The sequence below is a fragment of the Coregonus lavaretus genome, assembly GCF_964263955.1.
Source record: "Coregonus lavaretus genome assembly, chromosome: 17".
NCBI lineage: Eukaryota > Metazoa > Chordata > Actinopteri > Salmoniformes > Salmonidae > Coregonus > Coregonus lavaretus.
Window position 1 is genome coordinate 16,379,453 of NC_140004.1, and position 72,089 is coordinate 16,451,541.

A 72,089-nucleotide genomic window follows, 5' to 3' on the forward strand; every position below is an offset into this window, starting at 1 on the left:
TCTACATGCTTTGTAAGTAGAAAAACCTGCAAAATCGGCAGTGTATCAAATACTTGTTCTCCCCACTGTACATAGTAAGTATTCACACCCCCGAGTCAATACATGCTAGAATCACCTTTGCAGCGATTACAGCTTTGAGTCTTTCTGGGTAAGTCTCTAAAAGCTTTGCACACCTGGATCACACAATATGTGCCTATTATTATTTTCAGAATTCTTCAAGCTTTGTGAAATTGGTTGTTGATCATTGCTAGATTCAAGTCTTGCCATATATTTTCAAGCAGATTGAAGTCAAAACTGTAACTTGCCCACTCCAGAACATTCACTGTCTTCTTGGTAAGCAACTCCAGTATAGATTTGGCTTTGTGTTTTAGGTTATTGTCCTTCTGAAGAGTGAATTAATCTCCAAGTTTCCGGTGGAAAGCAGACTGAACCTGGTTTTCCTCTAGGATTTTCACTGTGCTTAGCTACATTTTTTATCCTGAAAATCTCCCCAGTCCTTAATAATTACAAGCATACCCATAACATGATGCAGCCACCACTATGCTTGAAAATATGGAGCGTGGTACTCAGTAATGTGTTGTATTGGATTTGCCCCAAACATAACACTTTGTATTCAGGACAAAAAGTTAATTGCTTTGCCACATTTTTTGCAGTATTACCGTACTTTAGTGCCTTGTTGCAAACAGGATGCATGTTTTGGAATATTTTTATTATGTACAGGCTTCTTTCTTTTTACTCTGTCAATTAGGTTAGTTGTTGATCCATCCTCAGTTTTCTCCTATCACAGCCATTAAACTCTGTAACTGTTTTAAAGTCACCACTGGCTCCCGAGTGGCGCAGTGGTCTAAGGCACTGCATCTCTGTGCTTGGGGTGTCACTACAGACCCCCTGGTTCGATTCCAGGCTGTATCACAACTGGCTGTGATTGGGAGTCCCATAGGGCGGTGCACAATTGACCCAGCGTTGTCTGGGTTTGGCTGGTGTTGTAAATAAGAATTTGTTCTTAACTGACTTGCCTAGTTAAATACAGTGGGGGAAAAAAGTATTTAGTCAGCCACCAATTGTGCAAGTTCTCCCACTTAAAAAAATGAGCGAGGCCTGTAATTTTCATCATAGGTACACGTCAACTATGACAGACAAATTGAGAAAAACAAATCCAGAAAATCACATTGTAGGATTTTTTATGAATTTATTTGCAAATTATGGTGGAAAATAAGTATTTGGTCACCTACAAACAAGCAAGATTTCTGGCTCTCACAGACCTGTAACTTCTTCTTTAAGAGGCTCCTCTGTCCTCCACTCGTTACCTGTATTAATGGCACCTGTTTGAACTTGTTATCAGTATAAAAGACACCTGTCCACAACCTCAAACAGTCACACTCCAAACTCCACTATGGCCAAGACCAAAGAGCTGTCAAAGGACACCAGAAACAAAATTGTAGACCTGCACCAGGCTGGGAAGACTGAATCTGCAATAGGTAAGCAGCTTGGTTTGAAGAAACTGTGGGAGCAATTATTAGGAAATGAAAGACATACAAGACCACTGATAATCTCCCTCGATCTGGGGCTCCACGCAAGATCTCACCCCGTGGGGTCAAAATGATCACAAGAAAGGTGAGCAAAAATCCCAGAACCACACGGGGGGACCTAGTGAATGACCTGCAGAGAGCTGGGACCAAAGTAACAAAGCCTACCACCAGTAACACACTACGCCGCCAGGGACTCAAATCCTGCAGTGCCAGATGTGTCCCCCTGCTTAAGCCAGTACATGTCCAGGCCCGTCTGAAGTTTGCTAGAGTGCATTTGGATGATCCAGAAGAGGATTGGGAGAATGTCATATGGTCAGATGAAACCAAAATATAACTTTTTGGTAAAAACTCAACTCGTCGTGTTTGGAGGACAAAGAATGCTGAGTTGCATCCAAAGAACACCATACCTACTGTGAAGCATGGGGGTGGAAACATCATGCTTTGGGGCTGTTTTTCTGCAAAGGGACCAGGACGACTGATCCGTGTAAAGGAAAGAATGAATGGGGCCATGTATCGTGAGATTTTGAGTGAAAACCTCCTTCCATCAGCAAGGGCATTGAAGATGAAACGTGGCTGGGTCTTTCAGCATGACAATGATCCCAAACACACCGCCCAGGCAACGAAGGAGTGGCTTCGTAAGAAGCATTTTAAGGTCCTGGAGTGGCCTAGCCAGTCTCCAGATCTCAACCCCATAGAAAATCTTTGGAGGGAGTTGAAAGTCTGTGTTGCCCAGCGACAGCCCCAAAACATCACTGCTCTAGAGGAGATCTGCATGGAGGAATGGGCCAAAATACCAGCAACAGTGTGTGAAAACCTTGTGAAGACTTACAGAAAATATTTGACCTGTGTCATTGCCAACAAAGGGTATATAACAAAGTATTGAGAAACTTTTGTTATTGACCAAATACTTATTTTCCACCATAATTTGCAAATAAATTCATAAAAAATCCTGCAATGTGATTTTCTGGATTTTTTTTTCTAATTTTGTCTGTCATAGTTGACGTGTACCTATGATGAAAATTACAGGCCTCTCTCATCTTTTTAAGTGGGAGAACTTGCACAATTGGTGGCTGACTAAATACTTTTTTTCCCCACTGCAAAGATAAAAAAATAAATGGTGAAATCCCTCCAGCAATTTAGTTAGGGTTAGTGTCTGTATCTTTTTAGTGACTGGGTGTATTGATACACCATCCAAAGTGTAATTAATAACTTCACCATGCTCAAAGGGATAATCAATGTCTGCTTTTTTTTAAATTTTACCAATCTACCAATAGGTGCCCTCCCTGGTCTTTGTGGTTGAAAATGTGTTTGAAATTCACTGCTTGGCAGAGGGACCTTACAGATAATTGTATGTGTGGGGTACAGAGATGAGATAGTCATTCAAAAATCATGTTAAACACTATTATTGCACACAGAGTGAGTCCATGCAACTTATTATGTGACTTGTTAAGCAATTTTTTTCTCCTGAACTTATTTAGGCTTGCCATAACAAAAGGGTTGAATACTTATTGACTCAAGACATTTCACATTTTCATTTTTAATTAATTGGTAAACATTTTGAAAAACATAATTCCACTTTGACATTATGGGGTAGTGTGTGTAGGCCAGTGACAACAAATATCCATTTTATCCATTTTAAATTCAGGCTGTAATACAACAACATGTGGAAGAAGTCAAGGGGTGTGAATAATTTCAGAAGTTAATATTTTATTGTTCGGTTTCTTGCGTGTGGACACAGCTGTTTAAGTAAACACCCGCTGGAGTGGGCCAGAGGTGGTCACCCAATCTGTGACTGGGGAGGGGAGAGCTCTAAGCCGTGCTTTTGGTTCTCTGTCCCGGTCCGGTTTAATTCTCCAGTCTTATTCCCTGGTTCTGAGGGAAGCAGTGATGTGGTGGGCTCAGTGGACCTGTGGACTGCTGAGGGGTGGAGGCTGTTGTAGGAGTCAGTCTGTGTGCCAGGCTGCCTTCATTACTGTGAAACACAGAGAAGTAGACCGAAAGGTAGGCATCAACTCTGCTACACTCAATGTTACGGCAGGAAGATTTGAGTTTCTTTGATAAATGAAAACAATTTATGAGCTTGAGCATGTGCGTGTGTGCATACAGTGTGTGTGTGTTCCTCACATTTAGCAGTGGCATATTATCCAAAGCTTGGCTTTGTTGTTTCTGTTCTAAGTGTGATATGATCATGCTTCTGTATTTTGTAGTTATATGTTAGTAGTAATAGTACAATTGCAAAACCTGAGGTGTCCTCAGAGTGGCCAAAAACACAATGACAGGCCAGGGTCTCCTCTCAATTAACTCACAAAGACAATTGTTGTGATCAACTAGCATTATTTGTTTTTCTTCTGAATAGCTTGCACATGTTTAATGGTTGATCAAAAGGCCTGTTGTCCTGTGGTGAGACCTGCCTGTCTGGGTCTGTTTGCTCACAGGGGCTTGTCAGGAGAGGAGTGTCCAAGGACTGAACTCATGTAACACTGACCTGAGACTGAAAACACCATGGCCTGTGTTGCATGGCCCTGACCCACCATGGAAGAGGCATTTGACCAAAGACCTGAGGATGGAATGATGCAGGCAATCTCATCTTAAAATTCTGATCAGCAACAGCAATTTGATAATTAGCAGCTAAATAATTTTTGTAAAGAGTTTGTTTCATAGTCAACAGATACTGTCATGTATTTAACCTTTATTTAACTAAGCAAGTCAGTTAAGAACATGTAGATTTGCTGATGACAAGGGATGCTTTTCAAGCTGGATTAATCTATGCTTGGTTATTCTTGCTAAATTATGGATAATGGGAAATTAACTTGCCATTGCAACCTCAGGAATTATCGGTTGAATGTGTTGGTTGGCTGAAAATGTCAGACAACTCAAATTATTGCAATTATGGTAGAGTGGGCTGCCTGTATTATGCAAAGTGTGTGTGTTGTGTGTGCGCGTGTGCATGCGTGTGTTCATGTGGATGAAGTCACTCTCCTGAGAGTAAACCATGTTGGGGTATCTGTCAGTGCCATAGCAGAACAACACTGTTTATTGATTCAAGCAGGAAGCCTGACAAATTGAAGAGGGTGGACTGTGGTTAAATCATAGGAGGGCAAAAGGCAGCCAGCTGGTTGCACCTGCAGGCTGACAACTCTCCCTCTCACTACCCCATCTCTCTCTCTCTCTCTCTCTCTCTCTCTCTCTCTCTCTCTCTCTCTCTCTCTCTCTCTCTCTCTCTCTCTCTCTCTCTCTCTCTCTCTCTCTCTCTCTGTATCTCCTCATCCCATACAGCTGCTCAGGGAGAGATTTGTGAATCTGAAGCATAGCAGCACCGGTAATCTCTATTTTGTGCTGCTGAATGATGGGAAATGGGAGAAAATGTGGGTTCAGGAATGTATTGGAGAAAACACCCCCTGTTGTTAAAGCAGATGTGAATGAACCAATTCACAGTCACACCTGTTTTTATTTTCTTTCTCACACTTAGAAAAGTGTATGTTGTTGAATATTGTATTTTGCAATGTGTTGTAGTTATGTTTGGTTCTTAAGCGGCTCCAAGTGTGCCCAATTCTGACCAGCAGAGGGAAGTGTCACTCAAGATAAATACCATCCAAATTGTCTGTCCAGTCAATGTTGGAGATGACATGAACACTCATCCACAGAACATAAAAAGCCTAATAATGCCATATTACAACCTGCAAACCTATCATATTTTTTAGATAAGCAGCTGTTTTCTAAAAAGGAGAAAGGTATTGAATGCTATTTATAGTTGTTGCCTCACCTCAAGATAATTGCTTAGGAGTCATTGCATAGTTGTAATAATACCCCAGCACTAATTGAAGTTGTACTGTTATACTCACCCATTCCCTGGGGGTTACACAACATCTAAAGGATTCACTTGCCTTCGCAATGGTTCACTGACTATGGTCCATCCATTAGATTTATTCTAAGGTTTTGGTGTCATATACGCTCTAGTTGTTTTCTATCCTTTTATATTTATAATACCTCTGTTGTTGCCCGTAATGGATACATACATTGAATACATTTTTAACCGGACCGATGTATGAATCTTCAATATACAATAACTTCTCTGGAGACGGTTTCCACAGCGACATAATAGTAACAACGATTCCCCGAGAGACGTGAAGCATAAGAAAGGTGGAGCTATGAGGTACTTTCCGCAAATGAGTCATGCATTTTCAAGTACAGTAGGTCGAGGCGCTCGCCTTTATTACAGTAGTATACTCCGTCTATGTAAGTCGCTTTTTACTCTGTGGTTGGGTCCATGGTAAAAGGAATGTTATTGTAGAATATCATACGAAGGAACTATGGATGTACGACCAAGATAGGTTGTCACAGCAGCTATTGACTGTCGTAATCGTATCCTTTACTAATGGTCCACTTTATGGGGATGTACTCCGATGCGCAAAACATCAAATCGGGATACCTCGATGAGATGTTTGATGCTGGAACATGGAAGGTGCGCAATATTTGGGATGGGGTAAAGCTGGAGGTTGGAGAGGACGAAAGCCCGGTGGTCCTTCACAGTTTTACCCATTTGGACCCTGAACTACCACTATTTGAGGTAAGCCAGTGAGCTGTGCGTAAAGAACTCTCCATCAATACTGAGTCAGTAATTATAGGCTCATGTCCTATAGCTAGTGTCACTAAACTGAACATGTGGAGTGTGGTAGTATCCTATTGATTTGACTCTTATCAAAATGTATAACATGTAGGCCTACTGAAGTTCATAGTGATGTTTCAGAGTTTCTATATGGCTGCTATCTGCTGATGTTCAATATTGGCCTTATAGGCATATGGAGAAAGTGTAAAGAAGTACGAATACTTCAGCATATATTATACTATGGGTCTGTACCTTTAACAGTTGTTTTTCACTGAGAAGTTGCCGCAAATAAAGCAATGGGGATGACTAATCAAATTGGTTGGCCTTGCATAATGCCTCCTTCGATCAGAGGAGATCAGATGAGGACAAGAGCTTAATTGATACAGTGACTTTGAATGTTGTTAGTTGTTACATCAGATCAAGAATTGGCAGGCAAAACATCTGTAATTCTGGGATAGTGCTTATACAACCCGTGTGTGTGTGTGTGTGTGTGTGTGTGTGTGTGTGTGTGTGTGCTGTATGTTACCAGTAACACCACCTTCTGGCATGCATGTTTCTAAATATGTTCAATATCCTTCTGAAGAATAAATGCTGCCTTAAGAGTTTCACCAAGCTTGTGAAACTAAAGGCTGGAACTCAAACGCTCCATTGTTATTAAAGACAGTATGTTTCCATCATTTGTACATGTAACAAGCTTAGAGAGGGCAATTCTGTCTCCACTCCTACATGTACTAACCCTCTCTCTCTCTCCTCTAATCTAATCCTCTCCAGTAACACAATTACCTAATGCTTAATCCCCCTCGCCACTACAATCACAGCCATTCTTTTCCTTCAGCTGAGAAAGCATGGTGAATGTACAGTATTGGAATTCAATGGTTCAGTTGTGTACAAAGAAACTCTGTACACTGAAATTAATTTGACACTTCAGCCAATGGCCGTTGATCGCTTTAGTGCCCCTATAGCCCCTGTAATCCCTATACAGTTATACATCCTTGAGCAGAAACTGTGGTCCTTCACAGTTTTACCCATTTGGACCCTGAACTACCACTATTTGAGGTAAGCCAGTGAGCTGTGCGTAAAGAACTCTCCATCAATACTGAGTCAGTAATTATAGGCTCATGTCCTATAGCTAGTGTCACTAAACTGAACATGTGGGGTGTGGTAGTATCCTAGTGATTTGACTCTTATCAAAATGTATAACATGTAGGCCTACTGAAGTTCATAGTGATGTTTCAGAGTTTCTATATGGCTGCTATCTGCTGATGCTCAATATTGGCCTTATAGGCATATGGGGAAAGTGTAAAGAAGTACGAATACTTCAGCATATATTATACTATGGGTCTGTACCTTTAACAGTTGTTTTTCACTGAGAAGTTGCTGCAAAGAAAGCAATGGGGATGACTAATCAAATTGGTTGGCCTTGCATAATGCCTCCTTCGATCAGAGGAGATCAGATGAGGACAAGAGCTTAATTGATACAGTGACATTGAATGTTGTTAGTTGTTACATCAGATCAAGAATTGGCAGGCAAAACATCTGTAATTCTGGGATAGTGCTTATACAACCTGTGTGTGTGTGTGTGTGTGTTTGTGTGTGTGTGCTGTATGTTACCAGTAACACCACCTTCTGGCATGCATGTTTCTAAATATGTTCAATATCCTTCTGAAGAATAAATGCTGCCTTAAGAGTTTCACCAAGCTTGTGAAACTAAAGGCTGGAACTCAAACGCTCCATTGTTGTTAAAGACAGTATGTTTCCATCATTTGTACATGTAACAAGCTTAGAGAGGGCAATTCAGTCTCCACTCCTACATGTACTAACCCTCTCTCTCTCTCCTCTAATCTAATCCTCTCCAGTAACACAATTACCTAATGCTTAATCCCCCTCGCCACTACAATCACAGCCATTCTTCTCCTTCAGCTGAGAAAGCATGGTGAATGTACAGTATTGGAATTCAATGGTTCAGTTGTGTACAATGAAACTCAGTACACTGAAATTAATTTGACACTTCAGCCAATGGCCATTGATCGCTTTAGTGCCCCTATAGCCCCTGTATTCCCTATACAGTTATACATCCTTGAGCTGAAACAGTGGTGTAGTGAGAGTCTGTAGATAACTCGGTCTATCTCAGGAGTGCTGTGTCACAGGCTTGGCATAAGATTGAAACTGTTATAGTCACTCTGTCATCTGAAATATTAAATTACTGATAGTGGTACAACCAAGGGTAGAGAGGAGGAGCCACTTTGTCTTGTGGATGATGTCATCACTCTGTATAAGTGTGTCCTTCCTTTGGCCCTAGTCCATTAGCCATGATGCATAGTCTTCTAGCCAATATATTGTTATGATGATAAAGTACTGCACTTTTATTTCAGTTTTGAGTTTATTAGGGCAATCGAAGTGATTAAACTGGTTATACTGGCACAAATTCTCCTTGGTAAAAGATGGCGGACCAAAATTGAAAAGTATTATTGTTAATCATGCAATAATTAAAATATTAGGGCTTAGGAATTTAAAGAGTATTTCTACATATGTGGTAGTGAACAAATTGGACATATAATTTGTCAAACAAATAAGTCAATAGCAAATCATATTCTCCCTCTGAATAGTTAATTACATACTTGGTTGTTGTTTTGTGTGTGTTTTGATGTCTATGGGACATTTTCTGCAAAGTTTGTGTAACTTGTGTGGATATTTGTGATTATAGTTAAGATTATGCTCTAGAAAAAATTATCCGAAGCTGTACATGGATGTTTTATGGATGGGATGCATAGTACATAGATGAGAACATGAATATGACCACTCATTGTTGACTTGCATTGACAGAAAAAGTTCCCCAATGAAGTTTTCATTCGGACACAGTATTGCATAAAAAGTGAGCTTGCGAAATGGAACCAATTCAAATGTTGCAGTTGTTGTGGTTACAGAGAGGTCCCTGGCCTGCCCATTAAAGGCTAGTTTTCATTCTTTCGTTTTTGATGGTCTTTCCAGTTAGATTTCGCTTTCTGATAAACTGATGAGTCTCCTTTCCTTTCTTCCCTATTAGAGATTTCCCACCATTGTCTCGTATATCGTGTCATCATCACACCCTTGTGGGGTGGCAGGTAGCTTAGTGGTTAAGAGCGTTGTACCAGTAACCGAAAGGTCGCTGGTTCTAATCCCTGAGCCGACTCTGTGAAAAATCTGTCAATGTGCCCTATGAGCAAGGCACTTAACCCTACTTGCTCATGTAAGTCGCTCTGGATAAGAGTGTCTGCTAAATAATACAATTATCATATGAACGAGTACTCACAGATTTAAAAAGGCTTCTGAAATTTCAGACTTGATTTTCCCTTACAAAAATGTCCATTAATTACAATCCACATAATAATTAACATTTCCTGTTGCTGCAGGATTATTTTCCTGCTGTAGCAAACTGGCTCGAATTAAGATCCTACATCTATATATTGTATGTGTGTGATGATTGGCTCTTTTTGTGTTAGAACTACAGAAAAGTGGAATTGAGACCAAAGGTACACTACTAGGGCTTCCCATGCCACCTCTGTCTCTGACTAAGCTATGAATCAGGCAGAGAGGGGATACGACTGGTTAAGGCTAAATGGGGGAAGCTGTTCTCGTTACTTATGCCCTGTTCCTGTGGCTCTCTGGGAGTTTCCTCTTGTTTCCATGGTAACCTGGTGTCTGGAGGCCTCGGAGAGTCCCCTGACTTTTCCGCAGTTGTAAATAGGTCATGTGAGGCACAGCCAGACCACAGGCAACCACAGTTCATCACTGTATACACATACACTGACTACACAAATAGAGTTTTCCATACAAACGTAATGTTATCTAAACCCTTTAATCTACATTTACAGTACGATTATGGTTTCTTTCTTCTTTTCATTCATTCATTATTCAAGACCTGGTGGATCTGAATAGCACTGAATTGAGGCCATGTTCCATGAACATACAGTGGCTTGCGAAAGTATTCACCCCTCTTAGCATGTTTCCTATTTTGTTGCCTTACAACCTGGAATTAAAATTGATTTTTGGGAGGTTTGTATCATTTGATTTACACAACATGCCTACCACTTTGAAGATGCAAAATATGTTTTATTGTGAAACAAACAAGAAATAAGACAAAAAAACAGAAAACTTGAGCGTGCATAACTATTCACCCCCCCCCCCCGTCCCCCCCCCCCCCCGTCCAAAGTCAATACTTTGTAGAGCCACCTTTTGCAGCAATTACAGCTGAAAGTCTCTTGGGGTATGTCTCTATAAGCTTGGCACATCTAGCCACTGGGAGCCTCAAGCTCCTTCAAGTTGGATGGGTTCTGCTGGTGGACAGCAATCTTTAAGTTATACCTGTGATGAGGTGGTGTTGAAGGAGTCAGGCGCAGGAGGGGAAATCACAGAATAACAGGCATTAATCCGCAAAATAAAGGTTTATGCAGAAATGCCTCAAACACACTCCAAGACATTTAAATATTTCCCCTTAAACCACTCAAGTGTTGCTTTAGCAGTATGCTTAGGGTCATTGTCCTGCTGGAAAGTGAACCTCCGTCCCAGTCTCAAATCTCTGGAAGACTGAAACAGGTTTCCCTCAAGAATTTCCCTGTCTTTAGCGCCATCCATCATTCCTTAAATTCTGACCAGTTTCCCAGTCCCTGCCGATGGAAAAACATCCCCACATCATGATGCTGCCACCACCATGCTTCACTGTGGGCATGGTGTTCTCGGGGTGATGAGAGGTGTTGGGTTTGCGCCAGACATAGTGTTTTCCTTGATGGCCAAAAAGCTCAATTTTAGTCTCATCTGACCAGAGTACCTTCTTCCATATGTTTAGGGAGTCTCCCACATGCCTTTTGGCGAACACCAAACGTGTTTGCTTATTTTTTTCTTTAAGCGATGGCTTTTTTCTGGCCACTCTTCTGTAAAGCCCAGCTCTGTGGAGTGTACGGCTTAAAGTGGTCCTATGGACAGATACTCCAATCTCAGCTGTGGAGCTTTGCAGCTCCTTCAGGGTTAACTTTGGTCTCTTTGTTGCCTCTCGGATTAATGCCCTCCTTGCCTGGTTCATGAGTTTTGGCAGGTTTGTTGTAGTGCCATATTCTTTCAATTTTTTAATAATGGATTTAATGGTGCTCTGTGGGATGTTCAAAGTTTCTGATATGTTTTTATAACCCTGATCTGTACTTCTCCATAACTCTGTCCCTGACCTGTTTGGAGAGCTCCATGGTCTTCATGGTGCCGCTTGCTTGGTGGTGCCCCTTGCTTAGGGGTGTTGCAGACTCTGGGGCCTTTCAGAACAGGTGTATATATACTGAGATCATGTGACAGATCATGTGACACTTAGATTGCGCACAGGTGGACTTTATTTAACTAATTATGTGAATTCTGAAGGTAATTGGTTGCACCAGATTTTATTTAGGGGCTTCATAGCAAAGGGTGTGAATACATATGCACGCACCACTTTTCCGTTATTTATTTTTTGAAACAAGTTATTTTTTTCATTTCACTTCACCAATTTGGACTATTTTGTGTATGTCCATTACATGAAATCCAAATAAAAATAAATTTAAATTACAGGTTGTAATGCAACAAAATAGGAAAAACGCCAAGGGGGATGAATACTTTTTGCAAGGCACTGTAGAGAGTGAAAGGTTGCCCTTATGTTAAGATCAGGGCTGTGTTCCATTGGATTTAGATTGATAAGCCAGCAGCATTTCTGTGTGGCTCAGCTGATAAGGGCTACTCTCACTGTCAAGTCCAATGCTTGTGTGCTCAGCCTCTGCCATACAAACATGTAACAACTGATTTGTAACAACATACAGTAAACACTTCTGTTCAAAAATAGGTTGCATCAGTGTTAGTATGAATATAGCACTTGAACTGGAAATTCAGCTGCTCCACTCCATGGAAACCAAGCCAAACAGAGCAGCTGTGTGATTGAAGGTGAGAGAGTACAGAGTAGGCTATGACTAACAGCAGATGTATGAGAGAGGCGCTGCTGTATATCTAGCTACTGAAAGGTTCTGATTAATAATGTGTGACAGATACACAAGTAAGGGTGTGACTAATGTCTGTGGCATGCCAGATTACTGTACATACCAGTCCCCCATAGAGGTCGGAAGCCAAAAAGTGATTAAACCGATGTTGCTTGGCTATCTGGGTCAAGTGCCTGGGATGCTCACTGTAAAGTCCTAAAATTTAATGTAAATGTATTCTGCTACATGTAGTGGTTATGTCAGACTGTGTGAGTATAAATGACCGTTACTGTTTACATAATTCTGGGTTGGAGAGCTGGAGAAAAAAACTAATGGTGACAGTACTCAACAACAGTGAACTGTTTTGTGTCCTCTTTCATTGCGCAAGCAGCTTGTGTTAGTTCCTTGTTTGTAAGGCATGTGCTGTGTTGTTGGGCTGTGTATCTATAGCAACCTCTGTTTGCTGCAACAGTATTGTTATTTATGCATATACACCAGTGGAGGCTGCTGAGGGGAGGACGGCTCATAATAATGGCTGGAATGGAGTCAATGGAATGGTATCAAACACATCAAACATGTGGTTTCTATGTGGTTGATACCATTCCATTGACTCCATTCCAGCCATTATGAGCCATCCTCCCCTCAGCAGCCTCCACTGATAGACACACACATGTACACACACTAAGTGTGTGTGTGAGTGAGTGAGTGAGTGAGTGAGTGAGGGAGAGAGAGAGAGAGAGCAAAGGCCCGATCTCAATCGTTGTTTGTGTATTTCCTACATTTTTTGTTTTTCCTGTAGAGCTCGACACAGGAGATCGGAGAGGAGGTGGAGAAGGGGGCAATCTTCACCATCACCCTGAGGAAAGTGCAGCTGCACCAGTCGGCTAGTAAGGGGCAGCGATGGCTGGGCATGGAGACAGACTCTGCTCTCTGCCTGTATGAGACATGTAAAGTACGCACCATTAAGGCTGGCACGCTGGAAAGGCTGGTGGAATACATGGTGTCTGCGTTCAGGGGCAAGGACTCCACCTACGTCACCATCTTCCTCTGCACCTACCGCTCCTTCGCCACCACCAAGCAGGTGCTGGACCTCCTACTCAACAGGTACAGAGACGGTCAGCTATGAAGCTAAAACCACACATTCATGTGTACACACAAACACACTATACACAGTTTACGTGTAAGCTCCCTTTGTACAACGTTGTCCTTCATGTCTTAGGTATGCCAAACTTCAGAACCAACCTGGTATAGACGTACACAGACACACTCAGGAGGACTACACAGAGCTCAGAAAGTAAGCATCTGGGGAGACCAGATTTTTTATGGACAATGATTGCACATGTGTACCACAGGTACTCTTCCCTCTCTGTCATCTGCACGTCTCCTCATTCCCTGCCTCTTCCCTCTGGGTTGTGTCTTGCAGCACTGTGTCGTCCATCCTGGGGGCTTGGCTGGACCAGTACTCAGAGGACTTCTGGAGTCCTCCACAGTATAGCTGTCTACACCACCTGATGTCCTACCTGCACCAACACTTCCCTGGCTCTGACCTGGAGCGCCGTGCACTCAACCTGTTGGACCTCTTCCACCACAGGCATCGGTGTGAGCCGGACCTTGATGGTGAGAGCCAGTATAGGGTTAAACTGGTGCTTGTCTGTGTCTCAGAGATATCAGGGATGATGGGGATGCTGATGCTTATTAAGGGCTGTGGTGAACTGGTAATGTAGACGGTCATTTAGGCAGTCTGATTATTAGCTCATCTGTGTTTTCTTTACAGTGGAGCACATTGGCTGTCCTTTCGCCACGCAGGAAGAGAGTGTCTTTGAGGATGAGCTTCCTGCCCTGAACTTACTTTCCTTTGACCCCATCATGGTTGCCGAGCAGTTCACACTCATGGATGCGGTGAGACATTCCCCTCTTAACTTCAACTTACTGCTCGATTTCAAGTTACTTGAATTTCAACTGCTTTGTGCTCACCCTTACTTACCCTTACATTCTCTCTCCCTCCCCCCTGACCTCACCATGTAGGATCTGTTCAAGAAGGTGGTCCCCTACCACTGCCTGGGGGGCATCTGGTCCCAGCGGGATAAGAAGGGGAAGGAGCACCTGGCCCCCACCATTCGGGCCACAGTGGCTCAGTTCAACTGTGTCACCAACTGTGTCATCAGCACCTGCCTGAGCAACCCCTGTCTGAAGCCCACACAGCGGGCCAGACTGGTGGAGCACTGGATAGAGGTGGCCAGGGTAAGGCATTAGACCCACTCTCTGGCTCAATCACTCAACAGTTAGTTTCAGTTGTAGGTCATTGGTCATGTCTGTTTTTCTTTCTGTTGTGTGTAGGAATGTCGGATCCTCAAGAACTTCTCGTCTCTGCGAGCTATCCTCTCTGCCCTGCAGTGTAACTCTCTCCACCGACTCAAGAGGACCTGGGATGAGGTGTCCAGGTGAGACAGGGGATCAGCGACAGAGGGGTAACAGTTGGATGGGGTGGAGGGTTTACTATTAGATTATAAATTGAACCAGGGGTTTTTCATGGTCAAGTTCCCCAACCACCAAGAAAAACATAATTAGTGACATGGGTCTATGGTTGGGTTGATGGTAGAGGTTAAAATGTAATTGTTATTTTGAGTTTTTTTGCAGTTTAGGTTTGTCTTTGCCACTGAGATGTCAGGTTAATCTTTTGACCTATTTGACTTATTCTGCCAACAGAGAGAATTTCCGCACCTTCCGTGAGCTGTCAGAAATCTTCTCAGATGACAACAACTACTCTCTAAGCCGAGAGCTGCTGGTCAAGGTGGGTCAAAGATCATAGGGAAAAACGTGGATGTAGAGGCGATTGTGTGCATAAATGACCTGAAGGTTACTCAGCACCTAGTAGATCTTTTAGGTTATGAACAGCATTTAAAAACAGGATGTGGTTGTGTCAAAAGTGGGTTTTGACAACTAAGTAGTTGACAGGAAATATGGCTGGCTGACCCATTACTGCTCTATTGGCCCTCATCTCTATCTCTAGAGCTGGGTCTCCATAGCAACTTGAAAATAAATAGACAAACTAGCTAAAACCTTGTCTCATCTCAGTTGCTAGCTCATTTATCATGAGTTGTACAACACAGTATAGAATCTTACCTTGTAGTGTTCTCTCTAAAATGTAATAGATCCACCAGTGCAAGTATCAGTGTGTTTGTGTTTCGAGAGGACTTGATATGTGTAACCGCATGCCTGGAGAAGAAGAGCGTGTCACCAGCGTTGTAGGCTGTGGCAGTAGTCATTCATATTTTACTCTTTCAACATGAGGCTCAGTGCTTCTACCAGGACTAGAGGCAGATCAGATTCTCTTTGATGAAGCCCACAGAGGATTAGATAGCGAACAACATGTTCAGTTATATCTGAATCCTCCAAGATAAACATATTTAGTCTGCTCACCTGAATACATTCCTGCACAAAGAAATAGGAAGTGCCCTCGCCATTGTTATGCCTATTTAGCATAAGTTACTCTTTAACTGCCAGCATATTCTTTCACTGGTGAAATTGTGAAATTGCTTTGATGTCATACGAAGCAATTAAGATTGGAAAAAGCAGAGGTTTTCTCCAAAACGTATGGCTATCCTAGGCTAATAGACGTGTATATGAATTGGCCCTAACATTGAAGCCTGGGGTGCTTGCCGACGTACTTATACATTGGCTGTGAATTGACGGAGGAAACCTGTGCCTTCTCAGAGGAAATCCCTGCTGACGTCATAGGCAGTTGGCAGGTACAGATAAGAGCCCACCCTAATGATGCATGAGCCTGTAAGGGATATCCCAAGGCGTTGTCCTGCTTACCTCTGCTCCCACTTACCACTACTGCTCTATCTACAGTTGAAGTCGGAAGTTTACATACACCTTAGCCAAATACATTTAAACTCAGTTTTTCACAATTTCTGACATTTAATCCTAGTAAAAATTCCCTCTCTCAGGTCAGTTAGGATCACCACTTTATTTTAAGAATGTGAAATGTCAGAATAATAGTAGAGAGAATGATTTATTTCAGCTTTTATTTCTTTCATCACATTCCCAGTGGGTCAGAAGTTTACATACACTCAATTAGTATTTGGCAGCATTGCCTTTAAATTGTTTAACTTGGGTCAAACGTTTCGGGTAGCCTTCCACAAGCTTCCCACAATAAGTTGGGTGAATTTTGGCCCATTCCTCCTGACAGAGCTGGTGTAACTGAGTCAGGTTTGTAGGCCTCCTTGCTCGCACACGCCATTTCAGTTCTTCCCACACATTTTCTATAGGATTGAGGTCAGGGCTTTGTGATGGCCACTCCAATACCTTGACTATGTTGTCCTTAAGCCATTTTGCCACAACTTTGGAATTATGCTTGGGGTCATTGTCCATTTGGAAGACCCATTTGCGACCAAGCTTTAACTTCCTGACTGATGTCTTGAGATGTTGCTTCAATATATCCACATAATTCCTTCCTCATGATGCCATCTATTTTGTGAAGTGAACCAGTCCCTCCTGCAGCAAAGCACCCCCACAGCATGATGCTGCCACCCCCATGCTTCACGGTTGGGATGGTGTTCTTCGGCTTGCAAGTCCCTCCCTTTTTCCTCCAAACATAACGATGGTCATTATGGCCAAACAGTTATATTTTTGTTTCATCAGACCAGAGGACATTTCTCCAAAAAGTACGATCTTTGTCCCCATGTGCAGTTGCAAACCGTAGTCTGGCTTTTTAATGGCGGTTTTGGAGCAGTGGCTTCTTCCTTGCTGAGCGGCCTTTCAGGTTATGTCGATATGACTCGTTTTACTGTTGATATAGATACTTTTGTACCTGTTTCCTGCAGCATCTTCACAAGGTCCTTTGCTGTTGTTCTGGGATTGATTTGCAATTTTCGCACCAAAGTACGTTCATCTCTAGGAGACAGAACGCGTCTCCTTCCTGAGCGGTATGACGGCTGCGTGGTCCCATGGTGTTTATACTTGCGTACTATTGTTTGTACAGATGAACGTGGTACCTTCAGGCGTTTGGAAATTGATCCCAAGGATGAACCAGGTCTACAAATTTTTTTCTGAGGTCTTGGCTGATTTCTTTTCATTTTTCCATGATGTCAAGCAAAGAGTCACTGAGTTTGAAGGTAGGCCTTGAAATACATCCACAGGTACACCTCCAATTGACTCAAATGTTGTCAATTAGCCTATCAGAAGCTTCTAAAGCCATGACATCATTTCCTGGAATTTTCCAAGCAGTTTAAAGGCACAGTCAATTTAGGGAATGCAACTTCTGACCCACTGGAATTGTGATACAGTGAATTATAAGTGAAATAATCTGTCTGTAAACAATTGTTGGAAAGATTACTTGTGTCATGCACAAAGTAGATGTCCTAACCGACTTGCCAAAACTATAGTTTGCTAACAAGAAACTTGTGGAGTGGTTAAAAAACTAGTTTTAATGACTCCAACCTAAGTGTATGTAAACTTCCGACTTCGACTGTATATGGGCCAGCCCAACCAGGCCTGTGTAGGATTGCAAGCTCTGATTACATAAGGTGAAGAATCCCTCTGGTTTGCATCAGTCACAGAAACGTGAGAGCTAACTCAGCAGTGCCCATACTGCACCCTCTCATACATTTGTGAATTAGTTAAGCCCCGTCTACTCTTCTGAAATTGTAATCATGGCCATTACCAGTTGTTTCCTATCTGGTTTTTGCACTGTTCTAGGCAATTTTGTAAAACCAGATTCTCCTCTCTCTCTCTCTGCAGGAGGGCACCTCCAAATTTGCCACCCTGGAGATTAACCCTAAACGAGCACAGAGGAGACACCAACAGCAGAGAGACTTGGTGAGTCTATATGTTTTTTTTTAACATGAAATACCAATGTCAACCACTTTATGCTGTTATTGTGTTCATAGCGCCATCTAGCGGTAATATGAGTGATATTGCTCCTGTGGTCACTGCCCTCTCATAACTCCTCTCTCTGACTCTGTCTCTGTCCCAGGGGGTGATGCAGGGGACCATTCCTTACCTGGGCACCTTCCTCACTGACCTGGTCATGATGGACACGGCTATGAAAGACTTCACAGAGGTGAGAGTCTATCTCTAGCTATCTCTGGATCCTGTAGCCTCTTCAGTCTACTTGTTTAGTCTGTTTATAGCAACATGAAAAGATGCCCACATCTTATTGTTATTTGTTCTCTATTCCAGAGTGGACTCATCAACTTTGAGAAGCGACGAAAGGTAAATTCAATTCATATGTGCCTCTAATAAATAGGTGTTGATAAACAGGGAGACACCCCGCCATTATGGTTGTGACCCATCAGAGGTGACTGGCAGAGACTCACCCCCCCCCCCCCCTCTCTCTCTGCAGGAGTTTGAGGTGATAGCTCAGATTAAGCTGCTGCAGCTGGCGTCCAACAACTACAGTTTCACCCAGGACAGCCTCTTCAGGGATTGGTTCTCAGAAGTGGAGAGAGTCAGTGAGGCAGAGAGGTGAGGAGAGGCCTAAGGATTTTGATGAAATGTAAATTAAAATAATGAAATGTATATGGGCATACAGTGTTGTCATTTCCATGTCTTTTGTTCACAGCTACACTCTGTCCTGTGAGATTGAACCGCTGTCAGAGTCCGCCAGCAACACTCTCAGAGCCAAGAAGAACGGGGGCATCATGAAACGCTGGAGCGAGTAAGTCCCATATTGTATAAACAACTTTTCACACTATCCCTAAATGTATTATATACTGAACATAAATATAAACGCAACATGTAAAGTGTTGGTCCCATGTTTCATGAGCTGAAATAAAATATCACAGAAATGTTCCACACACACAAAAAGCTTATTTCTCTCAAATGTTGTACACACATTTGTTTACATCCCTGGTAGTGAGCATTTCTCCTTTGCCAAGATAATTAATCCACCTGACAGGTGTGGCATATCAAGAAGCTGATGAAACAGCATGATCATTACACAGGTGCAGTTTTGTCACACAACACAATGCCACAGATGTGTCAAGTTTTGAGGGAGCGTGCAATTGGCATGCTGATTGCACTAATGTCCACCAGAGCTGTTACCAGTTAATTGAATGTTCATTTCTCTACCATAAACCGCCTCCAACGTCGTTTTAGAGAATTTCGCAGTACGTCCAACTGGCCTCACAACCCCAGACCAAGTGTAACCATGCCAGCCCAGGACCTTCACATCCGGCTTCTTCACCTGCGGGATCGTCTGAGACCAGCCATCCGGACAGCTGATGAAACTGTGGGTTTGCACAACCGAAAAATGTCTGCACAAACTGTCAAAAATGGTCTCAGGAAGCTCATCTGTGTGCTCGTTGTCCTCACCAGGGTCTTGACCTGACTGCAGTTCGGCGTCGTAACCGACTTTCAGTGGGCAAATGCTCACCTTTAATGGCCACTGGCATGCTGTAGAAGTGTGCTCTTCACGGATGAATGCCAGTTTCAACTGTACTGGGTAGATGGCAGACAGCATGTATGGCGTCATGTGGGCGAGCGGTTTGCTGATGTTAATGTTGTGAACAGAGTACCCCATGGTGGCGGTGGGGTTATGGTATGGGCAGGCAGGCATAAGCTACAGACATCGAACACAATTGCATTTGATCAATGGCAATTTGAATGCACAGAGATACCGTGATGAGATCCTGAGGCCCATTGTCGTGCAATTCATCCGCAGCCATCACCTCATTTTTTAGCATGATACTGCACGGCCCCATGTCGCAAGGATCTTTGTACACAATTCCTGGAAGCTGAAAATGTCCCAGTTTTTGCATGTTTGGGATGCTATGGATCGACATGTACAACAGCGTGTTCCAGTTCCCGCCAATATCCAGCAACTTCACAGCCATTGAAGAGGAGTGGGACAACATTCCCCAGGCCACAATCAACAGCCTGATCAACTCTATGCGAAGTAGATGTGTCACGCAGCATGAGGCAAATGGTGGTCACACCAGATACTGACTGGTTTTCTGATGCACACCCCTACCTTTTTTTAAAGGTATCTGTGACTAACAAATGCGTATCTGCATTCCCAGTCATGTGAAATCCAGAGATTAGCGCCTAATTATTTTTATTTCAATTGTATGATTTCCTTATATGAACTGTAACTCAGTAAAATCTTAGAAATTGTTGCATGTTGGGTTTATATTTTTGTTCAGTGTAGTTGACATTTTTATTTTTAGCATACATCCTTACCCAGTGTGTTTTCCATTGTGTACAGTCTGATGTTTTTAGAGGCCCCATTCTCATACATCTCTGTGTTTTCCTCCATCTCCAGTCGCCAGTTAACTGAGGCCAGCTGCAGCAGTGCAGGAAGCTCCCACTCCAAGTCGTTTGACCAGTCCCACTTCAGGCCGTACCAGGGAGGGGGAGTTGATAGTGGGGACACCCTCAGCGTCACCTCAGCCGGCTCCAGCGGCTCTGACCTGGAGGATATCAACGCCAGCTTCCTGTCCGACTCACCGGACGCCCACGAGAGAAAGGTGAGGAGAACAATCCCACCAGATGCAGAGGCATCTCATCATGCCACACACATCCATCTTGATTTTTTTTCTGAGATACTGAAATTACAGCATCGCTGCAGCAATTTCAGTCCGGACATCATCATGTCTTTCAATTAATCTTCTATAATGATTAAGGGCCATGAGAATTGACACTGCCCCATGTACTTACTTTACCGGTCTGACTTTTGGCTAACTGTGGCTCTGATTCCTGCTATAGACCTCTACATCCTCAGTAAAACATTCCGTCTCTGCTTTGGGGAAAGAGTGCCAAACTCCTGATCCCAACTTCACGGTACTTCCACTCACTAGCCTTTTCTTTCTAACCCTCTCACTCTAACACTAGGGGTTTTCTTCTTTTCTAACCTCCTTTCTCACTACAGACATTACTTCTCAGCTTCTCATCCTCATCATCTTCATACATACGACTCATACCTTCACATTTCACATTTTATTTGTTTATTGCAGCATGCCACTCTGCAACAGAAGCTTGTTCTGTGGATTGTAAATGGTTGTAATCAATCTCTCTATCTTTTTCTCTAGTTTTGGGAGTCCACTTCCCTGTCATCTCTAGACACATCAGGGATGGGTTCTGGTTCAGGCTCCAGCAGCGCTTCGTCCTCCTCTGTGTCCTCCTCCACTCCTCTCCCAGGCGCCTCCCGCTCCCACAAGCGCTCAGTCTCAGCCGTATCCTGCTACTCCACCCTTTCCCTGCCCCGCTACAACCAGCAGGTGGATGACTGCTGCATCATCAGAGTCAGCCTGGACGTGGACAACGGCAACATGTACAAGAGCATCCTGGTAAGACAAAGGAGGAGGAGCAGGAGAGAGTTATTATAGATTGATAGATCCATTTCTTGTGAAATGTTTTTGTTGTGGAAAATTAATTGTTAGCAGAGAGCGGTTGATTCAATTAACAATGTCTGAGCCAGAGAAGAGATTTCAGGCAAATCAGTTTTAAATGTCAATTAAAAATGTATTCTTTATCTCCTGGTGCAGGTGACCAGTCAGGACAAGATGCCAGCAGTCATCAGGAAAGCCATGGTGAAACACAACCTGGAGCAAGAGAAAGCTGAGGACTATGAGCTGATGCAGAAAATCTCTGAAGAAAAAGGTAATATAATAATTTACCAAAAAAAGATGTTAAAGGCCCAGTGCAGTCAAAAACGTGATTTTCCTGTGTTTTATATATATCTCCACAATATGAGGTTGAAATAATACTGTGAAATTGTGAAAATGATAATAATGGCCATTTAGTGTAAGAGCTGGTTGAAAATAAAATGTCTGCCTGTTTTGGTGGGATGGAGTTTTGGCCTGCCTGGTGACATCAGTTAATCGATCAATAGAAAAAGAGTTCCAAACTGCTCTGCCAATAACAGCTGGTTTTCTGTTTTCCACCTCCCCACTCAGACCACTCCCAGACAGTCCTAGCAAAAATCTTCCTTGAGAAATGTCTCTTTGCTAAGAAGCTTTTTTTGTTTCTTTTTGACCATTTTAATTGAAAACGATCACAGTACTTAATTGCTATCCATTCTTAAGAAACAAAATATGATTTTCTTGCGAACTTCTCAAATATCTTCTTACAAATCTTCTTCAGATGTTTGTTGCTAGGCAACCGTTTTAGCTTGCGATCTAGCTAGCAATGGCAATCATGTTAGCATATTTCTTACTGAGATTACTGTTCTAAAACATGTTCTTGGGTTTAAAATAATCAATACTGAAACTTTCAGATAAAGTTTGTGAGTGAATTAAACATGTTCAATTGCTTTTATGAGCTTTTTCTCTCACTGCCTTGAGTTTAAGACAAGGGTTTAGCTATCTTGGAATTAAGAACATTTCCAATAACTTTATTTTCAAGAATCTAATTTCTTCTTAACTTTTTGCTTAAGGAGAAACATAAGAAATAGCGCAAGAAAATGTCCAATAACCTTTTTGAGGAATAGCAACTTTGCTTAACTTTCTTCTTAAATCTACAATTAAGGAACAAATGGTAGTTAAGAAGAAATGTCTTCTTAAGAAGGTTTTTTGAATCTGGGCCCTGGTCCCGAAGACCTCGACTCAACCTGCTGAGCTACCGTTCAAAAATCCTAACTACATTGTAAGTACAGTGTTCAGTAGAGGTCGGTGTTTGAAAGCAGCTTGGAATCGAAGAAAGCACTGGAACCACAGCGAAATCAGTGGGATCTCGATTTTTGCAAAACACGGTTAGAAAAATCCTGTGATAAAAAACTTTGGACGTCGTTGATCACATGATGATGTTACTTTGAAATGAGCATCAGACATTGTGTCGGATCAATAGTGCCACAGATAGAACAATGAGACAGATATTTCACAGGATGTATAAATGTGAAGCATCCGCTTGGCGTTTCCATTCACTACCAAATATGGTAGTGAGAGGAAGCCCAGTGGCCGGCAGTGGGAGAAGATGGAACAAGATGGATTTTGGCCGACATTCTGCTAATTTTCTCATCGATTAAACATTTAATCTCAATACAGTTTTCAGTTCCCAAAACTAAAATATGTAACGAACAGAGTGGACTAAGTTTTGTAGACTTTACCCTTTGCCAAAGTTTTAAAAAATTGCATTGTTTAGGAGTGCAAAGGCGAATTGAGTTATTGCACACGCGCACTTCAAAGTAGGCGTTCCCTAACTGAAATATGCAAATTTATGCTAGAACGCACCAATAGGATCTCGCTTACTCATGCTTGGCTCTGCCTACCTCCTTGCTTGTTCTGCCCACTATGACTCATTTGTTCCCGTTTGAAACTAAGGGCTGTGGTCTATCTTGGTTTAGTTATAAAAAATCTTTGATAGTGCTTTGAAAACTGCATCGGAGCTCCGGTATCAATCGACCCATTACGACAGAAATTATTTGATATTGAGATAACAACGTCTGCATTGGACTTTTTCATATTTCGTTGTCACCCATATAATACTTTTCATTATCATTCAAACAGTTTGTCATTAATAGTATATCAATTTGTTGTTCTTACAACTGCCACTCTTATCCATCCATCTTGTATAGTGTGCTAACTTATTCATTACTTACCTGGAAAACAAATGTTTTTACTAACAATATATACACCTCTCCTCTCACCCTATAGAGCTGCGGATCCCAGACAATGCCAACGTTTTCTATGCCATGAACTCTACCGCCAACTATGACTTTGTGCTGAAGAAACGTAGCTTGGCCAAGACAGGCCGGGTCAAGAGTGTAGCCAGCTCTACGCTGCCCCGCATGAAGCAGAAGGGCCAGAAAATTGCCAAAGGGTTCTTCTGAGGGCGAGTGTCCCAGCTCTCTGTCAGTCTGCTGTATTAAGGCCCTCTAAATCCACCATAACTAAAGGATCTGAGAACTACACTAGAGATGGAGCCTAGTGTAAAACAAGAACTGTCTGCATGCATCATAAGCAGGCAGCAAAGCAGGAGAAGCACTTACCGGTATCAACACAATTGTGTCCAGACCAGGACTCTCCAGACAAGCCTGAAACGACTGATGTCTTCTTGGCTCAGGCCTTGATTATTGGGAGCTTAACAATGTGTTGTCCCTAGCCCTTCGTGCCTGAGTTTGTGTCAATGGTGTTTACAGATATATGTGGAATATCTGGTCATGTTACACACTCTCTGACTCTGTGATGATAAGAGGGGTGTTAGTAAATATAGTAAACAGGAGCGCAAGGAAGGAACGTACAGAAAACAAAAGTGGCCTGGTGTGCTATCCCGGTGTGATTAGATGGAGAGGTGGTCTTTTGTAAGTTTGAAGAGTTTACTGCAGACGCTGCCATATTGAATATAGGTCAAAGTCTGTGCCCATTTCAGAGAAAACAAGGTGTGAGTAGTGTACACTCTATTAAGAGCAGCCAAGAGACATCTTGTTATATTGAATTATAACCCCTATAAGGAAGAAGGATGTAGCAATGGGGCTCAATATGCTCAAAATAAACATTTGAAAGATTACTGAGAGTTAGGTGTAAAAGAAGACAAAAACAGAGGCGTGATAGAGATACAGTATTAGGGTATAAAAAAAATACCCAGCTTCACAATATAATATCAGCATTACTTTGCAATGGTTTGACGATGTTCCCATTACAGTTAGGCTATTGCTTTAGTTGTTTTTGCCAACCTTTACTTTGCTACGGGGCTGCTGCTAAATGTACATTTTCTAAAGGTCAATTATTCACCTTCATTTTTTCTAAACTTTTTGGGGTGAAGACAAGCATGACTTTGGGACTTTCATACGACTGGTCCCAACCCCCTTAAATTGCTTTTTAAATATGTGTCCTTTCCTTGATGACCATGATAGGACCATAGAGATGAGTAATAGCAATATGGTGGAAACTCCCCAATGATGTTAACTATCCATGGCCTAGAATAGTTATTTTTTGGGAGGACATACATAGCATAATGATTGGTTATCTCTGCTGTGCTGTGCTGTGTCACTGGGGGCATTCAATTAATGCCCCAGCCTGCCCCGAGTGAACTGGGTTAGCGTTGATTGCATTAGCTTTGTAACCGGGCTGCCTCCCAGGCGTGAGCCATGTGCCCCGTTTTGGTCAATGGCGAAGTCGGCTCTAAACAAAAGTGACGTAGGTTAAGCACGTGGTTTAATTAGTAGGATTCTGTGTTTTCACATGCAGAATGATTGCTTTTGATAAAAAGGCTTTATCTGCCTTCCCAATGAAAACTAATTTGAAAATTCAAACATATATTTTATGGAAAAGAGATGTTGTATGTTTCTGAACGATGCATCATGCTGCCTTGTTGACAACATGACCGAGTGGCGCAGATTACAGTTCAATTTGAGAAGGGCGCTCCTCCCTTACCGCTTTTGCCCGTTCACATCATGGGCCATAGCCTGGTGCACTTAATCAAACTCCCTCACTGTGATTTGCTCCCTTACACTGTGATTGGGTCTTTGTCGATCACTCTGATTGGCTCCCTTCTATGCAGAGCACTGTGAACACACATTCTCTCTCTGTCTCGCTCTCCATTATGACACAATTAAAGGGGAAACCTCAACCGTGACGGAGAATAGATAAGAGCTCCATGTGGTGGTAGAAAATATTTCAGGTCGTGGAGAAAAGGTGGCAACTGGTTTACCCCTCCCTATATGTGCCAAAGAGATGAGTTAGGTGGGTGAGGGAGGATGAGGGGGGGTGTCTGTGACTCTCAAAATACAATATTTGTTTCATTCTAAGAACCTCAGATACACTGTTCAAGCCTAGGTGGCTGTGTGGTTATTACTGGTTACCCTTGGAGAAACCGGACCACTTTCCTGAATAGTAAAAGTAACTCATTTGACTCTTGACATTTGAAATGGTTCAGTATATTTTATGCTTTACATAACTTTCTGTGTTTACTACCACTTGATTGATCCCTGGTTGTTTTGTGGTGTTATTCATAATTTACATAATTTGCTTGCTTTGCTTTACCTGGAATGACTGGTCCTCCTCTGCATATTAATTTGGCAGTATCTGTTGGCATTGCCATTATCATAGAGTTAAAACCTTCATATGTATTTGCAGTGTCTTGTCTCATGCTTTTCTATTCTTAATTATTTAAGAACTTAAAATATTAAGATGTCATATGGAATTGTCTTTGTTTATGTATTTGTTGACCTGGCATTATTTATTGGTTTGTACAGAGATTTTGCTATGCATTGTACATTATTTCCTCTCTTACATATTTATAGATTAATATATACTCATGTATATACAAATAAACACTTAAGTTTACAAAAGTAAATACTCACTAATTTCACTCATTGTTTTGGTGTAATTTAGTTCAAGTCAGGTGAGAAGATGGCTCCTTCCTTGGCAGATGTAATAGGAATCCTCACCCCTGGTATAAACAGATCAACAGTTTGATGCCCTCATACAGCCTACACAATAAATTACAACAATTGAAGAATATTCACAGGAAAACATATATGATGAACATAGGCTACAGTATCTTATCCCTGGGATGTCCCTACTCCATTGAAGTTTACATTTGAAATTGTTCAGGTAAGGGTTAAGGTTAGTGGTTAAGGGTAGGGATGTCCCGAGGATCCGTATCCCAGATGTCATAACAAATGGTTAGTGTTATTTTCAATAAGGCACTTAGTAATACATTTGGACAAAAACCTGTCAAATTCCAGCTTGAAGAAGATGGGGATTATTATATGATTGGGTCGGAGGTTAGTACATTCTTTGGTTATAGTATATTTTAAGATTTGTAATTTAGTGTTATTTCGCTATAGTAACGTTAGCTTGCTACATTTTTCCTGCGTTTGTTTGCTAATTAACGTTACTGGTAACAGCTAATTAGGCTACTGTCGATAAAACAGCAATAACAGCTGCTGTCCTCACTGCTTACATTCTCAATTTGGCATTTTTTCTTTTAGGTAAGAAATTGCCTGTTTTGCATGTTATTTTGGCATTAATATGTGTCACATATCAGTTTGCAAACAATGTAAAAACTAAAAAACAAATATTTCAGTTAATAAAGTCGCATACAAACATGGTCTCTTTTTTGCTTTCTTGAGGAAGGCAACTCTAAAATGCAGGTGTTTCAGCCTAGCTCTCTGCTTTCTGTGGTGGTGGGGCAGCCAGCGGAGAATACGGAGCGTAAGGGTTGGTAATGTTCTCTAGTTGCGCCGTGATTGGCTCAGTGTTCTGTCACTCATGGGGACACTATGTCACTGCCAAATCTAAGGGTAGAGCTTGAAAATTCAAGCCCCTTGGGTGCTGCCATAGAGTTACATTAGAAGTGCCCATCCAAGAAGGCTCAAGGTCATTGGCCACAGATAAAATGACGTGAAATCACATTATATCTACAGTAGCTTTGATTGGATTGATCATGTCAACATCATAATTTCAAAATCTTAGCTAGCAGTCATCATCATGAATCAAGTCCACAATCTACTGGCAAATCATTTTTAATCTTTGTCATATGAAGAGAAATAGTGAAGAGAAATTATAGATAAAACGTATCCGTGCTCATCGGCCATTGGACATAAACATTACACAACAAGTTGGAAATCACAAATTCAACAGTGAGTGGTTTGGAAGGAATCAGTGGCTAACTGCAAGCATTGCAAAGCAATCACTAGCCTGCTATTCAGTGGAGTGGCTGTGTGGTCCCAATTCTGGGTTTAAGGGTCTCTTTTCTAAGCTTAAAATTATAAACATTCAACATTGGCCATGAAGGTCATCGTCAAGGTAAAACCAAGATTGTTACTTCACCTTACTGTGTGTGGAACGATGAGGTGAGACCAGAGTTAAGAAACCGAGACTGTCTTATAATTAAAGGTGCAAATTGTAGAAATAGCTCCAGCATTTCCTGGTTTCTAAAATGTTTTCATGTTCACCTGATTTTAGTTTGTCACAGCGAGCCATGTATCACCTAAACTACTGTGAAATATATTTTCTATTTGAACCTGATGTACAAGACCGAAAGTAAAAAGAAGCTAAAGCGTATGGAGGGGGAATCACAGATGTCATGTGTATCAGACTTGCTTTCAATGAGAATGACAGAGCTATAACTCACATTTCTATCTGAAATCACATAATGGACATTTAACTGATCGTTAACTTAAAACATGATTTCTTATCTTCACCATAAGCTTGCTGGTGTTGTTTACAAAGAATAATGCTAATCTTTGCTGTGAGACCAAGGAGTCCGCTGACGCTGTACTTTGATCATAAAGGTTTATTCATAACAAAGGGTTACAGCTTCAATTTATGGATGTCTGCAGACACCCGGAGAACAGCCGACCCAAATTCAAATATGCTATTCTCCCCGTCCTTTGTCCCAAACCATATTATATATCCTATGTAATCTGATATGGGTGTTTCCCCTACAGACCACTCCCAGGAGGTCACCTAACAGACTTCCTCTGCTTTAGGGTACTCCTATAGAACTGCTCTCCAGATGTCTCCCTGGGCCAAATCAACATTCTCTAAGCTACCATTTGAAAACGTTAGCAAAGTCATAATTCCTCAGATACTACATATTCCCCCCTTCGAGACAAATTAAGTCTCGAAAACAAAAAGAATAGGATTATAACAAATAACAATTTCTCTCTTATTGAGTATCTTTCAACAATAAACCAAAAACACATTTTTCTATGGAGTGTAAATACATTTCTATGAAATATGAACAAATCTTTATGGAGTGTGAATACATTTCTATGAAATATGAACAAATCTCTATGGAGTGTGAGAGCGAAAAACCTGTCTGGCAGCTTTCTTTCCAAATATCCATCAATCAATCAAGACAGTAAAATTATCTCACGGCCCCTCTGCCCCAGGCAACCACCTAAGTACTCCAGATCAATTCATAAATCTTTATCAATGCATTTGAAACTATGATGCAATTAAATACACATGAAAGCCTCAGCAAACAAAATACAATCCAAAATGTCCACACTCAGGCTGGTCGACCCATCGGACCCTCCTGTGGATTCTCTCTATCCCTGCCTAGACCCAATATCCCTAAGCTTCCACGAAATAAACAAAAACATCTGAGATCTCCACATGTACCCAATAACAGCAAATATCATTCTACAAAAATTTATACAGAAAGAATATGACACAAATTATGTATTACACATGCAAATATGTCTATATATCATTGCAGACACTGGAATGTAGTCCACTACACTTCATCTCCTCAGCAGTGTCGACTTCCAATGCATCGTTGATGATGGAATCTGAACCTTTCCACACCTTCCTTGTTCCACTTCCTCCAGTCCATTCATATTCTCCTTTCATATTGTCCTTGTTTGAGTATTTGAATCCCCTCTACATATTCCCCCATATGCTTCTGGAAGAAAAGAAAAGACCAAACAGTATCTTTTGCAAAACAACACATTCAAATTAAAACATCAAAATTAACTAAAAATATAAAAATGATATATAAAATGAATCACATTCTATTTCCCCCCTTTGATTCATAACAAAATACTAAAATCACACTAATATTGAAAAACCTCTGAAAAATTATCGGATATTCAAAATTGATATCTATCTATCAATACTCCTTTGAGTCTTCACAGAAGGTTAAACCCTCTTATCGTTTCATTTGCAAAACCCTTCAAATTATAGGTAATATTAACTATGTTATCTTCTAAAAATGTTACACCATACCATGGAAAAATCCCCACTTCTCTCCTAGACTTATCCTCCAATGGTAGGCTTCCCAGACTATGAAACTTCTCTCTTTCAGAATCAGATCTCTCTTTCCCTGTGCTTCCCCTCTATTAATTTTAAAACCTCATATGGAAGCTTCAACTTCAACATGTAACAACATCCTTTCCATCCATAGGGTAAGAATATATACGCTTTATCACCACAAACCCCAGATGTTTCTAAAATTCCCAATAGTTACATTATCATTCAAAACTTCTCTCTCCATCAAAGTCCTTCTCTTCTTACTAAATGAAACATCAAAAGTTACATTATATTTCTCATTACTAACCTTATGTTCCTGCTTACCCCAAAGTCATCATATAATCATCACCATCTGATATTCCCATAAACATCCTCTTTCCATCATATGTTTTATTAGAACAAAAACAGCTTTTAGCCCTCACTGGTTTCACCTCCAATGCTTCATGAAGCGCTGTTAACTGATTTTCCTTCTTATCTAACAAATTCACATAGGGTAATTCATTTAACCAAGAACACTTAAACCTAGGCCTAAACAAATGTTTCCACAACTACATTATTTTCTCTCTTAATGATTGTTGCTGATACAACATCCATTATAAAACATAAGATTTACACATACTTGATAGAAGTGTAACTACCTTCTAAGATTCAACCCCATTTTCCTTATGCTAAAATTCTCAACAGACATTTACCCTCAAGATTCCTCACTTATCTTACAGAATGAGTTAACTGCTGGAACCAAAGATTCCTACCTGCCCATCCATCTTTAATTTGCAAAACAGAAGAATCAAATCCATATGCCTTCCATTTAGTTTCTCTCTTCCCTAACGAGCGGTACTGATCAAATATATCTTCTTGTCTTTCATTAAAATCAAAGAACTCATCATGTACCTCCATGATAGTATCCTGCACTATTTCAGATGAATCTGCATCATTCTCTACTACCATCCGCTCTCCTATCTCAACACTATCCTTACTACCATTGACAGCACTCTCCATCCTTATCATAAACTCCTGAGTCACTCTTGCTACATCCTTTAGTTTCAGAAAAGTTGTTGTTGTGTCATATATCCTACATTTGTTATTGCCGTCGTACCATTAACCTCTTTCAAAGTTACTATTAAAATAGTTGCTTTAGTTGATGTATTAACACTCTTAACTATTTCCAGTGGGAAAGTTACAGATATCCTCTGTGTATTATTTACTGTTGGAGTGGCTACTGTAATATACTTCTCCTGAACTCCTTTGGTGACTGTGGAAGCTTCAACAGACCTCAAATCTTCCATCATAAGCATCACCTTACGAGTTACATAGCCTTTTAACCAATAATTCTTAGCCGGAACAAACTTTAATGCTTGCACTAAATAAGTACACATATATTCTCCCTGATCTTTCCATGTAACATTACGCAAAATAAGTTATCAATCACTCATAACCCTCTTCCACTTCATAGCGTTCTACAAAATATACTTCCTTTCACTAGGTGAAACAGCTTCTACTTCTTGTCTTCATAACAACACTTCTTCTTCATAATTATCTCTCCACATGAGAGGAATCTCACCTCTACACATTCCTTCTCTTACATCTACAAGGAAGATGAGCTGTACCACCCATCCTAACCCTAATGACAGTCTTTTCCTCTAAAATTGGTGCTGGAGCGATTGGCTCCCTTGTAATCAAATGTGATACATGTATAGCTTTAATAACTGTCAATGTTGAAAGAGTTAAATTGCTTCTCACTGTTGTTATAATAGGCTGAAGTGTTGATGTCATTGTTGTTAATTCATCCATTCTCCCTAAGGCTTTGAACTCTTTACTTGTATTTCCATCTATCACCACTAGTGTCACTACATAAACTCTCAGTCCCAACTCTAATCCCTCACTTTCAAACTGTTGATTATAAAAAATACATTTACAATCACCTTGATCTTCCTGCTGGGAATTGTACATATAGATACTGCAATCACCCTCAATCTTCTCTTATCATTCAGCAACGCATACTTTCTCAATGCAACTGCTCCTAACAGATCTAAACTCCTGCCATATCTATCTTCCCACTGAACTCTAAATTTCCCTTCACCACTGTTCTCTCTCTCTTACTACTAACATTGAAGCTTAGTTGACTGTCCTAGAGTTCCTTCAACCCTAGTTTTCTTAACTTTTTAATCTGACTTTTCTCCTAACTTTTTCAAAAACCATTTCACTGATTTATCCACAAATTCCTTTCCCTCTAATTTTAAGATATGTGATCGGGAAGTCCCCACCTGCTTATGACTTCTTTACACACAGACTTGGCAAACGATTGAGCATCTTTTAGCCTAGTTTGACATCTTATTCACCTCTTGGTGTAGGAATGTAACCAAGAATAACAGTCACCCCCTTTTAACATTATTTTTCAGACAGATTGTCCTCCTTCCTATGATATAATCAACCTTTTCAAGCAAATATGATTCCCAAAAACCATACTCTTTTGTAATCTTTCTCCTAACCTTAGCCTTCTTTAAAGAATCTTCACTGAGATTTCCAATCCAGAATACTAAAGACAAATCTATTTCTGTCATCATCAACAATTGGTAAACCTTTTCCTTTGGCACTTCTACCAGACAGCCGTCTGGTGTACATCTTATTTTACAGTTCAACTTACACAATGCATCTCTTCCCAACAATACAATAGGTATATGTTCTGATACCAGTATGGGTATTGTAATTTTTTGATTTTTATAGCAGAGCTCAATTGGTTCCTTAAGAGTAATCAACTGTTTTACTCCCTCAAATCCCTATCCCAATTAGTTGATTTTACATAGTGAGATGTGTAACCTCTTCAGGCTGAACACAGATAAAAGCAGTTCCGCTATCCATCATCACCTCCCATGGTCCTTTGTTTATTTTCACTTCAATTGTTGGATATTTTTCCTAACTGGTGCTACCAGCTGACACCCCCCTTTCGGATCTTCTAGGCACCCCTAGAATCCTTGCTCCTTGTCCCTGTAAGGGTTCACCTGTCCTCCAGATGATCTTCACTTGCTCCTGTATCTTCCTCTGAAATTCCCTCTTGTGTTTCCTCCTGGCCCATTGCACTCACAGCAAAGTCACCAACCTGTCCACAACTGTAACACACTTCTGGAGTTTGCTGGAAGTATGGCTTAAATCTTCCTCCTCTTCCTCTTCCTAAGTCTTCTCGTCCTCTTCCTCTCCAATTCTTTCAGTCCAGAAACTATCTATGGATATGAAACAACTTGTACCACTAGTTGTGGCTGGTACAATTGCATTTGACCTTGTTCAGTTGAAGCTGTGGCAGTGATTGTTGATTTGGTGCACACTGATTCTTCATAACCAAAGCTTTTCTTCTCCTTCTTATTCTCCCCCCAGTTGTATTTGATTGAGTTTTCTGAGTGTTTCTTGGTCCTGTTCTTTCTGGTTGTGTTCCTTTTTCCTGTACAGATCCACTTGATGGGCTATATGATCTGTATAGACGCCTTTTGTCATGCTTCCAAGTCCAACCACCTCTGCCAGTTTGCTCCTTACTGGTGAGGGCAGTCCCATCTGCAGTTTAGCTCTCAAAATTGACTGCTCTATTTGACTCACATCTGGATCATTTCCAGTAATATTTCTCCACACTTGATGGACTCTTGACACATAGGCTCTCGGATTTTCTTGTTGTCCTAGTGGGTCAATCAGAATGTTATCAGGATGCACATTTGTTGGAAACATATCTTTCAGTGCTCTCCACAGACGGTTCCTACTTGCAGCCAACAATTCAGGATCATTCACTGCAGTCCCCACATATCTATTGAGTCCCGCTCTCTGAAATATTTCTTCCATATCTGGAATCCCAAGGAGATTAGCCAAAAGTCTCTTAATGTCTCCTATGGCTGACTGTGCTCCCACCGTAATTTCTTCCAATTTTGAAATCCAAGGATAGGCTCCATCTTGAAGAGTAGGCAGCTTCTCAAGTATATCTGACATATCAGTATTTTGCAAAGGCTTATATTCTAGGTTTTGTCCTCGAATGATGACTGGCAACATCTTCTTACTGGTGCTCCCTTGTCTTGGCCTTAATGTATACTTTTTCTCCAATTCTTGGGCTCCTTTTCTCAGCAGTTTCTTCTTCTGTATCTTCAGCATCTTGAGTTGTTGTTCCAGTTCTCTTACTTCTTCTAAATTATTCGCTTTATCCAGGCATGATACGCATCGGTCTATATCTCTTTCTATTTCTTCTGTGCTAGTCATTGTAGGATAAAATCCTCTTGAATATGAAGCACCTTTAATCTCCAAGTCTTCATCGCTGTCTCCATCTTTACTTTCATCAGAACTCGAATCTCTTGTATTCTTCTTCTTCAAACATCCATCACCCCTTCTTTCCGCTCTGGCCAACCTCCATCTGATCACAGGGTCATATCCACCCATGATCTCTTCTGAATCACTCTGATCATCATCATCAAGTTCCATCCTCCTGAACCTCATTCCACCCTTAGTTTCCAGATATCTCGGTTTTTTCTTACTTCTGGAGTTTGGATTCATTTTTATGGTCGTTTCTGCTTGTCCTCTCTCTATTATTCGTTCATCTTCATCTCTGATGCAATAATCACCCTCCTGAATGATCACTGGAAGCTGAGGATAGACGTCCTTAAACTCTACTTCTTTCTCATAAGGTGGGGGTCTTTTTGCTGAATCCGTATGTGAGAAAGGTGTACTGACTTCTGTCATTAGTTTTTCTGTCACCTTCACTGCATTTACAATTTTCTCTATACCTTTGTTTCTTTTATCGCTGGTATCTTTTATCAGTTTTTGTCCTTCATTTTCAAACAGCTTAAGAACACCCAGCTCTCTTTGTCTCTTTTCTTTACGTTGTTCCCTTTTTGTCCCTTTCTTTTGAACTGCTTTATGAATTGACAGAAGCTCTTTCATTATGTTGATGACGTCAGGGTTAAGAGTCCCTTCCACTGGCCATGGTTGTTCAATGTCAGGCCAACGTTTATTCCATTTTCCAGATAACCTTGCAATACCATTAACTAGAGGATTACTATTTTGTACTATATCAACAGGTGTAATTACCTTCATAGTCTTGATGTCCTTTTTCCCCATTGTAACAACTGTTTTATATTCCTTTATTGTGAATTATTTTATTATTTTAGACTATATAGCTTATAGTTTCCTCCCTTTAATTATTAATAAAAACAAAAAAATAATAATATATTTTTTATTTTTTATTAAACAATGAATTAATAAATCAATTTATGAATAATAAAAAATATATATATATATATTATTACTTTTTTTTTTTTTTTTTTTTTCAATTTATTTTACCAATTTTATTAATTAGTGGCAATCTTACCACATCCGATCAGGAAAAGTAAAGGAAAGTAGTCAACTTCAGAGCAATCCAAAAAAGAAAAGACCTATAATCCAGCAACACTACAGTACTCACAAACCAATTGCTTAATAAGCACCCAATGACCTTAATTTTACAGAATAATGTCAGTACTCGATTCCCAACACAACTCTAATCAAACCAACTCATTCACGAAAACTCCAGTATGCAATTACATCAGTTGATCAGTCTGTTGCCAAGTCCCTGTCAAATTGTCACAACATCAAATATGCTAGGCACACAAAATATCCTGTATGGGAAGGTACGTTTTGTAAATAGAACAGTACTGGCCTTAGTTTGACGGGATCCGTTGCAGCAGACCCTGTCGCATCACACCCAGTCGCGTGATGTAGACGTCAGCAATTCATCTCTCTCTCTCTCTCTCTCTCCTCCTCCTTCTTATCGTCTCTCATATGACAGAATAACAAAGAAACAGACAAGAATTTAGTAGTTTATGCACACACTGAGTTATTTCAACCATTCAATACTCCTCCGTTCACATTCGCGCTAAGAAATAAGCAAACTTAACTCAGAAATAGTATAAATAGCTCAATAACATTTTATTTTATTTATTTAATTATTTTTAATCCGTCAACATATCTCTAGTTTATCAATTCGATAGGTCTCAAGAAAACAGTTTCATCGTCAAACAACAGCCGATTTAACAACCAGAATACACTATTAGTCTCTAAATCTTCTCTCTCTTTGTCTGCGTCTCCCCGCAGAGGAGTGGCACATTTGCCCTTACGTAACTCTAGAGTCATAAAATCATGCGCATGCGTAGTTCATACACCAATACGATTTCAGAGTGGATGGAGCTCTCTCCCAGCTCTCTCCAAGCCAGACAACAGAAAGTTAACAGTCCCGCTATACCTCCTCTCTTTTACCCCTCATAGACAAACAATAACACTTAACAGAGCTCACAAACCATATGTCAGAGAGGAAGAACTCCCCAGAGAAGTTTGCCCTGAAACTGTGCTCGGAGCTTAGCATCCGAGGACAACTTAGTTGGCACCAGAGGACATACGCTTTCAGGTAAGATATACAGATTGATGCTCAGACACACTTGTACAGTACACCCACTCAAATACATGCATAGCAAATACTCAAAGCTGAGCTGGTAACAGAGGACTAATCTATCAAAAATCGTTTTTGTATTTCGGTGAAACGTAATAGACAGTCTTGACTCTATAGAGTCTGTTTGTGAAGCAATGTAAGAATTAGATGAAAAGTAACTGCCCAGACAATATCAATGGCCTCTGTTGGGCTTCTATACCAAAATACCCCTTGCAGCAACATGCTATTTTCCTGTCTGGCTGTGTCTCATGGTTGTGTAAGTAATTTGTTGTGGCTCTTTGTCTCTGTGAAGTGAGAACCCGGCTGCCCACAGTAGAGAGAGCCATCGGGAACACAGGTGAAGCTGACCAGTGGTGCCCCCTGCTGGAGACACTGACACACAGAGATGGAGAAGAAGATCAGGGACCAGGACAGAAACACTTGGTGGGTGTTACCGCACTGAACTACTGTCCTAAAAATATACCTCATGATCTAGCTTACCCAAAGTCTCTTTTAAACAACAGTTTGAAAGTATTGTAAATGAAACTATCCACTCATTCAATCAACTTAGTTTGATTTTATGTCATTTTATTAATGTCAAAGTTATTCTCTCTGTATATTTGCATTACAGGCGCATGAGACGACTGGTAAACACAGCACCAGCGTGGTAGATGATTCAAGTGAAAAGTCCTGCTCCTTCAACAAGACAGACAGTAGTCCATTTGATAAAGCATGAGAGTGATGGGACTTGCTATGCTAAGAGCATTAACACAGACATTCATTCAGCCTGTTTACCAGAGCAGGTTCTCTTCTTCACCAGTCACCTCAGTTTTCTACACAGTCTGCGACCCCTCCACCCCCAATGTGTTGATTTGAGCAAAGCTCCAACACAAACAGCCCCTACAATGTGGTCCCTCCCTCCCCTACAGTGCCTTCAGAGAGTATTCACACCCCTTGACTTTTTCCACATTTTGTTGTGTTACAGCCTGAATTTAAAATTGATTAAATTGAGATTGTTTGTCACTAGCCTACACACAATACCCCATAATATCCCATAAGTGGAATTATGTTTTTTGAAATGTTAAACAATTAATTAAAAATGAAAGATCTTGCTACCATGGAAAGGTAAATACCTGTCAATTTGTGGAAAAATCACCCTGATTAACTCTTTAGAATTATCCCAGTTTACCTATTTGCTTATGGTGTTGCCTACGCCTAGCGAACAGTTTTATAAATTATATGAGAAAAAAATATTCAATTTTATTTGGAACGGCAAGCCAGACCAAATTAAACGGGCCTATTTATATAATGAATATGAATTTGTACAGAAATACAGAAATTATTAAATATTAAAGCAATAGACCTATCACTAAAAGCTTCAGTCATACAAAAGTTATACTTAAATCCGAACTGGCAAATTAGTAAGATTGTCTCACCCAATGTTCAAGAATGGCCTTTTTCCCTTTATTCAGATCACAACCTCTCACTTTCAGTTATTTGAAAAGGAAATAATTTCCCACATTTCACTATTTCTAAAACAAGCCATAGAAAGTTGGTTGCAATTTCAATTTAATCCTCCAGAAACGACAGAAAAAAATTATGGAACAAATATTGTGGTTGAACTCAAATATACTAATTGATAAAAAAACATTAGTTTTTTTACAAAATGTTTAAAAAAGGTATAATCTTCGTAAATAATATCATTGGTAGGACTGGTGGAGTTATGTCGCACATGCAGCTAACAAAAACATATGGAAATGTCTGCTCTACCCAAATTTACAACCAAAAAATTGCAACATTACCGCAAGAGGAAAGAGGAAAGTGGAAGGGGGAAAAAGTAAGGAACTTGTCTGTCGGCCCTGTATTAAAGACCATAATTGGTTAAAGAAAACTGTGATAAATAAAAAAAGTAGACCAGTTTCATTTAAGGACCAAAGGATTGATAGCCATCTCATATAGATTGAAAAATAGTTGGGTTTTGACATACCGATTCCATGGCATAGTGTTTATGAATTGATACGCAAAACTTTTAAATTTAAATTATTATATAAAATTATTGCTACCAATAGAATGTTATTTATATGGGGGATACAATCTTCTCAGCTCTGCAGATTTTGCTGCAAAGAGACAGAATCATTAGATCATTTGTTTTGGTACTGTCCATTTGTAACTTGTTTTTGGACACAGGTCCAGGAACGGCTAAAGGATTGCAATATTTACCTGGAGCTAACCCTGCAGATAGCATTACTGCGTGATCTCAAAAGTCATAGTCAATCGATCAATAATATAACAATACTTTTAGCAAAAGTGTTTATTTTCAATTTACAATCTGTAGAAACAATGAGAATAGAAAGGTTCAGAACTTTTGTAAAACATCACAGTACAGTTGAAAAATATATGGCAAATAGAAATCTAATATGGATGGTGTTAAGAGATAGATGGGTGGTGTTGAATGGAGTTGAAGGATGGGACTAATAACAACTAACAACAACTAATAACAACAAGATAACTAATAATGTAAGCATACTGTGTCCATAATAAGTCTACAGGTTATAGGTTGAGAGCTTTTGTGAAAGAGCACAGTTAGAAAGATATGGCATATAGAAGCAAACCGGATGGACATCATGAAAATGATTGGAGAGGTTGAGGGTAGAGGAAGTTCAGGAGTAAAAACAAACAAAATATAATTATTGTAAAATTGACTGTGTCCATAAAATGTACAGTTGAAGTCGGAAGTTTACATACACTTAGGTTGGAATCAATAAAACCAGTTTTTCAACCACTCCACAAATGTCTTGTTAACAAACTATACTTTTGGCTCTCTTCTTGATTGAACAATAAAGGGTTGTTAAAACTGTCTCCAACATCCTGCGCTCTGCCTCCCCCTCCCCCCTCCCTCCCTCCTCACAGGTAAGAGACAGGTGGTGGGTGGTAGCTCTGAGTCTCCAGCTGCCAAGAGGCTGAAGATGGAGTCCAGCAGCACGGCTATCACCACCCAGAGTCCTGCCCCCTCAGGGAAGAGCACTCCACAGCCCCCATCAGGCAAATCAACTCCCAGCTCCAGGTATATTCCTCCTCTTCAATCTCTCCTGTTTGTTCTCTTTTCTCACTGTTATGTGAATTATTTAACAAACTATTTTAGGTTCTCTGTGCGTCTCCCAAAAGGTTGTAAGTCTTTTGGGATTTAAGTAACGGCCAGAGTCCCGGTCTGCATAGTCAGAGATATTTATTCATTGAGAATTCTGCCATCACAATTTCAGAGTCCAACTTTTATACTCATACGTCATACAAAAAAAAATCCCTTCCCTCTGTAGGCAGGCTGTAGTTTTCCACTCTAAAACTGCTCTACTGACCTTCAGTTCACACACACACACATATACACACATGCATACACACATACATACACACACACACACACACATATCCTACTCCCTGCTTTACTCAGTTATTGCTGTTCTCACAATATTCTGCACCATGTTTTCATAACAGTTTCTCCCCTCCCTAAATTGGGAGGCCTCTTTATCTTAGTTTCTCAGTTGTCTTTGTTGTCTGGCCTAACTCTTACTCACATCGCTAAATAGTGGCTCAATGCCATAGCCTTTACTGGTCCTACACTCACACATTTCTAACACATTATACACAGTTTCAGGGTGTAATAATTAGTCATTAATAATTAATCTATCACTCACCCTTACCCTCTCTCTAGCTCACACACACACACTTGTTCTCTCTCTTTCTCTATCTCTTCTTCCTCTTTTCTCTGTCCCCTACTCTCCTCTCCTCTCCCACACATACTCTTTCTTTCTTCCTCTTCTATTATCTCCCCTCCTCTCTTATCTTCTCATGTTCCCACTCTCTATCACCCTCTCTTTCTCTCCCCTACTCTTCTTGCCTCATTCCCTTCCCCCTCCCACCACCTACCCTCCCCCTACTTTGTTCTCCCCCTCTCCATCCTCCCTCCCTCTCCACAGTGACGTTCAGCTGACAGAGGAGGCGGTGAGCCGCTACCTGATTCAGAAGCCCATGACCACCAAGGACCTGCTGAAGAGTTCCAGACCAAGATAAGTTTTTTCAGCGCAATGTGAGTTCTATTAGTCAGTATGTCAATGAAATGTTATTGATCTGTCAGTTTCCCTAGCTAATTCCTTACTTTTCATACTGACACAGTAATAAACAGCTCTAACGTTACAGGCTTCACTGTCATGGTGCACAGTAGAGGTCTGCGCGGGACTTCATCTCGCTCCCACCCACACCCGCTGGCTTTCTGTCCGACTCCCACCCACTACCACAAGAACTGGTCCCAAACCCAACCGCAGTCCCGCAATGTTATTTTAGGCGTATGTGACGCAGCTCACTTGCCAGCCATGGTCCCAGCTATTTTGCGCCCTATAGGTAATATCAAATGCGCAAAAATAACTTAAGAAATAGGTTAAATTACCAGAGATTCTCACATGGCCCTTACATTGTATTACTGGGCTATATCAGCCAATATGCTAGATGTAGTTTGAAGAGAGCAGTTGGAGAGACTTGCACTTTCTCTTTAGCTATTTTTATAGCCTACCTTTTAGGAGTGGGAAGATTTTCAGACTGAGAAATATGGGTGATCAATATTTAGGCAATGTAGTAAACTATAGCCTAATCGTAGGCCTATTTAGGAAGTACATTTCCTTGGAAAAATAACTGTCCCGTGCTACTCCGTCCATGTATACAAAGGCTATAGCCTACCAGTGGTGGAAAAAGTACCCAATTGTCATACTTGAGTAAAAGTAAAGATATGTTAATAGAAAATGACTCAAGTAAAAGTGAAAGTCACCCAGTAAAATACTACTTGAGTAAGTGTCTAAAAGTATTTGGTTTTAAATATACTTAAGTATCAAAAGGAAATGTAATTGATAAAATGTACTTAAGTATCAAAAGTAAAAGTAAAAGTATAAATCACTTCAAATTCCTTATAGTAAGCAAACCAGACGGCACCATTTTTTAAATTTTTTTTAATGTTCAGATAGCCAGGGGCACACTCCAACACTCAGACATAATTGACAAACAAAGCATTTGTGTTTAGTGAGTCCGCCAGATCAGAGGCAGTAGATGACCAGGGATGTTCTCTTGATAAGTGCATGAATTGGACCATTTTCCTGTCCTGCTATGCATTCAAAAAGTACTTTTTGTGTCAGGGAAAATGTATGGAGTAAAAAGTACATTATTTTATTTAGGAATGTAGTGAAGTAAAAGTAAAAGTTGTCAAAAATAAAAATAGTAAAGTAAAGTACAGATACCAAAAAAAACTACTTAAGTAGTACTTTAAAGTATTTTTACTTAAGTAATTTGCACCACTGTAGCCTACTCTATTTAATTGAGACTACACGTGCACCTGATCTCGCAGGTATGGCTACTGAACTGGAGGCAGCAAGAATGATGACAGTGACACTTGCTACGTTTTGCATAATCCACTTCTTTTCATTATCAATATTTATTTACAGACACTGTAGTAAACTACAGTCTAATCGTATTTAAGTTAATTTCATATTCAAGTTAACTGCCACAAGATTGTTCGCCAATGTAGGCAGCTTACTCTATTTCAATGAGAACACACATACTACGTGCATTTGAACTCTAACGCCCAACTAGGAGAGGTAGGCTACTGATGTTGAAGCAGTGAATTCTGAAAATTATGTGTTTTTAATACAATAGGTAGGCTAACGCATACAAAACAGAAAGAGGACTGTTTCAAAATAATCTGTGGGACAACAAAAATATTTTCATCCCAAAGTCATCTGTCTGACCGCCTGCTCCCCCGCTGTTAAGTGAATTATTTAACAAACTATTTTAGTGTCTCTGTGCGTCTCCCAAAAGGTTGTAAGTCTTTTGGGATTTAAGTAACGGCCAGAGTCCCGGTCTGCATAGTCAGAGATATTTATTCATTGAGAATTCTGCCATCACAATTTCAGAGTCCATCTTTTATACTCATACGTCATACAAAAAGAAATCCCTTCCCTCTGTAGGCGGGCTGTAGTTTTCCACTCTAAAACTGCTCTACTGACCTTCAGTTCACACACACACACATATACACACATGCATACACACATACATACACACACACACACACACATATCCTACTCCCTGCTTTACTCAGTTATTGCTGTTCTCACAATATTCTGCACCATGTTTTCATAACAGTTTCTCCCCTCCCTAAATTGGGAGGCCTCTTTATCTTAGTTTCTCAGTTGTCTTTGTTGTCTGGCCTAACTCTTACTCACATCGCTAAATAGTGGCTCAATGCCATAGCCTTTACTGGTCCTACACTCACACATTTCTAACACATTATACACAGTTTCAGGGTGTAATAATTAGTCATTAATAATTAATCTATCACTCACCCTTACCCTCTCTCTAGCTCACACACACACACTTGTTCTCTCTCTTTCTCTATCTCTTCTTCCTCTTTTCTCTGTCCCCTACTCTCCTCTCCTCTCCCACACATACTCTTTCTTTCTTCCTCTTCTATTATCTCCCCTCCTCTCTTATCTTCTCATGTTCCCACTCTCTATCACCCTCTCTTTCTCTCCCCTACTCTTCTTGCCTCATTCCCTTCCCCCTCCCACCACCTACCCTCCCCCTGCTTTGTTCTCCCCCTCTCCATCCTCCCTCCCTCTCCACAGTGACGTTCAGCTGACAGAGGAGGCGGTGAGCCGCTACCTGATTCAGAAGCCCATGACCACCAAGGACCTGCTGAAGAAGTTCCAGACCAAGAGGACGGGCCTGAGCAGCGAGCAGACGGTCAACGTCCTGGCCCAGATCGTCAAACGCCTCAACCCTGAGAGGAAGAACGTCAACAACAAGATGCACTTCTATCTCACCGAGTGAACCGGACTCGTGTTTCATTAGGGCATGCGTTTTAAAATGGAAAACGAAGTCCAAGTCCCTGTTTCAATCCCTTTGGTGCCTAATGAATATGACCCAGGGAGGAAGGAGGAGATGAATAGAATAGGGTCATTGGAAGAGGAAGGGTAGACGAGGAAGAGAAAGTGGAGTAAGGTAAAAAGAAAAGTGTTATGCAACTGTGATTTGAGATGCGGTGTAAACTAGCTTCAAAATCTGTCTCTAGAAATGGTTTGAAGTCAAGTGTTCCTGTGGCATTCCTTTCAGGTCAAACCACTTACTTTTACAAGACATATAGGTTTGTCCATGAATTAGGCAATGTGAAAGTATCAATGAAAACATTCCGTGTAGATCTTGCCTGCCGATTCATCTCCCACCACAAACCACTGGATTCAACAAAACAAGTGTGGGTTATTTTTTACGAATTGGCGTATCTCCCCAGGCCTCTATTTCTTGTTTTAGAATTTAGTATTTTTTTGTTTGTTTATTTTCATTTCTAATAAAAACCCTGCTGTTGCCATGGCTGGTCTCCTTGTCATGTTTCTGGTTGGTTTGCATAATTAGAAGCAGAACACTGGACAAGGATGTCATACATCTTAAGGCTCTTCAATATAGAAGCTCTAATATTCTTAGAGGTTCTGCCGGAAGTCTACTGTGCTATCCAGTGGATTCATTGGAAATCTACTTTGCAGCAACTGTTGGCACCGATGTGTACGTACTTACTTGGATAAGAGTAGTGTGTACTTACTTGGATAAGAGTAGTGTGTACTTACTTGGATAAGAGTAGTGTGTACTTACTTGGATAAGAGTAGTGTGTACTTACTTGGATAAGAGTAGTGTGTACTTACTTGGATAAGAGTAGTGTGTACTTACTTGGATAAGAGTAGTGTGTACTTACTTCAGTGACAGTCTACTGTTGGACTGTAGCTCTTCATGCCATAGAGAAGTGGTTGTGTAGTGAGAAACCATGTTAAACAGAAGTCATGAGTCATTCATCGTTATTCAGCATGACATGACAGGTGTAGGCTTATTAATGGTACACCTGCTTCTTCCTATGCTGAGGAAAATTGCTTAAGATGTGCCAAGTAGAGTCAAATCTACTAATGGCACATCTGACCGTCTATTAATGGCATGATTACTGGCAGATCCCAAACTGATCTTGGTTTCCTCAGTGTTATCGTCAAACCCTGTTGACATTAGAAACTGTCGTGACTCCTAAAAACCTGCTTCTTCCGCTCATGTTTCTACGATTGAGTGATTGTATTTTTTACAATGACATGGAGCGACAGCGATGTCATAAATCTCAAAATTCTTCAGGAAGTTGACTTTATATTACAGTGTCTGATGGCTCTACATAGGTAGGCCTATTCTTCTAGTTTATGTTCATCCCAGATAAATCACATGGTGTGTCTATCTTCTTTTAATACAAACCAGTATTATTATCTGCAGTGTCTGGACCAAGGCCAGTGAATGATGAGAAACAGTTGGCTCCAATGATTAGATCCAGGCTACTTTACTGTAGGCTTATACTTGTTGTTTTGTAGTGAGAAATACAGTATCACTCTCCTCAACGACTCTGACACCTCATTCTTACATCAAGAAAAAGCCCTTTAATATTTTTGTCAATATTCAATCACAAATAGATCATACACTTCAACTATATATTTTAGATATTGAAATAAAAATGTGATATATTTGAGTGTAAACACATTACCCTGCAGTATTGCTCATAGTAACTGGTAGTCATAGGTGATCAGGTGGCTGGACCGTTTCAGCCACCGTCAGGGAAGGACATAATCAGGGATTGACCTTAAGGGTTGCCCTATTGCCTGGAGCAAGTGAACTGAGCAGTCGGGCAAGTTGAACCTGCTCTGAGAAGACCTAGCCTAAAATTGATCATTCTGGTTCATCCCCATTGTTTAAGTGAAAGACTGACAATTGATGGCATTTATGGCCGCCGGACAAGTTGAACCTGCTCTGTGGTTGCCCCATTAGGCAGGTGATTTTTTAAAGCTGAATTTCAGTAGCCTAACATAGGGGCTACACTGGGGCTTTTTTGACCTGCTACACTGGAAGCGTAACTTTTGGTCAGGGCGAGCAGAGCACCAGCCAATACTATATCCTATTGCTCTCGGGTGTGAGCTGTGCTTTGAAATCTAAGTCTCCCCCAGAGCTGGTACAATTACAACCAGGTTGTCGGAGGGTCTCACGCTCTGCAAAAGTTACGCATCCAAACAGATTTTTCTGCTTCCTAGCATGCTAGCAGATACCCATAGACTTCCAGTCATTGCACTAATGCTAGTTAGCATTGGCTCACGAAACTACCTCTAAGTTCCTTTATACTGGACATAGAGACATAAAAATGGTATCCACAAGTTCAACTAACTCTGGGGAAGTAGATAAAGTGCCTCATTGCCAAAATCCCCAAGTATCCCTTTAATTGATCATTTTGCATGTAAACAACTACATAACAATTTTCTGGCAAGTGACAATAATCATCAGGCAACCACCAAAAATATACTGCTGTCCGATGGACAAGAGCCTTTTAGACCTTAATGTCAATCCCTGACATCAACGGTGCAAATAGAGGAGAGGATCCAAAATTGCTTCCAGACAGTGCTGGGGAGAACAACAAGGTGGGGTATACCTGCCTCCACTTTCACAGAGATTGTGAGTGCTGTGTGCCTTTCCTTCATGACCACTGATCTGACAGAAATTAACCGGCCATATGGTGAAACCTATCCAGAACGTTCACTTATCAGTTGACATGAAGGAAAGGACACAAGAGAAGGAAGGCACAGTAGTAGTATTGGGACGTAGCCCTAGTCTTTTTCATTAAACAATCTTCATGTCTCTATCTTCATTGGTCTTCATGTTCGGGCTATGTCGTAGTTGTTCACGAACCAATCACAGGTCTTCTTGATACCTGTAGGGGAGGAGAGACACAATCTGTCATATATGGATACTGTGCATTTTGGAAGAGTGGTTTAATTACCATGAACGTTCCTTTCATCATAATCATAAAACTATTGATAACCGGATAGGTATCAAATATCATGTGGTAATGTGTCAGTGTTATTTACAAGGCAACTAATTCCCACTACAATATTGAGTTGTTTTCTGGACAGAAAATGCATCCCTCAGTGTTTTGATCTCTGACCTTCAGAGAGCGGCGTGAAGGTGAAGTCAGGGAGGTAGCGTCGCAGCTTGGCATTGCTGGCCGTCTTCTTCATCTGACCGTCTGACTTGCTGGTGTCGAACTGATGTCATAGGTCAAGGGTCACAATAGGCAAAGGACAGGGAGATTACATAGTTACAGTACAACAGATATGGGGGGTAGCCAGCCCGAGTGGGCTTTTAACCTACTACAACTGTAAGTCTGTCAGTCCAACAGGTGTAATGAACCTCTAGATGTGGTTGCTGGTGTTGTACTAAGGATTCTACTAGATTGGCTCTAGACACTGATCTAAGGTCAAACTTGAGGTTTGGATTTGGGGAGGATATGCTGATCGTAGATCTGTGCCTGGGGGCAACTCCTATCAGGAGTATACAGCCTATGGAAGGATACAACTATTTGACCTTTGAAGTCCAGGGCATCTGCGATCATCTCTACGGAGTCCTTGATGGAGAGCTCCTCCTCCTCCCCCACTGTGAGAGACAAGTGTCAAAGGAGATTGGTCCAGTTGCATACTGTACACACACATTGACTGATCACCCACCCACCCACACACACCATGTTGGACTCACCAGAGAGAATGATGGGGTCAATCTCATCATACTCCCGCAGCACCCAGAGGAACAGACGCGCTACATCCTGAGAGAACACACACACACACACTGATGTAATGCATACACGCACATATCTGACATGCACTGACACACACACACACAGAGTAATTCACTAAACATACCAGAGAGTAGATGAATTGTCTCCTGGGTGTTCCGGAGCCCCACACCTGTAGAGGGGTTCCCTCCTCTGTCAGAAGGAGAGTAGAAAGGAGTAAGTGTGTGTGTGTGTGTGTGTGTGTGTGTGTATTTGCGTGAGTGCGTACAAGTAGTGTGTGTGTTACTTACTTTTAGCAGCATGTGTCTTGTGCATGAGTGCCGACAGCACGTGACCATTTTCAAAGTTGAAGTTGTCATAGGGACCATACACGTTAGTCGGGATTACGGCGGTGTAGCGACGCCCATGCTGTGCAAAGTATCCCCTGTTGTCAATCAAGCCCACACACACATACAAACACAAACACACACACAATCATTTTTACTTTCCCGTTGAAAAACAATATTCCAAGTATACATACAGTAAAAGGTACACACCCTTAAGGGTAAAAACATATATTTTTTGCAAAATTGTGTTTTTTTCAACACAATGGCAGGAGTTGGCAAGTCAAGGGGTTGGGATGATGGAAAACGGCTGTGTTTATTTTCCCTTTTGTACTATTTGCACATCATTACAACACTGTATATAGACATAATATGACACTTGTAATGTCTTTATTCTTTTGGAACTTTTGTGAGTGTAATGTTTACTGTTAACTTTGTATTGTTTATTTCACTTTTGTTTATTATCTATTTCACTTGCTTTGGCAATGTAAACACATGTTTCCCATTCTAATAAAGCCCCTTAAATTGAAATTGGATGCACACTGATGTCATTAGCCTTCCCCCTTGCTTCCCAGAACAATAGAAGAGCAATAGAGGACAAAAGAGGAAAGGCCCACCCCCCACTTCCCAGCTAGCATATTTGGTTCCTTGGAAGTTGTGGGAACCTACGTTTTTGGTTTCCCATTGGTTCTGGGAACAAAGCCATAAGTTTCCTGACTGGTGAAACTGACATTTTTTAAACGTTCTGAAAACGAAAGTGAAAATGTTGCCTGTTTTGGGAACATTCATTTTTTGGTTGCAGGGAAGTTATGAGAACGTTTTCCTATGGTTCCCTGAAAGTTTTCCTGGGAGGTTTTATTAATGTTCTGAGAACAGAAATTATAGGTTTTTTGAAGGTAATTAAATAACGTTCTGAGAACATGTTTCAATAAAACTTTTAATAACACTGCTATGATAGGTTAATTGTTTTGAACACCAAGCACAGATGGGACACATGGAAATGTATTTGCTTAGGCATTAATCATGCAAACACATCTCTTTTTTATTGTGGCACGGACCCAGTGAGATTTGAACCTATGATCTTCTGTTTGCAATCTATGGAATTAGTCAACTGCGCCACCAGGATTTAGCTAGCATGCCATATTTTGTAACTTATACAAAGCTGTTCATTTTAGTCTATTCAAACAGATCCCATTTCAAATAAAACAAGCACTCATAAAGATCAGGTGTGGCCAATTAGTGAGTGGGGCCAACATACCTGAACTCACTTAACAAGATAGAGGATAGAGAGTTTTGTTGATGCTGAGAACAGAATGTATATGTTTATAAATAACATTCTTAGAACGTTCTTGTGGTTTTTATGGAAAGTTTTCTTAATGTTCTGAGAATATGACTAAATCGAACCTTGAGGAAACCTGTTACTTAAAAAAAATATGTTTTGTTTACTTAGTAAATATTTTCTTAATTCTATTTTCAAAAAACTGCATTTTTGGTTAAGGGCTTGCAAGTAAGCATTTCACGGTAAGGTCTACACCTGTTGTATTCGGCGCATGTGACAAATACATTTTGATTTGATTTGCTGAAGTACTGAAATTCCCACAGAAGAATGTTGTTTCTTAATGTTCTCTGAACAATTTGAGAACATTACTTTAAATAGAACCATGAGGAAACCTGTAGGAAACGTTATGCTGAAGTACTGAAATTCCCACCTAAGAAACATATGGTTCTCAGAAATGTATGTGCTAGCTGGGTATTATTGGGGATTTATTATTCTCCTAAATTGATGGGATGACTAACTTAGAAAGAATGCATTCTTGACTGGGCTAATATAGGTTGTGACACCTGGGGAGGCTGTGATTGATGTGAAGAGCTGTTTTAGGGGGTAAAATAAGATAAGGATTGTGTCTTCAAATGCTAGACTATACTGGTTCTTTGTGATCTGTGAGCCTTCCTTGGACATAGGAATGATGTCTAAGGGAGCTGGCTCTTCTCACTATGATAGGTTGTTATGATAATCTTGTGCCTGGCTGAAGTGTGCAACAAATGGCGCCGAGGAGATGAGACCAACCCCTGAACCAACGGATTGGCTGAGAAAGTTTAAACCACACTCAGTCCTCTACTCTAATTGGCCAGCAGAGAAGTGGGAAATTCCCTCTGTCAGAGTATTTGGGTATTGTTTCTGAAACAATGTGTTAGTTGTCTGGAGTGTCCTGCGAGACATCTCAGAGAGCCCGTATATACGAAACATTATATTTACCATTGAAGGTTTATGCATTAATTAAAATAACTAGTATATCTTAGAAGTCGTGTTGACCTCTTTTGTTCCTAATACCAGATTTGAATTGACGCAATTTCTAACAATTGGTGACCCCGACGCGGTCTGGTAGAAGGGACTTTGCTGGGTAATGTCCGGCACATTTGGTCAACTCTTTCATCGAACCGTATGTTTCACAAACTGCCCGGGCTTCTAAAAAGGTAAGCAGATACCTATTGTTAAATAACTGAAGATCTGCACATTGGCTTTATCCAAATTAATTTTGTGAAACAACTGTCTGATGTAAGTGAACTAAATTATGAAACTAATATGAGTAGATAAGCACAATATTGTGACATGCAAACCTGTGATAAATGTGATGTTTAGACCATGGTACCAGAGAGTGTTGATCTACCGGCAAGGTCCGTAACTATGGATACGGCTAGGTTCAGGAGACAATGCTGACATCTACCGGCAAGGTCCGTAACTGCGAGGGTACGGCTAAGGTTCGGAGATACAGGGAATTATTGGCTAAGGGCGTTGGCTACTGACACATATCCAGAAGAGATATGGCTAGGATCAGAGGAGCGCCAAAATTTTAGTTGAGTATTGTTTCTCTGACACATATCCAGAAGAGATATGGCTAGGTTCTGAGAAAATACTGAAGTCTCCAGGCTAGGATCACCAGGGGTGAGAACTGGAGATACAGGGAATTATTGGCTAAGGGCGTTGGCTACTGACACATATCCATGAGATATGGCCAGGATCAGAGGAGCGCCAAAATTTTAGTTGAGTATTGTTTCTGAGACACATATCCAGAAGAGATATGGCTAGGTTCTGAGGAAAATACTGAAGTCTCTGGACCACAAATGGTGGAACCGTGAGATACAGGGATTAATTTATTAAAGTGTAACGTTGTGGCACATATCCACTGAAGATATGGCTAGGATCATAATGGCCACTTACATTTTAGATAGTGTTACGCTACTGACACGTATCAGAAGGCTAGATACGGATAGAGTCAGGGGGACACTGGGTGTTGTATGCATGAGTGTGCGAATGATCACAGACGAAATAAAATAGTGAATAGGGGTTATTAAAAATAATAAACCTGTATATTAAGACGTCTGTGGCTGTCCAAACGGTATAATTTGGGAATAAATGTTGGATTTGTGGTTACTCAAACCATATAACCCGTCAGTGACAATCGAAAACATGAAATGAAAAGTGATGAATGAGTGTGACTGAACTAAAACGTTTGAATTGATATATTTGAAATATAACGTTTGGTGTTTGAAATAGCATAATACTGCTTTTGAATAGTTGTGTCGAAACTATTTGGTTTATTATTTGATTTAACGTTTGATGTTGGACCGTGCAAAATACTGGTTAAACAATTAGACCGAAATAATTCGGTTTATAAACGTGCACCAACTTTAACTAATTAGGTGGGAATTATTTGATTTAAATAAATGGACTGGAGTGCTTTGAGTAACGGCGGAATATTGGAGGCGCGCTGGGACGAGAAGCAGCTCCTCACAGCTCCTCAAAAAGGTAGAGTTGCGAGGGGAGGGGCTGGAGAGAGCGAAAGTGTGGCTTTTGGAGCCATGAAAAGACTGGGAGATGGCTGGGAACGCATGTGGGTTTCTGACGAGAAATGTTCTAAACTTGCTCACCCGAGCGTCGTGGGTGAGAAAGTAGAGAATGTTTACATTTGCATTTTTGGTAATTTGGCAGACACTTTTGTCTAGAGCGATTTATGGGAGCAATTGGGGTTGAGCGCCTTGCTCGAGGGCACATCGGCAGATTTTTTTTTTTAGACCTCTCGGTTGTTGGCGCGGCGCTATTGGTCACTAAACTGCCAGCCGCCCCATATGAGTTAAAGATTGTGGCGTTGTTGGATAATATAATGGCGGAATAAACTGACCATAAGTAATGTTGTTTTAGACGTAATGTATAATATAGTACAAAGCAAATAGAGGGTTAAATTGAACTAATTATCATGGTAGAGCTAACGTAGTACAGTGAGGGAACTTCATTTTGTGTCAGAGGGTAAGATGAGATCATTAATGGTACTATTAGTGGAAATCTATTTATCATTTCAAGGCATGGAGTAACAATCTGCATTTATGAGTGTAAATTCCACGGCTGATGTGTTGATTGAATGGGTACGATGAGTATTTGGTTTGGTAATGTTGAATGGACTATTTGTAGCGAGCGTGTTTAGGGGTAAAATAGAAAAACTAACTTATTCAATAGGGAATCAAAGAGAGAGAGAGTTTTTTGCTGAGGTGAAAGCTACTGCGTTTTTCATTTGGTGACGTCACTTGCTCTATGAAATGGGAGTAGTTACTTTGAGAGCATCGCAGATGGTGTGGAGTGACTGGCGATGTCCCTGGTTCGAACACAGGTAGGGACAGTAGACAAAGCTTTCGCAGTGGGGCTATATACCTAGATTACTATGTGGATTGAGAAATGTGAAAGGTTGAATTAGATAGCTTAAATAGAAGTATTCTAGAAAAGTCTATGAAAATATGTTATAAGGTTACCATGCGCTCTCCCCGAAGGAGCAAGGGGAGGGTGAGAGGCAGTACAGTTCAGATGGTAGGAACATCATTAAACGTATGCTGATAAACGATAGCAAGTATTTGTTTTATTAATTAGGGCCTAATCAGAGAGAACAGTTAAGTAAATTGAATAGCGAACTGAAATGGGTTAGCGGGGAAATACAAGATAGATGGACCATTTTAAAACGATAATTTATTTTGGTTAGGATGAAAGTATGCATTGGCTGTTGTGCTGGGGAATGGCGCCAGCCTGTGGTGGGTTATGGATTTGTTACATAAACTTATATTTTGGACTGGGGTGATGGAATAGGCTACAATTGTAGCATTATCAGAAAAAATACACAATTGTTGTTGATAGTTGTTACGGTTATTATCATTGATCCAGTAATGATATAAGGATAGTAGAGGAAGGCAGGGGATTTAATCTCATTTAGGGAAGTTATATTAGGAAGAAAATACCATTAAATGAGGGAACATTTGATGTAACCGTGATTGTATTGGCTAAAAACTCAAATATGACATTTACAGGGGAGACAGGAACAATAGAAGGGGAGACAGATTTTCCTAGGGCGTTGAATAAATAATTGATAAATGGATCATTTGAGATGAGATCACATGTAGCAGAGTTAGGTTAATCAATTAAATAATCATTGTATACTCTAGGAATTTTGAGTGGTTTACTGGATTAGATATGAGGAATTAGAATGATACAAACAATTATTCATGGGTTAAGACTGGGAATATCTATCATGTTTTGTGTGTACTACCATCTTTAGATTATAACTAGGAGAAAGAGATTAGCTCATCTCAGTTAGGCAGTATTTAGGTCATAAAAGTGAGCTATCAAATTGAGTGAGGCCTGGCTATTTGTGATTGTTGTTTTTTCAAATTGGGTTAAAATGGGTTCACAGAGCCAGAGGCTGTACAGAGAAAGGTGGAGCCCCCATGTTTCCCTAGTGAAAGAACATTCAGAGGAATGGTTATCACTAGGTAAATGGATAAAACAGGGGAAAAACATTACTGACTGGCAGAATACACCAAATGGGGATCAGTATGGCCACTCCACTGGGAGATATAGAAGAAAGTTAATTTGAGAGCAAAAACCCAGCCCAGTGTCCATCTGGAGATAAGTTTTAACGGATGACAGGAAGATATTTTCTTAACTTAGGAACAGGAGGCTGAGTTAGAAGCAATTCCGTTCAAATTATGGTCACAAGGACAACAGATGTAGGACTAATTAAGGGGGTAGCTCCAGTACAAGTGATTCCTCGATTCGATAATAGACCATACCAAAAGCAATATACTATGAAACCAGAAGCAATAAAAGGGATAACACCTACATTTGAGCATTTACTTAAGGGGGGGGTGATAATTCCTGGAGATGAGGTACAATGAAACTCTCCAATATTTCCTGGTAGAAAGGAGGCACCTAGCGCCGACTGGAGGATGGTCATGGACTTACAGTTAGTTTCAGAAAGTCTTACAATCTTAGCCCAGGCTATAACTAAGAATTTGGGAAAGTTTGAACCTAGGGAAGGAAGCAAATGTTAGTTTATATAGATGATATTCTATTGGCTAATCCCACTCAGGAGGGATGTAAGAGGGATACAATCCAATTGTTAACCTTCCTGGCAGAACAGGGACACAAAGTGAGCAAAAAGAAACTTCAACTTTGGTAGAGTGAGGTCATTTACCTAGGACACACTATAACACAGGAGGGGCGAATGTTAAATTCATCCAGGAAAACTGCTATATTTAAAGCGCCAAAACCGTTAAAACAAAAAACAAATGATGAGCTTTTTGTTAATGATAAAGTGCTGTAAAGTTTGCGTACTCCATTATGTACTGCATACGGGTAAATTAAGTGATCTTATCTATGGGAAGGCAATGGCAGCCCATGGTAAAATCATTTGGAACTCTAAGGAGGCATACATACATCAGGGATGTTATCCAAATGGTAGAGAGTAATGAGGGATATGACATTGGTAGTGAATTAAAGATGATGAGGTTTTTTGGTGGGCTATTAGATATAACTGGGTTAATCATGAACATAGAGATTTTTATTCTTTGTTGCTAGACAGAAGACTTAGGTGACTTAAAAAATAGACTTGTCATGTCCAACAATTAGTCTTCAGGTCAAGCCCGGGAGAGCCTGGGTAGAACAGAGTTTGAACTAAACATAAGTGTTTTTACAAGATAAAGAGATTGATTGATTGGATTACTAATTGATTCTGAACTGGATGAAAGTTGAATTTAACTGCCATAAAAGACAAAGGAAGTGGGAGGAGCAATAAAGAAGCAAAAGATAATCCCAAAAATGAAAGGCATGGCAATAGGATGATAAATTACATAAGGAATGGTTTAGAAAGGTGGTAATATTGACACATGGGCAAATCATGTGTCAAAAAGGGGGAGTGATAGGATTAAATAATATTGATAGGATTAAATAAAAATACTTAAAAAGAAAAAACAACAATAGAAATTGAGAGCTGAACATGTATGTGTGAAGATAGTTTATTAACCACACCTGTATGTCAGAGGTTTTGTGCCCCACAGGTGAACTAAAGGAGAAGGTGACCCACTCTATCACACCAGGAGACTGGGTGTGGATCCAGTCCCTAAAAGAAGAAAAACTGGAAGCAGGCCTGTTGGGAAGGGCCCTATCAAGTCCTATTAGATCCATCTGGGTGCATGTCACACACTGCAAAAAGATAAACCCAGTTACACCTGATGAACAAACATAGAGTTAGGAGAAAGATCCGATCACCATTAGGGCTCGGGGGTTGGCTCCTTAACGAAGATTCCCTTACCCTGTCTGATCATCCCTGTGTGAGTTTGGTAGAAGGTGAAGTAATGGGTTGGCATCTGACATGTTCTCAGGGCAAGGGTGGGGATTCACAGGTCTCCTGACGGTAGGTAGCTGTCTGATTGTGGGGGCCATATTCCTAACACACTCAAACCCTTCTGATCAGCCAAAAGTAGTAGTTAACCTAATACAAGTTGATAAAATAATACCTGAGCACAGTCTATGAAGGCATAGGAGACAGCTAGACGTAGGGAAAGGGGAAGATTAGGGACTTTAGGGGAGGACATCACTATATGTGTGTCGCCGTGTACATCCTGGGACTATGTAGTTGCTCATGTCGAGAGCGTGGGGGATGTGTAGGTCTCCGTGCACAGTTTGGGGACAGGTGTAGTGTTGTGAGGGTAGGGAATTACCAGAAATGGCAGTGCGACCCATAGAAGGGTAGGTACTGTCTGAAAGTCTGAAGTACGCAAAAACAGGTTTATCCTCCATACAAGCCACCTGGGAATGTGGTGAAAGAGTCTTGTAGTAACTTGAACTATCTGTATCCCCCGATAACAAAGTCATTCCGACCTAGGTTGCCTACGTTTGAAGTCTCAGGGGATTCTAATTGTTTTTCTAGGACTAGTAAGATAGGATATAGAGTAGGGCATCTTAGCTCTGCTCCTACACAGAGAATATCACAACTGAAAGAGAACATGACTAATCTCTCCTCTTTGTTGCAGCCAGAGGATTGTAGGAACTAAAACCAGGCCCGTGCTGACATCTGATGGTTGTGTGGTGATAACTGATTGTGAACTCAACTACATATGTAAACAATCAAACGTGTCAGAGACTGGTGAGTTGTCACGTAGAAAGTAGGACCTCCTCCCGGGATCCTTTGATGAAAGGATCCTGTGATGGGATAGGAGTACCTCGAGAGGTTCCAGAACATTTCAAAGCTAGGAATCAGATCGCAGTTGAGTTTGAATCAAGTATTTTTTGGTGGTCAACAATTAATAAAAACGTAGATTGGATAAATTATATTTACTATAACCAGCAAAGATTTATAAACCACACTCGTGATGCAATAAAGGGATTAGATGAGCAGACAGCGGCAACTATCTTAATGACAAGGCAGAATAGAATAGCTTTAGATATGCTTCTGGCTGAGAGGGGCGGAGTTTGTGTTCTGTTTGGATCTATGTGCTGTATTTTCATCCTCAAACAATATAGCACCGGACGGGTCAGTGACAAAAGAGCTTCAGGGGAGTAACTACACTGACGAACAAACTGGCTGAGAACTCTGATATTGATAGCTCCATAAATGGTTGGTTTGATAACATATTTGATAAATGGAAAACTATTGTTGTAACTATTCTGGGTGAAGTTATAGCTTCTATGGGTATACTTGTTCTTTGTGGATGTTGTCTTATTTCCTGTGTCTGAGGTTTGGTGAGAAAGGAGATGGGGAAGGTGATTTCCCAACAGATGGTGAGATATGGCCCAATCCTGGACTCCAACCTAGGAATGGAGGATATGACCTACCAGGCTTGGTGGAGTGACACTAGAGGGTGTCTAAAGGGGGCCAAAATATACTTCTCTGTTTGTGTTTTATGTTCTAATAGTCTTATGTTTTGTGTTCTATTAATCCTGTGTTTTATGCTTTATTAATCAAGTTAATCATGTGAATGTTTGTCTTTCCTTATGTGATGGTTTGAAGTTCCTTGGTGACTGATAACAATTTGCAAGTTGGGTGTAGATGGACTGAGGGTTTGAATTTTTTAGTATCATTATGGCCTATTAATAAAAGTGTGATTTTTTGTTTGTATTGTATTATAATGAATGACAATCTGTGTTTTCTTATTTTTGAATCACACCTTATTAGGTGTGAAAAGGGGGACTATTGGGGATTTATTATTCTCCTAAATTGATGGGATGACTAACTTAGAAAGAATGCATTCTTGACTGGGCTAATATAGGTTGTGACACCTGGGGAGGCTGTGATTGATGTGAAGAGCTGTTTTAGGGGGTAAAATAAGATAAGGATTGTGTCTTCAAATGCTAGACTATACTGGTTCTTTGTGATCTGTGAGCCTTCCTTGGACATAGGAATGATGTCTAAGGGAGCTGGCTCTTCTCACTATGATAGGTTGTTATGATAATCTTGTGCCTGGCTGAAGTGTGCAACAAATGGCGCCGAGGAGATGAGACCAACCCCTGAACCAACGGATTGGCTGAGAAAGTTTAAACCACACTCAGTCCTCTACTCTAATTGGCCAGCAGAGAAGTGGGAAATTCCCTCTGTCAGAGTATTTGGGTATTGTTTCTGAAACAATGTGTTAGTTGTCTGGAGTGTCCTGCGAGACATCTCAGAGAGCCCGTATATACGAAACATCATATTTACCATTGAAGATTTATGCATTAATTAAAATAACTAGTATATCTTAGAAGTCGTGTTGACCTCTTTTGTTCCTAATACCAGATTTGAATTGACGCAATTTCTAACAGTATCCTGCACGATTCCCAGAACATTGTCGGAAGGTTATAATGAAAATAAACATTGGACAACCACGCTCTCACCAAGCTCTAAGAAACATATGGTTCTCAGAACATTATGTGCTAGCTAGGTTGTGTCATGTAATGAGGGACCTGTACCAGCTACTGAAATGCACCTTTTGTTAAGTAAATCAGGTGATAAATGAGGTGCTAGGGAGGCTGGAGTGGGTCTTTAAACTGTGTGCTAATGTACCTGCACAGGTAACCGATTAGTCACCAGCTCACCTGTTCTGAATATCAATCATTCTTTTGGCATGTGAGTAGCCAAAGTTTGAGTCGTGTGGAGGCCCATTGTGGATCTGTGTGAAGGGGAGGAAAGCATGAGTGATCATACACCAGCTTTTCTTAAAAATCACATTTTGAAGGGCCAGAGGTTCCCAAACATACAGTAGTTATACTGTCACTGGGCACATAGGCTTCCTATACTGTTGATCTCCTTCTTTTGACTAGGGCCATTAGGGCTCTGGTCAAAAGTAATGCACTATATAGTGAATTGGGTGCCATGCGATGCAACCCTAGTATTTTTGTATTAAACTCAACATGCTCTCATTGATAGGGTCTTATTGGTTGTTCAACTCACCATGCTCTCATCGATAGGGTAGGTGGTCTTGTCAGGAAAAATGCAGCTGGACAGGCAGGACACCACCTTGATGACGCCCATTTCGTGAGACGTCTGCAGCACGTTGTCATTGATGCGAAGGTTGTCCCTCTGTGAAGGCAAAACACTGTGGTCTCAATTCAATCAAACCCGTTTTACGGCTTTACACAATAACTTGTTTTCCCACAAATGAATTCAAAGAATGTATTTGGATACTGTGATAACAAGCTCCCCTGTAAACTCTCCTCACAGATGGATTAATACCCTTTCGGAATAAGATTAAGAAGTGTGGCAACAAAGTCACTGTGTAAACTTCGCTTTGACAAGTTCAACTAAATGTCAGCCTAGATTGTTGCCCAGCCAGGCAAACATGGACATTTATATTTAGTTCATTTAGCAGAATATATTTTCCAGAGCTACTTACAGTCAACCGGTAGCTAGATAAAACAAACCATTTCACGGCAATGCTGTGACAACAAACGTACTGAACAACACAAAACAAACACACTGTATATGACATAACTACACAGAACAAATACAGTACACACAAATATTTAGTCATATAGTATGTTTCGATGTATCGGTTTTGTGTCATTCAATATTATACTAGGCTATGGGACCAAAAGTCACTGATCTGAACAAAATACTCGACAGAATTGAACACAGAAACGGACCGACCTTTGGACAGTTCAGGCAAAATGCCAGGTGGGCTGGTTCCATCTTCAGCCCATCGGCTTGACTAAATTGGGGGTTTTGTACAGAATGATCATTATTTGGTTAACAATTGGGGCCTCTAGGTTAAAAAATGGGCCAGTGTGGGAGCTTTGAGGAAAAAAATGGTCCGGTGAGTTAGAAATGCCCGGTCCGAATTTCTAGTCCCATCCCTGATTGAACAAATGTACTTTAGGACTGAAACATATAGCCTAGGTATTGAAACAAACTGGGTAGTTAGATAATGAATCTCACCAGAAAGTGTAGGTTCTCCTTCATTTGAAGGTAGAGTCCTCCCACCTTGGCAGCCAGGTGGATGACATGGGTGGGCCGATACTTCTTAAAAACTGCTATTGTCTGTTGTAGATCTCTGGCAGAACATTGTACAACTGTCATCATTCATCATCATCATCATCATCCTATTTAATGGAAAACACATCAATCTCATAAAAGTATGCATGCACAAATGTAATTAGCTAAACATTTAATGTGGTTCCAACAGGAACTATATAGAAACTCTACCTATATACTGTATCTATCCATCAATCCATCTATCTATAGAATTGAATAGAAAATAATTGAATAGCAGAGAATATAATAAGTGAACTTCTTTTTTGGACTTCTTTTATCCATTTCGTTTCTGTTGGAACCACAAAACCAGTCCCAGAAGCAAAAGGGTCATAACAGGAATTTACTAATATTTAAACCAGGGTTTCATACAGTGCAACGTGACATACATTTCCTATAGAAATATGTTATGTAGAACAGACATGCTGGTGTTTCTCGGGCATGTAGACTATGGGATCATGGCATCTCTATATAGATTAGGTCATTTTTATCTGCAACGACCAAGCCTCAGACCAGCTCTGCTGAGAATATGAGGTTTATGTGACATAACTTACACGAGGTTGGCTTCTTTGGAGCAGAGGAAGGTCCACTGTTCGCCCTCGAGACAGCCGCCTTCTTGTTTCACCACGTGCTCGATGGCCTTCCCGACCAATCCGGATCCGCCCGTGACGAGCACGCGCATCGGCGCAGCCTTAGTCTGCGAATCCATCTCTCACTCTGATCAAAGAAAGCTAACTTTTATTTTTCAGTTGTGATATTCACATAACGCTATTACGATGAAGCCCTAAGCAAAGTAGGCTGATACGAATGACAGTGTGATCATGGCCCTATTTATAGCCCACATTAAAACGTAATAATGATGATAATACAAAACTAAGAATAGTTATACATTTAGGCTAATAAGGAATTAATAACATGCTATACATTTTTTTGTCATTTAGCAGACGCTCTTATACAGAGCGACTTTCAGTTAGTGAATACATTTTTTTTTTTTATACTGGCCCCCCGTGGGAATCGAACCCACAACCCTGGCGTTGCAAACGCCATGCTCTATCAACTGAGCTACATCCCTGCCGGCCATTCCCTCCCCTACCCTGGGCCAATTGTGCGCCGCCCATGAGTCTCCCGGTCGCGGCCGGCTGCGACAGAGCCTGGATTCGAACCAGGATCTCTAGTGGCACAGTTAGCACTGCGATGCAGTGCCTTAGACCACTGCGCCACTTCAGTACATCAAACGCAAGTTGAAAACGTATTAACACACTTTTCGTTTCGTTTACGATTTCGTTGTAGCCTATTTGTTTAACCATGGAGACTACTTCATTGTATTTATTTCCTGTCTACATTTAATGACTTTTTTATTTTGAAATAAATTCAATTTGGCATATTAAATATTAAGCTCAAGAGTCCAAAACGGAATGAATTGCATTATGATAATGTTAATTTTAGCAAAAGGACAAATAGCTTAAGCCAATACCGACAGATACAGTATTTGATTTTTCAAATTAAAAATATGTGTTTAATCGAAATAATGGTTAGGCTCTGTTATGTATGGTACGACGTGCTGTACGTCGTACTGTATGTTGTTATGGTTTACGACAGTGTGCTGCGTTACGGATGAATGGGTTGTCAGAATGCGTGACACATGTCATTAAACGACAGAGTGATGTTCAATGTGAAACTGTGCAGATGTCCGTTCTTCTACAACTAGGCTAGATATAACATTGGCGACGAAGATGGCTGAATTCAGTTTACCACCGCCAGCACCATTCCTCGCCGTGCCTGGCGAACCTCCAGTCCCGTGGAATAACTGGCTTGATAGTTTTCACACTTATCTAGAAGCTATGGACTTTTCTACAATCTCCGACAAGCGGAGGACAGCACTGCTCCGTCACTGCCTTGGTACAGAGGGACAGAGGATTTTCAGAGCGCTTGGATCGGCTCCTACATTCACTGCTGCAGTCAGCCTCTTACGGAACCACTTCGCCGGGAAAGAGCGAGTGCTCCTCCGACGCTACTGGCTACGGAAGAGACACCAACGGCCGGGTGAGTCCATTCAAAGCTACGTGGCTAATCTGAGGGATTTGGCTAGCTCTTGTAACTACGGGACACTTCAGGACGAGATCATCAGGGATCAGTTGATAGAGGGGGCGTTATGTGAAAAGACAAGGGAGAAACTGCTTTTGGAATCGGATAATTTACAACTAGATGGAGCTATTAAAATAGCACTCCAGGTTGAAGCGGCGTTGGAATGCTCTTCTATGCTAACAGACAGCTCTGCAGCATACACTCGGCCCCCAGCCATTCTCACACAGCAGCTTCAGCCCGAGCAGGCGCACTACAACGATCACGCGCTGCGCACACCCTCCCGCGTCGATAGCTGCATGGACACAGACACCGACATGCCTGTGCAGCAGGCACACAGACAAACAAACAGAACTAGCTGTGGCAACTGTGGGGCTAGCTCTCACAATTCAAGGGCTTCAAACTGCCCAGCCCGTGGGAAAATATGCAAGAACTGTTCAAAATACAATAACTTTGCGAAAGTGTGTCGTTCTGCCCCTGCTACTAGCTCCACCCAGAACAGGCCCTTCGTTTCATCTCACTCTCAACATGAACACACGGAAATCCGAACCGTCTCCACCAACCATGTGTCATTCAGGACATGCACTGTGCAGCTGGGTGAGGTGGGTTTGCCTTTGCTGCTGGATACTGGCGCTGCGGTGTCGTTGCTCAACCTTGCCACTTACTACAAGTTTTTCAGTCACCTACCACTCCAACAGCCCTCCACTGCCCTGTGTGGGTACGGTAGATCTAAGATAGACATTGTAGGCACCCTCCAGGTCCCAGTACACTACGGCACCAAACATCTGCCATCATTCACATTTCATGTTGCAAAGCGGGGTGCCAACCTCCTGGGCCTCGACCTCTTCACAGGCTTGGGATTCACACTGAGAGATGACAGTGGGTCAGCTATCTACCAGGTTACCTGCACATGGCAACAGAACTGGCCGACTCTGTTTGATGGACTGGGCTGCCTCACAGCCTTTACTCACAGGCCCCTAGTGAATCCGGAAGTGACCCCAGTCATGCAGCCCCTGCGGTGCATTCCCTTTGCACTGTGTGATGACGTCACAAAAGATCTCCAGTCACAGTTGGATGCAGGCATCATTGAGCCAGTCAACGCTGCCCCCTGGATTTCAAACTTGGTCATTGCAACCAAAAAGTCCGGTGGAATCCGGACCTGTGTGGATCTCCGTGCTGTGAACAAGGCCGTTGTCCCGGATAAGTACCCCTTGCCTACAGCTGAGGAGCTGACCGCACAATTCCATGGCTCCACGATCTTCACGAAGCTTGACCTTCGTCAGGGTTATCTTCAGGTACCCCTCCATGCAGCTAGCAGAGACCTCACGGCCTTTGTCACACATGCTGGCGTGTTCAGATATACACGCATGCCTTTTGGACTTAGCTCCGCCCCCAGCTGCTTCCAGAAGGTGATGAGCACCATCCTCGCTGGAATACCTGGGGTGGCGGTCTATCTGGATGACATCGTGGTCCACGGCCCTGACCTCCACATCCATGATTATCGACTCCACAGAGTATTCAGTGCTCTACTGCGGAACAACCTGACCCTGAACGGTGGAAAGTGCACCTTTGCAGCTCCAGCCGTTGAGTTTGTGGGCTTCCGCCTGTCGGCCAAAGGCATTGCCCCACTCATGTCGAACATTGAAGCCGTCCACCGGATCCCGGAACCGACCTCAGCCTCTCAGGTGGCCTCATTCTTGGGCATGACAGCTTACTACCTCCGGTTTCTGCCCCACTACTCTCAGACCACAGCGCCCCTTCGCCAGCTCCTCAAGAAGGATGAGCCATGGGCCTGGACGGCAGCCTGCTCAGACGCGGTCCGCTCACTGAAGAGCCAGCTCACCACAGCCCCAGTCTTGGCTCACTTTGACCCCGTCTGCCACACCATTGTCACATGTGACGCCTCAGCTGGAGCACTAGGAGCTGTCCTCTCACAGCTGCAGAATGGCATTGAGAGGCCCGTCGCCTTCGCCTCAAGGGCCCTGAGCCCCACAGAACAACGGTACTCTGTGGGCGAACGAGAAGCTCTGGCCTGTGTCTGGGCGTGCGAAAGGTGGCACCTCTACCTATATGGCCGTCTGTTCACACTCCGAACCGACCACCAGTCCCTCACAACGCTACTGTCAGCATCAGGAACTGGCCACAAGCCACTTCGGCTGCACAGATGGGCCGACCGCCTCAGACAGTATGACTATCAGCTGAAGTTCACTCCGGGGAGGGATAACGTGGTGGCAGACCTCCTCTCACGCTCCTTTGACGCTCCTACTCCGACCGTCTTGCCAGACGACAACGAAACAGAGCTTGTACAAATGCTCTACGCTCCTCTTCAGTCAGTCGTCTCACTGGAGGAGCTGAAGCAAGCATCGGAACAGGATCCCACACTGTCTACCCTGCGCACCTACATACGCACTGGATGGCCAGCACATGTGCCGGAAGAGCTGGCGACTTTCGCCAGAGTGAAGCACGAACTTTCTTGCTGGGAAGAAGTCTGTGTCTCTCGAGGGTTTTGCACTGTGGTCCCGAGTGGCCTGCGTGCGCGTGTTCTATCCATGGCGCACGAGGGTCACTTGGGCATAGTCAAGGTCAAACAGCGATGTCAAGACCTGGTGTGGTGGCCAGGCATCGACCACGACATTGAAGCCCTGGTCAGGGATTGTGCTGCATGCCTCCTCAGTGGGAAAACAGGACAGTCCGCCCCACCCCCCCTGCAGCCTCTCGCATGGCCGTCCCACCCCTGGGAGCACATCCAACTGGACATCTGTGGCGAGATCCATGGACACGCAGTCCCTCACCATCAGCGCTTCCTGGTGGTGGTGTATGACCTCCACTCTAAGTGGCCAGAAGTGGTTCCTGTCGGAACTGTCACAGCACAGGCCATCGTGGACATCCTAGACAGCCTGTTCACAAGGTGGGGCCTACCCCTCACCCTTACCACGGACAATGGGCCCCAGCTAACCTCTGCCGAGTTCTCCTCATATCTCAGCAACAAGGGAATCAAACACATCCGCACGGCCTACTACAACCCACAAGCTAACGGAGGGGTGGAACGCTTCAACCAAACGCTGAAGAACGGCATCAGAGCGCACCTGGTCCAGGGGTGCACGTTCCAAACTGCTTTGAATCAAACGCTAATGCACTACAGAGCAAGCAAACACACAACAACACAGGTCTCCCCGGCATCCCTCATGCTAGGTCGTGAGATGGAACTGCCACTGGACAGACTCAGAACACAGAGAGTAGCAGAACCGGCGATTAGGCGCACCCAAGAACAGCAGGCAGTGACCAGGCACCAAAGAGCAATGAAACAGCGTTTTGACAAGGCACACAGGGTGAAGAAGTCGATCATTCAAGTGTCAGACTGGGTCCGAGCCCGACGGCCTCAGCGGTGCAACAAAATGGCCTCATTCTGGTCGGACCCCTTGCAGGTCAGTCAACAACTGGGGCCCGCCACATTCATGATGAGCAATGGATCACGCTGGCACGCCAGCCGCCTCAGAAAAGTCCCTGCCCCTCAAGGAACACGAAGGCACACAAAACAGACATGCAGGCCAGAGACGCCACCGGATGGACCTCCTCCACCACTACCACCTGAGCCCCAGCCTCTGTGGGTTCCCCAAGGGCCAGAGCCACAAGCGGTGGCGGTGGAAGAAAGGCCTATGCGGGCACGAACTCGCCCTGCTTATCTGGGGGACTACTTAACCTCTTTTCATTCTTAGGCTCCGTTAGGTGTCTTAGTCAACCTCCAGGTTAATGGAATGAACTGGCTAGTTTGGAGAGTCCATCCGTTTAAGGGTTAATGTTTATTTCTTACAGGTATCACTCTAGGTTCTTGCCCTATGGACATTTTATATATGGTATCAGTCCCTGGTTTTGGAAAGGGGGGGGGGGATGTTATGTATGGTACGACGTGCTGTACGTCGTACTGTACGTTGTTATGGTTTACGACAGTGTGCTGCGTTACGGATGAATGGGTTGTCAGAATGCGTGGCACATGTCATTAAACGACAGAGTGATGTTCAATGTGAAACTGTGCAGATGTCCGTTCTTCTACAACTAGGCTAGATATAACAGGCTCATTAGGCTTATATTACAAAATAGTATATTACAACATCAGATGATCATATAGGCTACACCACTGACATTATTTTTGCAACGCAAACAAGAGTAGGCTAAAAGTAGCCTATACGAAGTTTGTCGAAAGAAAATGTCTAGGCCTACTATTTTAAATAAAAATAATGTGTTGAAGTCAAAAACACCCATTCATTCAACAAAAGAAAAAAGGCCTATAAATAGGATAATGAAGGCAAACATTTCAAATATGAATGAAGGCAAAACATTTCAAATATTAATCCGTATAGTTTATGTGGGCTATTTAGAATTATAATCAATCAAATGTTTTACTCGGCAAGACCCTCATGTTATTTAAATATGTATCTCATCAATACACAAAGTTAATGTATGAATTCAAACCTGTAAAATGTTTCGTTAGGATTGTCCTCCTCGAATAAAGTCAGTATTAAATCCTATTTCTGTACGCTGAAGAATATAAATGAGGTCTAGGCTATCTCTCTTGTCTTGCGCACTAAACATGTCAACAGTAAAGGCGCAGGCGCAAGGTGCGGTCGCTCTTATAGGCTACCTGTGCGCTAGCTACACCCTTGGGAAAAAAGGGTTATACTGAGTGTAGCCTTACAGGTGACATCATGTGCAGCGAATCTGACGATCCCAGTTTCTCGCACCATCTCAGGTACCACATTAAGAAAATACCAGGACTGTTAAAATAGGTTTGCTGAAAAAAATTTTTTTCCCCACCATAAATGTAATAACACTTCCGTCTGGTAAATGTATAGGCGATTTTAACGCATTTATGGTGTTGACTCTATATTGTAATGTTTTATGGCGTTGTACCAGGTCCGCAATACATAACATCAGTATAGCCTTCTCAAACATTTTGATAAAACCATATCAAATCATTCCATAATTAAAATATACTGACACAAGTAGATCAATTTTATTTATTTATTTTACTTTCTTTGTTTCACAACTGCAGCATTGTATCCAACATAGGGCTATATAGGCAGGTGCGTAACTTGCGGGGGGGGTGCTAAGCCTATGTCAGATACAGTGAGTGTAATTATCTCTGAGTGTAATTTGCTCAATATAAGGAGTTGAGAAATAAAGTTGACATCATTAGAAATAATATATCTCCCTCTTTTATGCTGTAGGTATGTAATACAACATTTTAAAAAATCATGATATTATCATAAGGTGCCAGATTACGTTTAAACCAAGTATTTTTCTGCATGTCTAAGCATACTTCTTGACCTGTCTGTATCCTCCTGAAAAGTGGTTCTGTTTATTCTTTTTATTTTATTTTAACAACTTAACCCTATTTTTCCATTTTGCAACTTGAGTCTGATAATTATCTGTATAAAACAGTTAAACTGATAATACTTGTGGAACATAAAAATACTTGCTTGTTAAATGTTTCCAGTTGAAAAATAATATCCAGAGCAACTTACAATAGTGAGTGTATACATTTTCATACTGGTCCCCGTGGGATTCGAACCCACAACCCTAGCATTGCAAGCACCATGCTCTACCAACTGAGACACATCATCACATCACATCATCACAAACCAATTGATGTCGCAGTGTACTCAATTACTGTATTGTGCATTTTTTTCTTCATGCTGATGGAAAGTCTACAGGTACAAATAGATGACCAGCATATGTACAATACAGTATTTACATTTAGTGGTTTGTAAGTATGGTAAATTAATACTGCACAAAAAGTGGTTGTTTTCCATGTTATACTCCTGAGTGGCGCAGTGGTCTAAGGCACTGCATCGCAGTGCTAACTGTGCCACTAGAGATCCTGGTTCGAATCCAGGCTCTGTCGCAGCCGGCCGCGACCGGGAGACTCATGGCCGGCGCACAATTGGTCCAGGGTAGGGGAGGGAATGGCCGGCAGGGATGTAGCTCAGTTGATAGAGCGTGGCGTTTGCAACTCCAGGGTTGTGGGTTTGATTCCCACGGGGGGGCAGTGTAAAAAATAAAGAAAAATAATAATATATGTATTCACTAACTGTAAGTCGCTCTGGATAAGAGTGTCTGCTAAATGACTAAAAAAATGTAAATGTAAAAATGGATAGGATAAAGTAATCCTTCTACCCCCCCCCCTTACCACACACCCCCAAAATATAATAATAATAATATTGTAAAGTGGTTATCCCACTGGCTATAAGGTGAATGGACCAATGACGTAAATGTATTTGATCAATAAAAATATTTAATTTGTTGTGGCTGTTTTGGGTCTTTGTCCATAACTTTACACCTTTTGATGTAAATGTTTGAGGACAAGGTTTTGCTTTCTGGATTACATTAGAATGACGATCACAGAGAAAGGGACAGGGCAACAACTTTTACAATTCCAACTATTGAATCCTACAAGATGCTGTTCTTAATTATAAAACAACCTTTTCTGCCAAAGCAGAGATGCAGATTTTTATTTATTTGCCTGTTCTACAGAAGTCTATATGGTCTGCTAATACATCTTCTTTGTGCATGACACAAGTCATTTTTCCAACAATTGTTTACAGACAGATTATTTCACTTATAATTCACTGTATCACAATTCCAGTGGGTCAGAAGTTTACATACACTAAGTTGACTGTGCCTTTAAACAGCTTGGACAATTCCAGAAAATGATGTCATGGCTTTAGAAGCTTCTGATAGGCTAATTGACATCATTTGAGTCAATTGGAGGTGTACCTGTGGATGTATTTCAAGGCCTACCTTCAAACTCAGTGCCTCTTTGCTTGACATCATGGGAAAATCTAAAGAAATCAGCCAAGACCTCAGAAAAAGAATTGTGGACCTCCACAAGTCTGGTTCATCCTTGGGAGCAATTTTCAAATGCCTGAAGGTACCACGTTCATCTGTACAAACAATAGTACGCAAGTATAAACACCATGGGACCACGCAGCCGTCATACCGCTCAGGAAGGAGACGCATTCTGCCTCCTAGAGATGAACGTACTTTGGTGCGAAAAGTGCAAATCAATCCCAGAACAACAGCAAAGGACCTTGTGAAGATGCTGGAGGAAACAGGTACAAAAGTATCTATATCAACAGTAAAACTAGTCCTATATCGACATAACCTGAAAGGCCGCTCAGCAAGGAAGAAGCCACTGCTCCAAAACCGCCATAAAAAAGGCAGACTACGGTTTGCAACTGCACATGGGGACAAAGATCGTACTTTTTGGAGAAATGTCCTCTGGTCTAATGAAACAAAAATATAACTGTTTGGCCATAATGACCATCGTTATGTTTGGAGGAGAAACGGGGATGCTTGCAAGCCGAAGAACACCATCCCAACCGTGAAGCACGGGGGAGGCAGCATCATGCTGTGGGGGTGCCTTGCTGCAGGAGGGACTGGTGCACTTCACAATATAGATGGCATCATGAGGAAGGAAAATTATGTGGATATATTGAAGCAACATCTCAAGACATCAGTCAGGAAGTTAAAGCTTGGTCGCAAATGGGTCTTCCAAATGGACAATGACCCCAAGCATACTTCCAAAGTTGTGGCAAAATGGCTTAAGGACAACAAAGTGAAGGTATTGGAGTGGCCATCACAAAGCCCTGTCCTCAATCCTATAGAACATTTGTGGACAGAACTGAAAAAGCGTGTGCGAGCAAGGAGGCCTACAAACCTGACTCAGTTACACCAGCTCTGTCAGGAGGAATGGGCCAAAATTCACACAACTTATTGTGGGAAGCTTGTGGAAGGCTACCCGAAACGTTTGACCCAAGTTAAACAATTTTAAGGCAATGCTACCAAATACTATTGACTGTATGTAAACTTCTGACCCACTGAGAATGTGATGAAATAAATAAAAGCTGAAATAAATAATTCTCTCTACTATTATTCTGACATTTCACATTCTTCAAATAAAGTGGTGATCCTAACTGACCTAAGACAGGGAATTTTTACTAGGATTAAATGTCAGGAATTGTGATAAACTGAGTTTAAATGTATTTGGCTAAGGTGTATGTAAACTTCCGAATTCAACTGTATATATACAGTGCTATGAAAAAGTATTTGCCCCCTTTCTAATTTTCTCTACTTTTGCATATTTGTGATACTGAATGTTATCAGATCTTCAACCAAAACCTAATATTAGTTCAAGGGAACATAAGTGAACAAATAATACAACAATTACATATTTATTTCATTTAATTCATAAACAAAGTTATGCAACACCCAATTCCCCTGTGTGAAAAAGTAATTGCCCCCTTACACTCAATAACGGGTTGTGCCACCTTTAGCTGCAATGTCTCCAACCAAATGCTTCCTGTAGTTGTTGATCAGTCTCTCACATCGCTGTGGAGGAATTTTGTCCCACTCTTCCATGCAGAACTGCTTTAACTCAGTGACGTGTGGGTTTTCAAGCATGAACTGCTCGTTTAAATTCCTGCCACAACATCTCAATTGGGATTAGGTCTGGGCTTTGACTAGGCCATTCCAAAACTTCCAATTTGTTGCTTTTTAGCAATTTTCATGTAGACTTGATTGTGTGTTTTGGATCATTGTCTTGCTGCATGACCCAGCTGCGCTTCAGCTTCAGCTCACAGACAGATGGTCTGACATTCTCCTGTAGAATCCTCTGATACAGAGCAGAATTCATGGCGAAAACCAAACTCTGCATTCCACAGTAAGAACATCATACCAAAGGTCAAGCATGGTGGTGGTGGTGTGATGGTTTGGGGATGCTTTGCTGCCTCAGGACCTGGACGACTTGCCTTAATAGAAGGAACCATGAAACCATGAAATTGGAAGTTTTGGAATGGCCTAGTCAAAGTCCAGACCTAATCCCAATTGAGATGTTGTGGCAGGACTTGAAACGAGCAGTTCATGCTTGAAAACCCACACGTCACTGAGTTAAAGCAGTTCTGCAAGGAAGAGTGGGCCAACATTCCTCCACAGCGATGTGAGAGACTGATCAACAACTACAGGAAGCATTTGGTTGGAGTCATTGCAGCTAAAGGTGGCACAACCAGTTATTGAGTGTAAGGGGGCAATTACTTTTTCACACAGGGGAATTAGGTGTTGCATAACTTTGTTTATGAAAGAAATATGTAATTGTTGTGTTATTTGTTCACTTATGTTCCCTTAATCTAATATTAGGTTTTGGTTGAAGATCTGATAACATTCAGTATCACAAATATGCAAAAGTTGAGAAAATTAGAAAGGGGGCAAATACTTTTTCATACTGTATATATATATATTACATTTACATTTTACATTTTAGTCATTTAGCAGACGCTCTTATCCAGAGCGACTTACAGGAGCAATTAGGGTTAAGTGCCTTGCTCAAGGGCACATTTACGTCATTTAGCAGACGCTCTTATCCAGAGCGACTCACCAATTGGTGCGTTCACCCTATAGCCAGTGGGATAAACACTTTACAATTTTTTTGGGGGGGGGGTGTAGAAGGATTACTTTATCCTATCCCAGGATAAATATATATATATATATTTGCGAGAGAAAAACAACAAATGGGGGATTGGAAGTGATGCAGACAATTACATTAATGGAAGTTACAATATATCTGCAATATTAAAGCTGATCTACCCCCTAAAAAAAATGTCTTGAGTCAATAAGTATTCAACCCTTTTGCTACGGCAAGCCTACATAAATTCAGGAGAAAACAATTGCTTAACAAGTCACATAATAAGTTGCTTGGACTCACTCTGTGTGCAATAATAGTGTTTAACATTATATTTTTAATGACTGCCTCATCTCTGTACCCCACACATGGAGTATCAATACACCCAGTCACTACAGGTGTCCTTCCTAACTCACTTGCCAGAGAGGGAGGAAACCACTCAGGGATTTCACCATGAGGCCAATAGTGACTTTCAAATGTAATGGCTGTGATGGGAGAAAACTGAGGATGGATCAACAACAGTGTAGTTACTCCGCAATACTAACCTAATTGACAGAGTGAAAAGAAGGAAGCCTGCACAGAATAAAACATATTCCAAAACATGCATCCTGTTTGCAATAAGGCACTAAAGTAATACTGCAAAAAATGTGGGAAAGCAATTAACTTTTTGTCCTGAATACAAAGTGTTATGTTTGGGGCAAATCCAGTACAACACATTGCTGAGTACCACTCTTCATATTTTCAAGCATAGTGGTGGCTGCATCATGTTATGGGTATGCTTGTAATCATTAAGGACTGGGGAGTTTTTCAGGATAAAAAATAAACAGAATGGAGCTAAGCACAGGCAAAATCCTAGAGGAAAACCTGGTTCAGTCTGCTTTCCACCAGACACTGTGAGATGAATTCACCTTTCAGCAGGACAATAACCTAAAACACAAGGCCAAATCTACATTGGAGTTGCTTACCAAGAAGACAGTGAATATTCCTGAGTGGCCGAGTTACAGTTTTGACTTAAATCTGCTTGAAAATCTATGGCAAGACCTGACTGAAAACCAATTTGGCAGAGCTTGAAGAATTTTGAAAATAATGGGCAAATGTTGCACAATCGAGGTGTGGAAAGCTCTTAGAGACCCAGAAAGACTCACAACTGCAATCGCTGCCAAAGCTGCTTCTACAAAAGTATTGACTCAGGGGTGTGAATACTTATTTATGTGAGATATTTCTGTATTTCAATTTGAATAAAATTGCAAACATTTCTAAAAACATGTTTTCACTTTGTCGTTATCGGATATTGTGTGTAGATGGGTGAGAAAAAATATATATTTAATCCATTTAGAATTCAGGTTGTAACACAACAAAATGTGGAATAAGTCAAGGGGTATGAATACTTTCTGAAGGCACTGTATGTGGTGAACTTCCCACTTTGACCACTGACTCTTCTACCCATCCACAGAGGGGTGGAAAAAACAAAGTAAACCTCAGAAATTGTATTATGTTATGTTGTATTTGTCTTTTTGTATATTCTTACAAAAATAAAAGTTTTTGGCTTATTACATAGTTGTTGCATGTTTG

General features: G+C 41.4%; 2 protein-coding genes across 5 annotated transcripts; one reads left to right on the forward strand and one right to left on the reverse strand.

Moving 5' to 3' along the window:
- The first annotated feature begins 3,300 nt into the window (after positions 1–3,300).
- LOC311144664 (ral guanine nucleotide dissociation stimulator-like) lies at positions 3,301–27,058 on the forward strand. Of its 3 annotated transcripts, none has more exons than XM_084180729.1 (18): positions 3,301–3,530; positions 12,898–13,202; positions 13,318–13,392; positions 13,522–13,715; positions 13,873–13,997; positions 14,124–14,339; positions 14,436–14,539; positions 14,805–14,889; positions 17,844–17,921; positions 18,079–18,165; positions 18,285–18,317; positions 18,448–18,569; positions 18,667–18,762; positions 20,368–20,572; positions 20,811–20,885; positions 21,134–21,391; positions 21,590–21,704; positions 23,696–27,058. In XM_084180729.1, the coding sequence occupies exons 1-18, from the start codon at positions 3,417–3,419 to the stop codon at positions 23,869–23,871; spliced, it is 2,463 nt and encodes an 820-aa protein (XP_084036855.1). In that variant the 5' UTR covers positions 3,301–3,416; the 3' UTR covers positions 23,872–27,058. The 3 variants fall into 3 exon arrangements, with proteins under 3 accessions (XP_084036855.1, XP_084036853.1, XP_084036854.1); XM_084180727.1 differs by lacking the exon at positions 3,301–3,530 and adding an exon at positions 4,741–6,096; XM_084180728.1 differs by lacking the exons at positions 3,301–3,530; positions 20,811–20,885 and adding an exon at positions 4,741–6,096.
- A 17,589-nt stretch (positions 27,059–44,647) lies between these two features.
- Positions 44,648–59,695, reverse strand: LOC311144873 (GDP-L-fucose synthase-like). 2 transcript variants are annotated; one of them, XM_084181034.1, is made up of 10 exons: positions 59,536–59,695; positions 58,889–59,003; positions 57,905–58,033; positions 57,550–57,623; positions 47,127–47,260; positions 46,964–47,028; positions 46,800–46,866; positions 46,621–46,700; positions 46,213–46,312; positions 44,648–45,978 (listed from the first exon to the last, which is right to left on the reverse strand). In XM_084181034.1, exons 1-10 carry the CDS (start codon positions 59,688–59,690, stop codon positions 45,923–45,925), a joined length of 975 nt encoding a protein of 324 aa, XP_084037160.1. In that variant the 5' UTR covers positions 59,691–59,695; the 3' UTR covers positions 44,648–45,922. The 2 variants fall into 2 exon arrangements, with proteins under 2 accessions (XP_084037160.1, XP_084037161.1); XM_084181035.1 differs by lacking the exons at positions 58,889–59,003; positions 59,536–59,695 and adding an exon at positions 58,347–58,597.
- Between the last annotated feature and the right edge of the window lie 12,394 nt (positions 59,696–72,089).

Coding starts and splice junctions, on each gene's coding strand:
- LOC311144664 (XM_084180727.1), top strand. CDS start 5,905: ATGGTCCACTTTATGGGGATGTACTCCGATGCGCAAAACATCAAATCG. Junction 13,998..14,123: donor AGTTCACACTCATGGATGCG/GTGAGACATTCC, acceptor CTCACCATGTAG/GATCTGTTCAAGAAGGTGGT. Junction 14,890..17,843: donor GCCGAGAGCTGCTGGTCAAG/GTGGGTCAAAGA, acceptor CTCTCTCTGCAG/GAGGGCACCTCCAAATTTGC.
- LOC311144873 (XM_084181034.1), bottom strand. CDS start 59,690: ATGGATTCGCAGACTAAGGCTGCGCCGATGCGCGTGCTCGTCACGGGC. Junction 47,261..57,549: donor ATGATTGATATTCAGAACAG/GTGAGCTGGTGA, acceptor GATTGACAACAG/GGGATACTTTGCACAGCATG. Junction 46,701..46,799: donor TGACCCCATCATTCTCTCTG/GTGAGTCCAACA, acceptor TGTCTCTCACAG/TGGGGGAGGAGGAGGAGCTC.